Source organism: Lactuca saligna, chromosome 5, assembly GCF_052625555.1.
Source record: "Lactuca saligna cultivar CGN05327 chromosome 5, ASM5262555v1, whole genome shotgun sequence".
Classification (NCBI taxonomy): domain Eukaryota; kingdom Viridiplantae; phylum Streptophyta; class Magnoliopsida; order Asterales; family Asteraceae; genus Lactuca; species Lactuca saligna.
In genome coordinates, this window is record NC_136421.1 from 211,074,335 (window position 1) to 211,146,423 (window position 72,089).

The window sequence follows — 72,089 nt, forward strand, 5'->3', positions numbered from 1 at the left end:
CATCTGCAAGATGCTTGTTTCTATCCATAAATGGATTTCTCAATCTTACACACCTTATTAAGGTGTTTTGCATCGACAAAACCCTCTGGATGACTCATGTAAATATCCTTAGCCAACCTCCCATTAAAGAAAGTGGTTTTGACGTCCATCTTCCATATTTCATAATCATGAAACGCAACTATGGCCAGCATAACCCTTATAGACTTTATCTTTGCAACTAGTGAGAAGGTCTCATCATAGTCAACTCCGGGAGTTTGAGTAAAGCCCTTCACAACCAATCGCGCCTTATAAGTGTGTACTTTCCCATCTATGTCAGTTTTATTCTTGAAGATCCACTTGCACCTGACCATCTTACAACTTGGCACATTGTCAACAAAATTCCAAACTTTGTTGTCATATGTGGACTAAATCTTGCAATCCATAGCCTCTTTCCACTTTGCAGACTCGACGCCTGCCATAGCTTCCTTGTAGTTGTTAGGTTCATCCAAATTTACCAGTGTACTATCACTAATAAACGTATCACCCTCACTTGTTATATGAAAACCATACAACATACGTGGAACACTAACTCTACTGGAACGTCTAAGAGGTAATGATTCGTCAATTGGTTCAATGAGAGTTTCCTTCTCGGGTTGAGTTCTAGCATTCGAGGTTCCTTCATCACTTGACTCTTGAAGCTCTTCAAGATCAATTGGCCTCCCACTGTCTTCTTGTCTTATGAGTTCTCGCTCTCGAAAAACCCCTGTAACATCCCGAAATCCTGGTAAAACTATCAAACCCTTTCATTTTTTTCAAATAGCCAAGAGTCGTCCCTTGAGAGAAATTTGGAACAAATGAGTACACTGGGCATACTGGGGGGTACGCGGCGCATACTCATGTCCTTAAATTGGACGCGGAGTTTCTTGGGTACGTTGGGCATACCCAGGTTTACACTAGGCGTAATGGGTCCAGATGCAAACCCTAAATGCTTGGCTTGTGCCCTATTTAAAGGATGCTAAGGGTCATTTCTCAGCCTCCATATCAGAGAGTGAAACCCTAATAGAGAGCTTCCCATCGTCCATAGTTAAGTGTGTGTGTTTTGGAGCTAAAAGTGTGTTGGTGTGTTAGTGAAGAAGAATGAGAAGAGCTTGAGGAGGTCAGGACTTGAAGTGAAAGGTTGGATATGAGATCTTCAGAAAAATGAGCTTCATTTAGAGGAATAAGGTTCAAAACTTTCTTCCTTATTTGTTTTGGTGTTGCATGGACCATTTCTAGGGTTAAAAGTCCCAAAGGTGGAGACTTTATGAATGTAATGTGCTCCATGGACCTAGATCTATCATGTTTCAGTAGTATTTGAGTTATAGATCCATAAAGTTTCCATCTTGGTCATTGATATAAGGTCATGCTTAAGTTATGAGCTCCTTAGAGTTGGGAAATGGAATATTTTGGGTAATAGTGACTTATCCAGCCATGCAAAGGCTTAAAGTCACCAACTTTATGGATTAAGAGGTTTAGAGGTGGTCAGATCTAGAAGTTGGATGTGGGTCTTAACTGTTAAGACCCCAAAAGCTTAGGGTTTGGAACTGGGATTTATGCGGGGCATAAGGGGTCACGGACCCCGTTTTTGTGGAAACACCGGGTACGCCCAGCGTACACGTTCGGTACAAGCAGCGTAACCCGGAGAGTTGACTTTTGTTGACTTTTAGTGTTTGGTCAACTTTAGGGTCTTGGAGCCATGAGAGGGGTAAAATGGTCTTTTACCCTTATAAGCGTACTAAGAGAGGGAATAATCTAGCTTTGATAGATCTATTGATTTAGAGTGTTTGTTTCATATGATTAGGCGGAGGCTAGGTCAGATTTTACAGATTTCGAGATTTTCCGAGTTACTCGACGTGAGTCTTCTCACTCTACTTTACCTAGATGGGTACTTAGAGTTATGTGACAGAGTATTGTGTATGTTATTTGATGTGATACACTGCATGATTTCTATGTGATTTATGCTATGTATGTTTCAAAGTTTACAGTGTTAGAACCGGAAGGTTCACAGAGTTAGGACCAGAGGGTCCATAGAGTTATAGCCTCGAGTGGCTAATATGTGTTATATGTGGTATTTTGGGGAACTCACTAAGCATTTATGCTTACAGTGTTGTGTTATGTGTTACAGGTACCAGTGAGGATCGTGGGAAGGCGTCGGCATGATCAGTACACACACGAGGAGTTTTTATGCATTATGACCTGGGATTGTGATTTTATGTTTGTTATATGATACAATGACATTTTTATGAAATTGACGAATGAAAGTATGTTTTTGGAAATATGTAAAAATTGTTTGAAAATTTTGGGTGTTGCAAGTTGGTATCAGAGTCTTGGTTTTAGGGATTCGGGTGCATTTTCGGGCGTATCTGAACTCAAACTGAGGATTTGAGAGATTTTCAAAATAAAATTCACTAAAATTTCTCAAGAATAAAACGTTTTTAAAAAAGAGCAGCACAGAGCAGTGTGTATGATCAACCAACGCCCGAACGGTGATTCCCAAAATACCCTTACATTATGAGTTATGTGATATGTTATGATATGCATACTAGAGTAGGTTAGGTATTCTTATTATGGCTAGAGTGGCCTTATTTTGTGATGCCTTAGCTTAGGGATTTTGCTGCTAGGAGATGCTTGAGAGCGAATAGATGGCAACGAGGAGCTTATGAGAGATCTACTAGAGGGTAGACTATGTATAGAGAGAGTAGAGTACTTGGGACTTTGGATCCTAGGAGGAGGACTTGGGATGAATACTGATGCCGTGTGGATGGTAGTATTGGGCCCGTACTACTGAAGAAACCGGAGCCGTGCGCAGCCCAAGTAAGAATCTTTGGGGTACCAAGGAATGAGTAGGGTTAAGTTAATGATTGTGTGTATGTTCGAGCGAGTCTCTGATATGTTTTATGTTGTATTTCAGAGACATCATGGTTGGGACACGTCACAGACCGGGGATCAGTGGAGTGAGCGATGAGGAGCTCCGCCAGATGATTCATGAGGAGGTGGTTGCGGCCATCCGTGCAGAGATTCCAGAGAGGTTTGGGTCTATCAAGACCACACTGATGGAGACTTCCGATGAGAGATACGTGGCGGTTACTGAGGCTGCAGCCGCTGCAGCTACCACAGCTGTTGCTACTGCCAGACCTTAGGGTGGCGATTTGTTGCTGTTTCAGGAGTTTAACAACACTAAGCCATCAGAGTTTGATGGGACGCAGGATCTGATTGCTGCGATGAGATGGGTTTCTGATATTGAGGGATGCTTCTATATGTGTTCATGTCCAAAGCATCTGAGGGTCCGGTTTGCGTTGAACCAGCCCCGTTTAGGAGCGAAGGACTGGTGGAAGTTTGTGACGACGCACTTTTCGTCTGCTGAGCTTGCCATGGTGACCTGGGAGAGGTTCACTGCTATGTTTCATGATGAGTACGTTCCCCCGGTGGAGAGGGAGCGTTTGGTGCTGGAGTTTCTGACCCTCAAGCAGGGTACTGAGTATGTTACTGTGCTCACCAGGATGTTCCCTGAGAGGACGATGTTCTACCCTGAGCACGTGTCTATTGAGCAGGAATGTATGAGTCGGTATTTGAGTATTCTGAGGAGGGACATACAAGAGTTCGTGGCGAACTCGTCATACCGGACATTTTCCGAGCTTCAGGCAAATGCTCGGAAGAGGGAGATAGAGTTGGAGACTCAGGTTAGGGAGGAGGCGGAGTCTTAGGGGAGGGATCAGCGACCGGCTCAGTCTCAGACGGCAGCCAAGCGGGCCAAGCCTACTGATTCGAGACCACGGAGCCAGAAGGGCCGTACTTGTGGCAAGTGCAGCAAGGGTCATGAGGGAGTGTGCAGAGCAGGGTCTTGATACAAGTGTCGCAAGGAAGGGCATATGGCTAAGGATTGCCCTAAAGGATTTGTAGTCTGTTTTCACTGCAACCAGACTGGACACCGGAAGGCCGAGTGTCCGCAGCTACAGCGACATGCCCCTGCTACTGTACGAGCTACAAAGAGCCAGTCGGTGAAGGCTGTGGCACCGAATGCACGTGGAGAGGTTTTCAGTTGACCGCGAAGGAGGTCCGCCCGACGCCCGATGTTGTGGCTGGTATGTATTCTTTCTCATATTTCTATGATGTTTATGATATGGTGTTTATATTATGATATGCGTAGGTACTTTCCTTGTGTGTTCTGTACCTACGTTGGTGTTATTTGACTCGGGTGCGAGTCGGTATTTTGTATCGTGAGCCTTTAGTCAACACATCATCATCCGTCGAGAGACGTTGAGTCGACCTTTGCAACTTTCCATAGCTAAAGAGAGAGCAGTGTATGCCATGGATGTGATTCGAGGATGTGTACTCGAGATCTTCGGTGTTGCGTTTCCGATTGATTTGGTCTCGATTGCTATGGGAGATGTCTGTGTCATTGTGGATATGGACTGGTTGAGTATATTTGGAGCGGTTATTGACTACGAGCATCAGCTGGTGACCATACGAGACCCTGGTAGGGGAGTTCTTATGGTTTATGGTGAGGGTACCCATCCTGTGTCAGCATTTTGTTCATCCGCGAGAGCGAGGCAGCATCTACAGCAGGTTTGTAGTGGGTTTAAAGCTTATGTGGTGGATACGAGAGTAGGTGCAGAGAGACCGAGGTCGGTCAATGAGGTCCTGATAGTGCGTGAGTTCCCAGATGTTTTCCTTGAGGAGTTGTTGGGTGTGCCTCCCGAGAGGCAGGTAGAATTCCGTATTGATTCTGGTAGCCAATTTTGGATGCCCTGGGGTCCCTTATATAGTGGGGCTACAAGGGTTTCAGTCCAAACCCTAATTTGATAGCTTAGGCCTTAAGCGGTCCAATGGAACATTCTGGAATGAGGCTTGGACGATTTCAAGGTGGGTTTCCACCCTAATTCATCCGCCCCCTTAATCCACAAGATCCACAACCCAAAATCCAATTATCTTATAATTGCAATTCCAGTCCCCTTAAGTTCAATTAATATCTTTTGATCACATAATTAATTTCTTAATTAATTCTTGACCAATATTAATCAACTAATGTGATTTCTCTTTTAATATATTATTCTTATAATATACTAATAAACCATAATAACCTCTTTATCCACTAATTATCCAGTCAAGTTGCTTTGGTGAAGGCAACCCAAAAGGACCATGCTATAACCGGGTCAAGTACATACCAAATATAGTTATGGACTTAGACACTAATCCAACATAAGGCACCAATGTCGGCCCATGGTTTGTTATGTAGAGTGCTAGATGTCTCGTGACTTTTGCATGTGTATATGCTCGTATGCTTACTGGTCGGGGCCCGATGATTATTTTGTATGCTAGTATCTTTTTATGCTTTTATGATTTGTATGTGGGTGGGGCCCGTTATGCGAGTTTGGGCGGGGCCCGTTATTCTCAGTTGGCGGGCCCATTATATTTAGTTGGCGGGGCCCGTTATATATTCAGTGGGTTGGGCTCGTTACATTTAGTGGGCAAGGCTAGTTATGCGAGTGTGGACGAGGACCGATAAACTCATTGGGTGGGCCCATTATGTGTTAGTTATGTATGGTATGTGGTGTTTTGAGGGAACTTACTAAGCTTTGTGCTTACGATGTTCAATTTATGTTTCAGTTACTTCAGTTTTCTAATGGAAGGGCTCAGGATGATTGTAGAACACACACCAACCGATTTTGCATTCTATGAATTACTCTGATAATGATGTTATATTGATAAAACTTTAATTACCATGGTTTTATGAAAATTATATGATTTAATAGTTAATTAATTTAAAAACAAAAAATGTTATGGTCTCATTTTTGGGATGTTAGAAGTTGGTATCAGAGCCTTGGTTTGAGGGATTCGGACATACTCTCGGGTGTGTCTGAACTCAAACTAAGGATTCGGTAAAGTTTTCAAAAAAAAAGTTTAAAAAAAAGAGTTTTCTAAGATAAGAAAGGGTATGGTGCGTACAATCAGTCGTGCTCAAGTAATTTTTTCCTAAAATACCCATGCATGTTATTTGGTATGATTGATTTATGAATCAATGAATCGCATGCTAGTCAGGGCTAAGGATCTGCTTAGTGTTTTCATGATAGAATGCTAGGAGAGATTCCTTGAATGCCTATTGTATAAGCTTGTAGACATGCATGCTAGTTCTGATCTGTTAGTGGTAGATTGGCCTAATATGTGATACCTTGTAGCCTACGAATCATGGATTGCTAGATTAAGTATGAATTGTATGTGTAAGACAATCAATAATCAGAGTGGGAGTTCGTAGCATGAGTTGTAGTATGTGGGATTGGATGCTCTTGGTTATTCTATGATTTAGAATGTTATTGCATGAATATTTCTTGCTTTGTGCATCGTGGAACTCATAAGTGATGTGAGTTAGCTATTAAGTGAATATGTCAAGTCACATGTGGCAAAGGTTGGATAAAATCTGAGGGATGAATTTGACCCTATTGTGCAGTTCTTGTCTGAGTGTAACCGTTGTAAGGATGATTCTATTACTCAAAGGATTATCTAAGCTTTGTTCCATGTGATTGTATTCATGAGGTGGGTAACTGACATTATAGGGAGTTCTTCAGCAGTTGATGGCAAGGTGAGGTCGGGAACCTAGGAAATGCTTTAGTGGGTTTTGTTGTGCTATTTAGCATGTGCTTGGAGTATTAGTTTGAGAAGGTGACTTGGAGGATTCAGGATGATTCTTATGGATAGGTGTGGAAGGTAGTATTGGGCCCTTACTACTGAAAGCACGGGACCCATACTCAAATTGGGGAGAGTCTTGGAGAATCTATGAAGCCTATGGGAGGAGGATTCTTGGTTATGCTCTTCTCAGTTGTAATTTGTTCTTCAGTATGGTGATGATCTCTCGGGAAGGCGGTTCGGATTCGGTTTTAGGCTCAGGTATAGGTGCTGAACCGATCAATGAGTGCATGTGGGACTTCATCTCCTTAGAGATTACCCGTAATATTTTGGATGGACTCTTTTGATCTTTGGTTCGGTCAAGGTAGGGATTTTGGAGCTCTTGGATGGTTGTCTTAGGGTCTTTCGGGTCGAGATTGTAGCGAGGCAATTGGGGGCTCATTTAGAGCCCAAAGCTTATGGATCCCTAGAATCCTTCAGGAAGGAGGATCCTATTTCTAGTTCTTTTCATTCGGATCGGAGGTGGGTTATGCACCATGTTTTGAGGAGGTTCGATCCCATGATTGGATTGCTTTGGAGATTTCGCTAGCCCTACGCGAGGAATTACCCGAAATCATTGGGCGTGTCACTGATAGCTTGGTCGTTGGGTTCAGGGGTCGAACCTTGGTTGTTCAGACAGATTATGGGATGGTCGGGATAACCCAGGAGTAGGAAATTGATTTGGAGAACCTTGGGGAGAGGCATTCAGAGCATGTGTAGGCAGTTAAGAGTCATGCGAAGAGACCCAAGACTTCAAACTAGAAATTGAGGGGCCATCAGGGCCAGGGTCAGTGTAGCACGTTCGGGAAGCAGCATGATGAGGTTTGTCTTTCTAGGGTCATGGGTTGCTACAAGTGTGGAAGGGTTGGCCATGTCAGTCAAGATTGTCCTCAAGGGGCAAGCCCGTTATGTTTTCGCTGCAATCAAGTGGGCCACAAGAAGGCCAACTAGCCAATGTTGAGGGGTGGAGAAGTGAGTGCACTCACTCCGATTTCTTTGAGGATCTCTGATGGTCGTGAGGATGGGGTAAGAGCCCCAGCAGAGAGGATCCGAGAGTTCCATCTAGTGCTACCTCGGGTATGTTATCATTTGCTTTCTTCTTGGATATTATCAAATTTTATATTGCTTTGGAATTTTGATTTGGTTTGGGTAAGAATTATATTTGGTTTGATTACATGCTATTGTCTAGGTTATATAATCAAGAGTTGTTATATGCTATTCTACATGCCAAGAGTCTTTAGTGAGTCGTATACTGCTAAGTGGGTTTCAGTTTGTTTGATTGTTGTCCTGATGTGTTTAGTAGGGTCAATTCGGGGGTATCGTTTGGAAGGTTTATGATCGGATTATCTGGTTAGTTCACTAATGAAGTCCGAGTTCAATAGTGTTAGCGGTTTTTCTAGTATGACCAACAGTTGTCCATGAGAGAACCTTTAGGTTCAATCACTATCGTTGCTAAGGAAGGAACGATAGCAAGTAGATGTGGATAGCAACCACATGAGTTCATTTGGTCATTAGAAGTGCTATGGGAATTTTATAATCATAAGGGTTGTAGATGGTTAGAATTCAGAGATTCTTTTGAGGATGGGGAGTTGGGGTGAAGATTTCGCAGTTACGAGGAAGATGTATGGTCTTCAGTCGTCAGCATATATTTGTGTTGTATCATGGGAAACGTTTAGGGTTATCAGGTTGTTCGGATCTCGGTGAGTATCTATCTGAATTTTAGGAGTTAGGAAATCATTGAGATCGGCTAGTAATGGAATGCTAGTATTGGTAAGCTAATATTATAGTTGGTTCATGTTATATGAAGATAAGATGGGTCGTGAATCCATCCAATTTTGTGGGATGGGAAAACTTCGACGAATCCAAGTGGGGGAGAATTGATCAGAATTTCTAGGAGTTGGATAAGGTGTGGAACTAGGGCAAGTTTCACATCCCAGTCAGGAGAGATGAATCGAGTGACCGTCTGGATGGAAGTTTTCTAAGTTGGGAGTTTAGGAAACTTCCAATAGTTGGTCGGCGTCATCTTTGTGATGTATAGCAGGATTACGGATGGATTCAGGTTGAGGGTTGTGTTAGTGCCTCGCTGCCTATTCTTGTATGATGAATGCTTTGGGTTCTAAGCATGACCCGAGCACCTGATTGGATGCAGCTGGATGCGGGTTTTGACTCATGATGAGTGGGGTTGTGATGGTTTGGGTGTGGTAAGATCATGAGTAATAACCATGGTTGGTTAGAAGTGTTTTAAGACTGTGATGAGATCGTAGCATTCACTAGTTTGAGGTAGACTATCGTTTGAGGTGGTCATGACTATAAAGAGGGATCAGTTTGTGCCTTGGGCATGATGTAGAGGATTTTCAACGAGCATTTCTATGTTTTAGGTTGAGGACCATTGGGGTCCGAAGCAGAGTCGGGCCTATGTAGCTCTAGATGGGTGGGATCTATAGGCAATGCCCACTCCAAGGTATAGTTTTGGTGGGACCCGTGGGTAAGGCCCATGTGTATATGACAATGAAGGTGGGACTTGATAGAGACCATTGGATCAAGGTATTGGATCTTGGTTTGCATGATTGAGTGTGTGGTCAGTGAGTGTCGCAGAGGGATGCTTAGGCTAGGATATCATTGTCATTTGGACTCTTGGGAACCTGGTGGCTGGACCAGGTGCGATACTGGTAGTCTCAGTGATGGTTTGGGAATGTTTATATCTTGTTTTAGTGAAGGGCTGCCGTGAATCAGAAGATTTCGGATGAAATGCAGGTGTAAGTCCTTGGATCTCTAGTTGTGAATTACATACCAAGTTGGTTTTGGTGGGAACTCGCATTGGGAATCACGAATGTTTATGTTCAAGGTCTTCATCTTCAGTAGTATATGAAAATAGGGTATCAGTATGTCAATGGAATCAATTGAAGGGTTCAAGGTTAAAGGATGGTTACAGTTTTGACAGTAGATAGGGTCTTGTGATTGGGGTGTTTTACCCTATACAAGCTCCTTAAGTTCCTATGGTTGCCCTCATTATCATCCTCCATTACCCTAAAACCCTAATCTCGAGCCCTAATAGCTTCTTTGAGTGTTCTTGAGCCTTGGTCTTGATTTTGGTGGTTTATGCTTCTTAAAGTGAAGGAAGAAGAAGTATGTGAACTTATTCTTTGTAAGGAAGCTTAGAGATCCAGATATTTCTCCATCACTTGGTGACTTTTGAGGTATAAAGTACCAACCTTGATCCTTGTATATTTAGATCTCTTCATGTCATGGTTTTTATGCTTTTGGTCCCTTTTAGGTTAGTTTGACGAGTTAAGTCATTTGTGGGACTTATCCTTTTAGATATGGGCATATTATGAGTTTCTTAATCTTAAACGTTCAAACTATATGGTTTTGGTGGTCTCGTGCATGCATTAAGTCATTTGTTAAGTCCTTTTGAGATTTAAGAGCTTCATTAAGACATGCCTGCGAGTAAACTTGGCAACTTTACATGATAAACCACCATAAGGAAGTCATATCTAAGTGTTGGAATAAGGACTTAATCGTTTAAAAATTGAAGAAGGAAAGTTGGTTGAGCAGGGGAGTAAGTTGGGTGTACAAGCTTGTAAGTGCTACGTGCAAGCCTTAAAGCTAGTACGCTTAGCATACAAGTTGAGTACACCCCACGTACTCAAGAATTGGGCTTCGGTGTGGTAGGCTTCTCAGTATTGGGATATGTTACACTTTGGTTTCCTTGGGCCTTGTTGGGCCATCAAAATTCAAGTGTTTTGGGCTAGGAATATTTTTGAACTTTGGATGAAGACCCATGAAGGATTTGGTCCCAATTTGGAAAATTGGGCCATATTTAGACCTTGGGTTGTTGGTTTCGGACTAGGCTTTGGGCCATGTTGGGTAAAGTGTAAAAATGTCTTTTACCCTAGTTTGGATACTTAGTGTGGGTCGGATCCAATTATTAATGGATGATTATTTTGGTCATTCATATCGTGGGGATTTTAGTGGGCCAGCAGCCATAGATTCTTCCTATGAGATTTGTAAGTGTTAGGTGAGTTTTCTCACAATGTTTAGTGGGTCGAAGTCACCAATGTTCGCCCATGGTTTGTTATCTTGGGTGATAGATGTCTGCGTGACTCTTACATGTGTATGTGCTAGTATGCTTACTAGGCAGGTCCCGTTATGCGAGTTTGGGCGATGACCTTTATACTCAATGGGTGGGGCCCGTTATATGAGTTTGGACGAGGCCATTATTCTCAGTGGGCGGGGGCCAATATATTTAGTGGTGGGGAGCGTTATATTTAGTGGGTGGGGCCCGTTACACGAGTGTGGGCGAGCCTAATACACTCATTTGGTGCGGCCCATTATATTTTGGTTATGTATGGTATGTGGTGTTTTGGGAGAACTCACTAAGCTTTGTGCTTATGGTTTTCAGTTTATGTTTCAGGTACTTTGGTTTTCAAATGGAAGAGCTCGGGGTGACTACAAGGCATACACCACTTGATTCCACATTCTATTATTTACTCTGATAATGATGTTGTATTGATAAAACTTTATTTACCTTGGTCTTTTGAAAAAGATATGATTTAATTGTTTATTAATTTAAAAACAAAAAATTTTATGGTCTTATTTTTGGGATGTTACACCATCCTATTAATGACTGATCAGTACTAGCATGCAAGTCTACAAGCTTATACAATAGGAATACAAAGACATCTCTCCTAGCATTCTATCATGCAAGTAATGAGCACACCCTTAGCCCTAACTAGCATGCGATTCATAGATTCACAAATCAAATCATATCATATAACATATATGGGTATTTTGTGAAAACTTACTTGAGCTAGATCAATTGCAAGCACCACAACCTTTTCTTGTTTTGGAAAACCCTTTTATAAAATATTTCCTTCTTTTGAATTTTTTTTACCAAATCCTCAATTTAAGTTTAGACACACCCAATATTATATTTGAATCCATCAAACTAAGGCTCTGATACCAACTTTAACGTCCCAAAAATTAAGATCATAATTTTATTTTTAAATTAATAAAACTGTAATCCTAAAACATTATCATGAAACCAAGGCGGAACAAATTGTATCAACACATCATAAAATATCATAGTAAATCACAAATGTCGAATAATGTGGTGTATGCTCTACAATCATCCTGATCTCTTTCCTTTCAAACCAGAAGTACCTGAAACATAAACCAAAAGTCGTAAGAACGAAGCTTAGTGAGTTTCCCCCAAATACGACGTACCATATATATCGAACATATAATGAGGCCCGCTCGATGAGTGTAACAGGCCCCGACCTAATTTACATAATGGGCCCCGCCCACTAAGTATAACAGGCCTCACCTTAACTCGCATAACGTGCCCCGCTCACCGAGTATAACGGGCCTCACCCTAACTCGCATACTGGGCCCTGCCCTAACTCGCATAATGGGCCCCACCCAACATACAAACATACAAGTATACAAAGGTAGTAGCACATAGAGTAACTATCGAGCCCCACCCACTAGGTATACAAGCACATACACATGTGAGAGTCATGCAGACATCTAGCATCCTAACATTACAAACCATGGACCAGCATTGGTACCTTCGACCCGCTAAACATGGTGAGGAAACTCACCTTAACTAATGAATCTCTTGGATTCATCTCTTCCCGCTGGTTTGACAAATCCTTGTGCTATCAATACCAATAACATCCAATTAATAATTGGATTCCAATCCATAACCACAAGTCTAATCCATTAGGCCTATAACACGAGCAAATGACCATTTTAACCTATATCTAACTTGGCCCAAGGCCATGGCCCAATTCAACTACTCAAAAGGCCTAAAATGAAATATGGTATCTCAAAGCCCAATCATGATCCAATCTTCCAAATTAGATCAAAATTCCTTCGTGGGCCTTCAACCAAAGAGCCCATTATATAAGAAATAGCCCAAAATTGAAATCTAATGGCCCAACAAGATCCTAATCTCCTAAGGTTCAAACATGGGCCCAAAACCAAGAAACCCAAATCCAAAGCCCAACTGTTGAGTATGTCGGGCATACTCAGCTTATACACTCAGTGTACACCTTCTAGGGCTAGTATGCATAGCGTACCAGCTAGGTACGCCCAACGTACTCCCCAGGTGCCATCTTATTCCGTTAAGTCCTTAATTGATCGAGACTTCAAGCCCATATCTCAGATCTAATTTCTTAGGGTGACTTTTCACGTAAAGTTGAGAACTTTACATACATGAATGGCTTAATGGGGCTTAATAACTCAAAAAGAATTTAATAACGGTGTTAAAACATGCATGAACCACAAAACATCCTTAAAGTTTCATCTTTACGAACATGGGGACTAAAAGGAGCCTAGATCTAACACCAATACTTCTGGAGTAAGTTAAGTTGCTCACCATTCACTCCAAGGAATCAAAATGCATAAAATAACAACAGAGATCTAGCACCATGGATCATCAAGGTGTGAGCTTTTTGCGTAAAAAAGCTTGTAAATGAGAAGCTAACCCCGGATCTTCAAGCTCAAGTCACCTCTCTAAGTGATCCTCTTCTTCTTCTCCTTCACAAACCACTAACAAGCACTCTTTAAGGTTCAAAACTCACCAAATCACTATAGGGCTTCGGTTTCAGGTCAAGGGGAGGTAGAGGCTAGTTAAACATGTCCAAAAGAGGCTGTAATTGGGTTTAAATAGGGTGAAAACCCTAAAAATTAGGGTTTGCTCAATTTGTGTGTATGCCCTGCATACTACCACGTACGCAACGTATGTGGGTGATGCCCCCGACCACCTCAAGGTTAGTACGCTAAGTGTACTCATAGAGTACGCCCCACGTACTAACTAAGGACCAATTTTGTAAAGAATTTGCAATTTAAGGGTAAGAGCAAACATATCAAGATACAAATGTTACAAGGTCAGGTCCTTAGGCCTTTGAATTGATGAAAAATGCATCTCATCAAAAATTGCATCTCATGACTCGATAACCGTGTTAATCGATACCAAATCATTACACTATATCACATAGAACTTATATGTCTTGGAATGTTTAACATATCCAATGAATAGGAAATCTATTATACGTTCTCCCAATGTTTTTCTTCTGGGCTCAGTGAATTTTACAATTGCCCGCCATCCCCAAACCTGAAATAGCTCAAATTTCGCTTTTTCTTCAACCAAAGTTCATATGGGATTATTTTTTTCCTTTTATTTAGAATCTTATTCAGCAAATAGCAGGTCATTAATATGGCCTCTCCACAGAGTCTCCCACTTAGTCATGAGTAAGAAAACATTGAGTTTACCATTTGTTTTTAAAACTCGATTTTTGTGTTTGGCGATTCCGTTTTGTTGTGGCGAGTATGGTATTGTGGTTTCATGAATGATACCCATTGATTGGAAGTATGTAGGATCCATATATTCACCCCCTATTAGTTCTAAGACTTTTAACCAGATTACTCAATTACAATTCCACCACAATTTTGTATATTTTGAACTTTTCCAATGCTTCATTTTTAGAATTAAGCAAATACACATAGCAAAACCGAGTATAGTCGTTAATGAATGTGACCATATACTTTTTATTTTTCAAGGATGGATTAGATTGGAATTCACACAAATCATTGTGTATAAGTTCCAAAATAGCTGATTTTTAGAAACATTTGGAAAATGGTCGTTTTGTAACTTTTGTAAGCATGCATGTTTTGCATTTTTCCAGATTCGTGTCAAATGGTGGAATTAGACCATCTTTTGAAATTTCATGCATCCTTCTAAAATTGGCAGGACCCAATTTGGCAAACCAAATCATAAAGTCATCTATTTTTGAAAAAGAAGATGATGACACAAAACTGAATTTTGAATAGGTAACAATTATCAATAACATTCATACAAAACATTCTATTATTCAAATATCCAAAACCAATAAACATTCCACCTCGAGATAATATATTCCTATCTGATTCATAAACCTGTATATAATCATCATAATATAAATAACTAACACTAACAAGATTCTTTTGAATATTAGGAACAAACAAAACATCAAAAAGTTTAATAGATTTTCTAGAAGTAAACTCTAAAGAAACAGCACCGACACCACAAATACGTTTAAACAAATCATCTCCGATGTGCAACACAAATCCATCTTCAAGCAATGTTAATGTTTCAAACAACCATTCATCCTTGCATACATGGTTTGTTGCACCAGAGTCGATCCACCAAGCAACATCATCATCCTGTACATAAAATGATTCAGGAATAAAACATAATAAACATAATTCTATTTATAATTATCAAAGTTAGTAAAAAACTAAACTCTTTTAACTTGATCCTTAGACCCATTTTAACTTCCATTGGCTCCACTGTTTCCAGCACCATTGTTGCCAAGATTCACACAATAATCATGCTTGCAATGTATGACTTTGAAGCACCTCCAACAAACCAGTTACTTTTTTTTTGAGTTATTTGGAACATATTCTTGCTTGTGTTTTCCATGTTCTTTATTGTTCGAATTTATTGGTTTGTTTTCAACCACATGAACCGATGGCTTTCCAGATTCAACTTTTCCTTTGTTTTTATCACTTTCTTGAGAATGAATAGATTCTTCAATGTGCAAATGACTACAAAGTAGAACCATAGACAATTCCTCATTTTGATGTTTTAAGTTATGTTTGAAGTCTTTCCATGATGGTGAAAGTTTCTCAATCACGCTTGACACATCAATGGTTTCATCCATAATTATTTTGTGCAGTTTGAATTGACCCAAAATGCGAAGGATATCGTTGTATTATTCCATGACAGATCTTGAATTAATCATTTTATAGTTATTAGTGTCCATAACTAGGAACTTCTTGCTAGAAGCATCCTCGGTCATGTATTTTCATTCAAGAGTGTCCCATAACTCCTTTGCACTTTTAGCATCACTATGGGTATCGAATAAAAAATCAACCATACCATTCAAAATGTGACATCTAGAAATGTAGTCATAGTTGTCCCACTTGCTCCTCTTCCTTGTTTCTTCCAATGTCTCTTTCTCCACCACTTTTGACCTTAAAGTACTCAACACATACACAACCATTAGAGTGGTCTACATGAACAATCATCTTCTTCTACCACGCCTGAAATCATTGACTTTAAACTTGACTAGTGTTGTGAACTTTGTGGCCAATATTAGTTTGATTTTTAGGGGAATAGAAAAAAGGTGATGGTGGAGAACTCGAATCATAATGGATCGTGTAAGATCACTTTCCAAATTAATATTTCCATCCTTTGTATGGGTTACATGAAATCCAGTCTAGGATAATCGAAAAGGACACTTATGTATCTAGGCACATAAAACACAAGCCAAATTGTAAGATGAATTTTGAGTTTATTGTAGAAGAGAGAGAGTTGAGTAAGGTTTACTAAGACTCAAAATAGGAGTCATATATATGCATAACATATTAGGGTTTCTATCTTTGAAATTAATTATGAAAATCATGAATTTAATGACTTAATCAATGGTTTCCAAAACTGACAATATTTGTCAATCTCACCATAATCACACACTAGAATTCGTTTTTTACATAATAAAACTAATTTAAATTTTCGAAGACCTTTTAGGACACTGTCCAAAACCCTGTGGTGGCGCTCGACCTTGCTCGCGTGGACCACCGCCAGGGGTTCTGCCCCTTAGACCCCGCTAGTAGTGCTACCCTTATGACCCTGCAAGGGGCACGACCCCTTGACCCCGTTATTCTGTCGTACCAACTTTTAATTCTATCTAATATATGCATGTACTCCGCATTCATCCAATATATAATATAGAATACAAATAATAAGTCCATTAGCTAATAGTATGTTAGTTTCAATTACCCAAAATGTTTTGTGACACTAAAAACGCCGACACTATGTTGCCTTTTAAATCATTTTCCTTTTTTATAATCTCATAAATATTTGGTTGGTTTAATTAATTTCATTTTATTTTATCGGTTATCCAAATCAGCACATTTTGCAACTTATAACAGGGGACACTTTGGTCAAAAGACATGTATGGTTTTTCATCATAAGTGAAGCATCCCACGTAATCTACGACTATGAAGTAATCTAATATTGTATAATTACTTTTTGGTCACCTTGATTTATGCATAAAGAATATAGTTGCAAATATGACAAAGAAAGACACTTGAATAGAAGAAAAGGCCTAAAATTTGTTGGCAATTATTAAATGAAAAGTTTCGTAATGCATCCTTTTGATAATGAAATATAACAAATTATGCTACCAAACACACTCCTTTTTTAGTGCAGATGAGGCCAAAAAGAGAATGTAAAAGGTAAAGGATAACAAATAGAAGATTAGAAGGTGGCATTTGTGTAGATGACCACCGCATTATAAATGAAATCAGTATATAAAATAATTTGTTTTTGTTCAATTCTAATTGTAAGTAATTTACTTTTTATTTAAAAGTTAATTTACATTTTAATTTGATTTTGGAATATTTATTCAAAATACTGTCAATTTTAGCAGAGAGAACGATGTTTAGATCGTTATTTCTTTTAGTGTATAACCATGTTTGGTAAAATTAGTTGTCATATTTAGCATTGGTAGCGGTAGATGAAAGCTTTTACATAAAATGATTCATCTAAAAAGATTTATTAATTTGAATGAAAAGTAATTAAGTGGAATTGTAAAATTATATAATAGTTTTTTTTATTAAACGCCTTCATGAAATAAATGTTAAATTTAAATCTTTGTTTTAACTAAAAGTAAAAAACTTCAAACGAAGATTTTTTTTCTAAACAATTTCTTAAAAACGCCTCCAAGAAATAATTTGTGGCCGTTATTTTATTTATAGCACGAAAGCATGAACAAAATGATTTCCCATTCATTTTTGTTCATTTAAAAAATTACTTTGTAATATTCGTTTATTAAGATGCTAAACAAACATAAATAAACGAATACATACGAACGTAAATGAATGGATTTAAACGAACAAACAAGAACAAAGATAAACGACCATTACCATCAAAACGAAGAACCATACACAAATACATATATTCGTGTTCGTTTATCTGTTCGGTTAAACTTAAACGAGCGAAAATGAACAAACATCGTTCATGTTCGTTCAGTTCGTTTACAGTCCTAACGTATCTAAGTAAGTATCATGCTCACAAATAAAATAACAGGCATATATTTGAGAAATGCCAGTTAAAATTATGATCCATAACCGCTATTTTATAACCTCAATACTAGCTTAAATTGTGTATATATGATTTTTAACCGATTTTGATATACGGAGGTTGTCGGTGTGGACGACTACAGGTTTTTTTTCCTTTAATTTTTGCTTTAAAGTGTTAAATAATTTTGTTATATATATATATATATATATATATATATATATATATATATATATATATATATATATATATATATATATATGTGTGTGTGTGTGTGTGTGTGTGTGTGTGTGTGTGTGGAAAAGTTAATAGAAAATCATAATTATTGGTTTTCCAAGGAAAATCTTTTTTTGAAGTTCTAAAGCTTATTCTTTATCAAAAAAAATATAAAAATATCTAAATTCATAACTTAACATTGTGAATGTAAAAAAAATATTTTTCGGATTCACCGTATGAATTTAGATTCATATTGTGAATTTGACGGGAAAAAAAATCAAAATTTTTTTTATCGAATTTGATATTATTGGAAAAATGATAAAAAGTTATAAATTTCTGTATTTTTAGTTTTTTTTTTTTGATAAAAAAATAAGTTCTAAAAGTTGAAAAAAAGATTGGTTCATTGGTTAATTATAGTTTTTTATTCAACCTCGCATATATATATATATATATATATATATATATATATATATATATATATATATATATATAGAGAGAGAGAGAGAGAGAGAGAGAGAGAGTGAGTGAGTGAGTGAGAGAGAAAGAGAGAGAGAGAGAGAGAGAGAGAGAAGAGGGTTCAATTGAGAAAAAAAAAAGTTGAGAATGGAGGAATCATTCCCAACCAATCATTTAATTAGCATCTTAACATAAAATATACGATGACAAACTTGTAAATATGATATGATATCCTTCAATTACAGATACATAACTGTGGATAATTTGATAACAATTCAAATTCATTACTACTCGATCGTTCATCATCCAAATTTCTTTTCCAACCTTCAACGATCATCCATATTTCTTCAATTAAATCCTCGATCAATATCATTCAGTGTTAATTAATCATCCATCTTCGTCAAAAACACGTTCATCAATATCATTCAACACTAGACAAAAAAAATTCTTTTTGGTTCTTTCAATCCAACCTTCAATTATACTTGAATACGAGCATATCTTCAACATCTACGATTAATTATACTCCAAGTATCATTAGATCAACATCATCAATAATCAACAACAGTTTCACTTCATATCATTCATTCAACATGGATCATCAAACAAAACTTCGAAATTAAGGTTAGAAAAACATCAAATCATTTTTTGTTTTGAAAAATTTCATATAAACTTGGTTCTGCTTCCTTTATTTTTTTTTAATAATACCAGGTCGGGTTCTTCTCCTACCCGTATCGAATAGAGCACACTGAGCCATTGCCCAAATAGAACTTTTCAATTCATGATCTACTCTTAATTCGCTACCAATCTACTATTTTTTAAGTTTTAAATAGTCAAAGTATCATGTTTTTAGCATTTTTAAAAAAGCTTACTTGTATGCATTCCAACTGTTTGATGAAATGCATAAACTAATATATTTACATATGAATATGTTTTCGCACCTTAATCAATATATGATTATTAAAACACAAAATAAATATACAATTTTATATGTTATTCATATTTGAATAACATATAAAAATTATATATATATTTGTGAATATACCTTGTAATATTCATATGTTAATATCATGTGTAATATTCATATGTGAATAAACTGCGTAAATTTCACATATGAATATATCATCTAATATTTATAAGTGAATATATCATCTAATACTTACAAGTGAAAATACTATGTAATATTCACAAGTGAATGCATCGTTTAATATTTAAATATGAATATACTGTATCATAATCACAATTATATATACTATATATTATTCATATGTGAATGTATTGTATAATATTAATGAATGAATATATCATGCAATATTTAGATGTGACTAGAATATGTAATATTCATAAGTAAAGATACCATATAATATTCAAATGTGAATCTACCATATAATGTTCATATGTGAATATACTATGTAATATTCATTTGTGAATATACCATATAATATCATATGTAAATATACAATATAAACAACATATATCATATAATATTCACATATGATTATACATTCATGTGTAAATATACCATGTGATAATTAGAATGTGATAAATCGCTATTATTATGAACTAAAAGTATATTTTTAACATTTTTTTATATGTATTCATATGTTTTTCAGGTATCGTTATAACTCAATAAAAGAATAACATTTCAATCAATGGTTGGTTCATATCCCGGTGGTTGACGTAATTGAGAAGATATCATTGACGAAGACAATATGTTTTTATATTCACGTGTAAATGTTATACAATTTAATATATTATTCATTTTGATCGTGTTAAATTCAAATACAAATGATATTCATTAACCAATACAATGTTGTTTGTATTAGTATAATGTTGATTTTATATGTAAAATAATATTGTTAAAATATATAAAAAAAAAAAAAAATGGTTCACAAACCAATTCTTATAGTGTATTATTTATTTTTATATATATAAGGTTGTATTCACAAAATAAATAAATCAACATGTATAGTTTATTCACATAAATAAAAATAACAGATTGCAATGATGTTTTTAATAGTCGAATTGAAGTTAGTAGCATCATCAGTAAATATGTTGTAATGATTTCTAAACTTTATTCATATATGAACGAATAGCATGTCATAATGATCTTATCACTAGTAGGAATTAAAATTTAGTGACATCATCAAAACAATTTACCGCAATGAAGTTTAGTCTCGAAATTGGACGAAATTCGCATATTTGATGTAAAATGGTTCGATTTGCAAAACTCATGAGCTTTCCACCTTCAATACAAGCCATATGCACCATTGATCACTTCATGATCCTTCTCCATCCTCAAAATTGCTAGATCTTGGCTATGGAGGTGTTTGGGTGCAAACTGACGAGAATAAAGGACTTAACAACTCTTAATATGTATCGTTTTCGCATTTCGGAAACTGTTTTTTGTACCGCAGAGACCACTTGAACCGATGTTAATGGCCGCTTAAATGCCTTTCACACAGCAACATACACTTTTTTGCGCCGTGTAAACTGCTTGACAGTAGTTACCTTAGTTGATTCCATTCTAACTTTGGGACATTTTTATCCCAACTTCTAACCCTCATATCTTCTTCGTTTTTTACATGTTTTCTATGTTCTTTATATTCATGCAAATGTGAGAACATACTCTATACATCTGCTAAGTCATTTCTCACTAACTTAATATGGGTCTTAATATATTAAGTTGTAAATTTGGGCCAAAAGGTATAAAATTCTCATTTCACACTTTTGACCAAAAATACATCTTTTCATGTATTATTTCTCTACAGTTTACTTATCAAACATACTTTAAATGACTTAAACTCTTATTGGTCATTTCCATGAAGTTACAACTTCATTTTCTCATCTATTTCTCATAAATGACCAAATTATCAGTTTGGTCAATATTTGACTTAAAGTTAACTTACTAAAAATTTCGGGGGTTTTTACAATTACATAGACTTACATTTACATAAATGGCAATGGTATAAAAACAAAGACTAAAAATGATAACACCCAAATCACAAGGTCTAAAGTTGGACCAAAAGAAATGTGTGGCTACTTCAATTTAGATTAAAAAAATGATGTAAACATACACAAAATTTATGTAGAAACATAAATAAAATCAAATTTATACGGACACAGACATAAAAAAATGTAAGTTTATTTATCTTGTTAATTAATGAAGGAAAGTTCAAATAGTAGAACACGTATTATATATATAATTCGACTTATACTTAGGAAGCGTACATAAAAATAAACACCAAAACATAAAAGAAAAAAAAAATAAGTCGAAACGTAGACAAACTCGAATTTGAATACGTCCAAATGTTAAAAATCTTTAATTTATTATGACACATACATAACATAATTAAATAAAAGAATAGTTTTTTTTTAAAGTTGACGGACAAAAATTATTAAATAAAATAAGATTATGTATACTACGGAAGATAAACATAAAAGTTTTATAAAATAGTGGTTGTAAGACTAGACCTGATAATGGGGTAGGTTTGGAGCGAATCGACCTTGATCCAAACCCTTTTAACAAATTTCAAAATCCGATCCAAACCTGCTCTGTAACCCGCAGGGTTTTGAGTAATTAAACCCATACCCTTATCCACCGAATCAGCAAATATCCAAACCCACCCCGTAACCTGTAGGTTTTTTGAATAATCAAACACATTTTACTTAAATCATAAAATCACATTTATTAAATAAAACTAAGTTTTGATTTAGAAAACACATTATGTACTCGAGGACTTTCTATTGGAAGTAAAATCATTATTTTAGTTTCTTCCGATTGGTTTTTGACCGTCGATTGCATTGATAGAGAATAGCAATTGCAAACTTTCTTCCGGTTGATAAATGACCTTATTGATTTATAAATGAAATTGGTGATGACATGATGAAATATAAATGAAATAAAATCAAGACTCTTAGGAGAATACTGGAAGTCTAGAAGTTGAGTCCTCAAGTCCTATGTAAAAATCATTTAGTCTTTGGGCTTTTCTCTTTGAACTTCTGATTGGAATTTAATGTAAACTTTAGGCAATATAAAATATAAATTTATATTTCTAAATCTTATATGGGGCAGGTTATAAATGGTGCGGATCGGTGATGATCTATACCCGACCCTTTTAATAAAAGGGTTAGCGGGTACGGGTCGTTAACGGATAAATGGGTTAAAAACTACGCTCCAAACTCATATAATTTTTAAGGGTATGGATCGGATTAGGATCAAAACCCGCTTCATTGTCAGGCCTATGTAAGACTGACATATTATAAAATTCAAAGTTGAGGGAGGTGAAAGTAATATTTAAAAAAAAAATAAAAAAACATTTGACAAAGTAAAGAAAGTTGAAACATTTACAAAATAAAAAGGTCGGAGGTAATCGAACTATAAAAAATTAAAATATTAAATTTGATGTAAATAAAAAGGTCGGAGATAACAGATTATACAAAATTAAAGAATTAAATTTGAACTTAAGAAATTAAGATACTTAAAGCATCTCTAATGTGATGTTTTTTATAGTGTATTGTATTTACTTGTTTTAAATGAGCACTTAAAACTATTGAGGCAAACAAATTTTTTGATTTTTTATTTTGACCACTCAATATATATTGAGTGGTCAATATAGTATGATTACTTGTATATTTTAATCCCTTCCATTTTAAAGATATTTTAATTTTATAACTAATTTAAAATATTATCAATATTTTTATTGTATTTTTATAACTAAAACATAATAATTTTTTATATTTTAGTTACATAAATAAAGACTCAATATGGTTGTACTATATATTTTCATATTAAGATAGGATTTATGTTTAAAAAAAAGAATCAATTAAATTAGATGTTTATAAAACATTTTAGAGAGATGAAGGTAAATTAGTTAAATTTAAAGAAAAAACTATTAAAATAAATTTAATTATTGGAGAAGTTATTTATTTAAAGATCAATAATATTAGATGGTGATGTAGCAATAATTTTAAGTTATAACATAAATTAACCATGTTCTACACATTTACTATTAGATACAATATATGCTCGCGTACCAAAGTTGGCTTTTTTTATTTATAATGGCCTAAATATAGGTTTATCAAACTGTTAATTTTAAATTTTTGAATTAGAACTTTCATATTAAACTATATATATAACATCTCATGCAACTTGCACCGAAGACAATGGATAACTGTATTAGAATATTATGTTCCCTTTCGGCTTTCGATCCTTTTATTTAAAAAGCTTTAATTGGTTGTTAAATTTGTTTTTGTTTTATTTCTATTCTAATCTTGCAAGTTGCAACCACATTTAGAGCCATTCTTGTATTATTATTTTGTTTTCTTTAGAGACGATCACAAATCTAACAATTTTTTTAATTATTTATTTTTGAATAACCAAAATTTTGCAATTAACTAAAAATAGACAAGGAAACTATAAATATAAAAACGCCTACGGTGTACAAGTTTTGAATGCATAATTTTTGCATTAACAACTTGAATACCATAGGTGACTTACGGAACCTATGATTTTCGTTTTCTATTTTGCAATTTTTTCCAAAAAAAAAATAGACATTGTTGATAGATTTCACACTATACAACAAAAAGCAAAGCAAAAAAATAATAATAATAGATAAAAGGAAGAATATGAGAAAATATGTGGTTGTTGTTTGGAGGCGATATTGAGAGAGTTTCTTCAATTTTGAAAAATAAAAAATGTTCTAAAAAGAAATTTTCAAATTTATATATTTTGAACTAATAAGCCGTCAAACATAGACGAGTTTGAAATAGTAGTCTCATGCCCCCTAATGGTGGTTTTCGTTAATTATCTACAATTTTGATGATTATTTTTGGCTAAAGGCTAATTTTTGATTTTTAAGTGAAAAATAATTAAAGAAAATGACTACATTTGTAATTATCTCTATTTTTTTATTCTATTTCATAATTTTTCTTAAAAATATATAGACAAGACGAATTTTTAGTTTTAGTATGCGCTTCCTCTACAATTAAACATTGAACTAACGATTATTTTATATATGTAATCAAGGGTGGCTAAATCAGCTTGAGAGCTCTAAAGGAACCAAAAATATGGGGCCTTTGGATAATGAAAAACTAAAAAAGAAGTGAAACACATATTGTTGGTGTTGAGGATTTAAATAATTGAAACTCGAGATAGAAGAATAGAAAATAAATGCAACGTTTCAGTTTTCAAGATTGCACTGATGTGATGCATGCATTTCGTCTTCAAAAATCAAGATCGTTCACTGTGCTATGACCTATTGGACAATTAGTAATGGACTAACTTAGATTTGAAATATATTAATATTGGTTTAAGTCTGAAGAATATGGGGTTTGTTAAATTTGAAGGCCCAAAACTCTAACTTTAAAAAATATAAAGTCGATGTGGTTTCTTTAAAATTCTTAATAAAAATGGTTAGTGGGATGTTAAAACCATACTAAAAAGTTAAAAATATTATTCATTAAAATACCATATTTGAAAGCTTTGTATCCGAAAGATAATAACATTTTCATGGTTTAGCATGAAATTATCACCCACTTTGCAGAAAACTCTTTAAATTCGAAAGGTAATTTTTTATGACACAAAAAGACTTTCTTGCAAAAAGCTAGCGAATTTCAACAATGAATTCCCAATAATACTCAAAATTATGCATTTTTAAGATATTCACAAGTTTAATATATTTTTCGTACGATTGAAAAAAAAATCTCAGAATCGCTAAGATAAATATTTAAGAAAAATGTGAACAAATAATATACAACAAAAATGTTATGGTGTATAATTTATTACGCCAAAGTGGATGTTTCAAATCTCATAGAAAGCTTTTTATTTTTTGCAAATAGAAATTAAAATAATAGAACATTATAGCATTTGTCAAGTTTTTTATTATTTGCAAATAAAAATTAAAATAACAAAAAAAAATATATATAGCATTTGTCAGGTTTTGAACCCAAAAATTAAGCCCTAAAAGCCATGTACCTTAACCATTTTTTTACTACAATTTATCTTGTGCACATCTTAAAAAAATTGATGTCAACCGTTGTAAAAAATATATTAAACTCGTGATATATAGAAAAATCCGTGATGTTGAGTGTTTTAACGAATTTGCAACTAGAATTCTATAGCTATTTTTTTTAGAAAAAGTAAAGTCACGAATTTGAAAATAAATGTTATTTTGTGATAGACATTGAAAACAAAAATGTGGTTATATCGGTATACAAAAGCTTCCAAATATAATGTTGCATGCATTCGAATATACTTTTAAAGACTTTCAACCCTTTTAATCAATTTTTCCCATTGGATATACAATATACAATATATAACTAAAGTGACCCATGTTTACATATGCATATCAAAATGGTCACCTATATGTGGATGTCATTCCATTAACTTATAACAAACAACGGTATATATGTTATCATCAAGGAGAAATGCTATGGAACCACAAGTCCTTTTGTGAAATGATTTGATTCCATCATTTTGTAACCATGAGGTTTCCTATACATAAAGAGTAGCCAAAGTTACTGGAAGTAGTCTCTGGTTCAATTTCATTGAAGCCAAACATAGAATGGAATCCGATCAACCAAATTACCTTCTTGTTATTTGCAACCCTCAGCACCTATATAGTCAAAAACACCAAAGCACTTTCATTTATTGGTATATTATAGCATCCTATTGTACCTTTTTTTCTTAACAAGGCATTGTGTTTCAAAAAATCTGCCTAATTGTAGCATTGTACTTTCAAAGTTTCTCTTTACTACAATTTTGACTACTATAAATAATCATTTACCATCATCGCAATCACCATCTTTATAGTAGGTCAATAGTGTAGAAATCATATTCTCCAATGTTCATCTTTTTAATTACATTACTAATTAGGTGTAAAACCCATGTATTACATTGGTTTAATATAAAAAAAATATAAAATTTTAACAATTTGAAAATTTTGAATTTATAAGAAAAATGAGAAAAATTTGAATTATTAAAATTAATGAGACTTTAATGTATTGAATACGTTACATATATAAACTTTTTCTAATAAATATTTTACATATATATTACCTTACACATTAAATGTGGAATTTTAATTTAATAAAATGAAAAATACAATAAAATGACAAATGGAAAATAAAAAATTTAAAAATTCTAAAAAATGGCATGTATCCAAATGAATGAGAAGAAGACATGTGGCAAAGAAACCTTTATTTATTATAGTAGATATTTTTGAGTACTTTTCTACAATATTCTCGAACCCTCTAGAAATGTAATCACCTGAAAATATATGGATTAACCATCAAAAGCTATGGTCACAACTTGAGTGTACCCATTGATGATTGTAGCACATAATGCTTGATTACCTTCAAGAGAATAAGTTAACCTTGATCGGAATGTAATGCCTTTTTTCAACTTTCTTGAATCCTATATTTTAATAGTGGAATCATTAGGAAAAAAAAAAAAAAAAAAAAAAACTGTGGTCCGTTGAAATTGTAGTGTGATTGACAACAGAACGATGTTGTGCCACCAAAACACCATGCGGCCGCCACCCTGGCAATCCTTGTACCATAGTTGGAGCTGAGCTATCAATCTTAGTATTAGTATATGTTAAAATATGAACATAATATAGTTCCCGAAGTTTTTCCTGGAAAATATAACCTTCGAAATTAATTTTATTAATATATTTTGTAAGGAATTCTTGTGAAGAAACAGTGTGTCTAGTTGATACTGGAAGTAATAGAAGAAAAGTAAAATGTAAAGAATTGAAGTTGTAGCCGAAAATTAAGAAAACTGAACGTGTAAGAAGTTATTTTAATTAATGTGGTTATTGAAGGGCAGCGTAACATGTTATTAAAAAGATTGAGGGTGAAAAGTAAAAATTCCATAAAATAACTACAACATTTTGCCATGTCCCATTTAAATGAACTTTAATTTTCTTATGAATACATTACTATTACTTTTCAGGATCTTTATCGTTTACATTTAAACAATTTTTTTTTACACATTTATCATTTAACTTGTTATATGGTTCATATATTATCATTATCACCCACTATAGCAGGTGACAATCATAATATGTGAATACATTAACAAATTAAATTATTAAATATGTACAAAAAAAATTGTCTAAATATGAACAAAACGAAAAATTAATTACTTTGAGAAGTCATATTCCCCCTTTTAATAGTGATTTTATTTTCAAATTTGTTTGTATTATTTTCTTCCAACATTATTTTTAAAATATTATTAATTTCTAAATATTAATTAAATATTGATTAATTCTAAACTTTACTTTTAATGAATAAATATATTTTTGTTTTGTGAAATAATAGTCTCTTATAATTTTTTTCTTTTGTTTTTAAGTATACAAAATATTTTTAAAGTAAATAGTATTTAACAATAAAATTAAATAAATTAAATATTATAAGTATGTAATGTCTTTTAAAAAAATAAAAAGAAAATATTACTTAGCAAATAAAAAAAACAAAAAAAAAATCTATGTAATTTAAATATTTTTAAAATTAATACAACTATTCAATACTTTTTAATTAGAAATTTATAAACTTTTAATTTTTTTAATACAACGTTTTAAACTAGTATTTAACGAAAGTATTTTAAAATGTTATAAAAAATATTAAACTATCATACTAAATCTGTGAAAAACTTTAAAAATGTTGTAATAGAATGTTTAAAAATAATTTTATGAAAGTTATAAAAAAAATTATATGAAAATGTAAAATAAACAATGTTAAGAACTTGTAAGAAAATTTAAAATATTTATAAAATATTTGGTTTAAAATCACTTGTATTAAAATTATATGAATAATATAAAATATATATATATAAAAGCAAAGTTTAAAACATTGCATTAGAAAAACTTATAAGAAAAAAAATATCATAAAATGTTGTAAGAAATTATAAAAAGTTTTAAGAAATTTGTAAAAAAAAAATTGTTCACATTTAGACAACTTTTTTGTAAACATTTAACCATTTAATTTGTTAAATGTGTTCACGTAATTATCACCAGCTAATGAAATTTTGTGAACACATTTAACAAGTTAAATTGTCGAATGTATACAAAAACAATGAAGTTGCCTAAACGTGAACAAAACAAAAAGATAATTACTTTCATAAATCATTTTCTTCATAGCTATTCAAGGGTGAATAATAATGTCAAAATATGCTTGATATTTTCCGTGTCAAGATTGAGGGGATGTTAAGAAAATATAGTTTCCAATCTTTTCCTAGAAAATATAACTTTAGAAATTAATTGAACTGGTATATTTTGTAAAGAATTCTTGTGAAAAACAAGGCAACAACAATATGTAACAAAGCATGATTCAGCAAGAGAAAAGAAAGAACGGTAGGTGTTGGCATTGCACCTTCGCCGTACAACAATGTCAACGACAGGAATCAACAGAACAACAACGAACCTGCTTAGGCCATCTGGTATACCAAGGACGAACTCATTCATGGCCTACGTGACCACTAACCACTATGGTGCACACAATCCCATTATTTAGTGGTAGCTAATGGTAGTGGTGGATTGTAGTACAAACAATGGAAACCAACGTGCAATACATTTCTTTCTCTATCTCCCTCTAACTTTCTCTATCTCTCTACAATAATATATATATATATATATATATATATATATAAAAATCAAAAAATAAGAGGGTTATAGTGGTGGGTATACCAACCTTTTAGTGATTGTGTGTGATTATGATGTGACACCGACCACTAAAGTGGTTATTAGGACTTATTAGGGATGGTCCTAATACTATTGACGCTGCTCTATGACCAAGGTAGAACGTAATCTTGGGGCTATAACAGATGGTCTTAATACCATTGAGGTTGCTTTATGACCAAGGTGGAACCTAATCTTGAGGCTATGCATCTACAATTCTTCTTTTCTCATGCTGAATCGATTGTTGTTTCCTTGTTTTCTAACACGAGCCTAACGCTTACTGATTAACCTTCTCTGATTGTCGAAATCCAGACGTATGTAATTAATGTATTGATTTGACCTGTTTTGTTTGGAACTAAAGGTATTATAGTTCGAATGTTGTTTATTTGTTGGATATTAGGTTTCTTACAACCCTTGTTGTGGCTCTGGTTTCCACTGTGGGACTATTTCGTGGACCTCTTGGGTCTTTGGTGTCTTACTTTTGCAAGATTTCTTATCTGTTGGGTTCGATTTTGGACGCTTCCGCATAAACTGATGACCTAGGCGACCCTCTTTAAGCTTCTTTTGCCTCCATGTGCTAGCAAGGTTATTCTGAATGTGCATTTAGCTCTTTTTTTTTTCCTTTTTCTTGATCAGTTTCCTTGGGCATTTCTTGAAATCCTGGAAAATGGATTGTTATTCTAGTTGGTTACTGCATGGATCTGAATTCAAGTTTATTTTGTAGAAAATTTGTTGTGCTGTTTTGTTATCTATCTGATTTTTAAATGCCTTAACTAAATTGTAGTCGAAAATGAAGAAAACTAAAGGTGTAAGAAGTTATTGTCAGTTGTGGTTATTAAGGGTAGCGCATCATGTTATTAAAAAGATTGAGGGTGAAAAGTATAAATTCCAGAAAATATATATTTACTTCTCAAGCCATGTTTTGAAAACCGGACCGGACCGGCCGGTTCGACCGGTTCAACTGGGAACCAGTCCCGAATCTTATTCATAAATGTCAAAAAACTGGTATTTGTTTGAACCGGTAAAAACCGGTCCGGTTGAACCGGTCAAAACCGGAAATTTTAAAAAATATTTATTTTTTTCATTTTTTGTATTTTTATATAATTAAATATAATTATGACTTCATCCGGTTTTCCGGTTATAGAGACCGGTCCGACCGGTTGGATCACTTGAACCATCGAACCAGTAAGACGACTTGTTTGGTCTCCGGTCCGGTTTTCAAAACCTTGTTCTCAAGTTAGAAAACTTCCCCAGTCGTCATTTCACTCATTCGTCTCTTTCAGTTAAGATTAAACCCTTTCATCACTCTCAGAAGTTGAGTTAAGATTCTCTCAAGCTATCGTTCATTGTTGTGAGATCTTTCTTCACCTTGATAGGCTTTGTATTCATCAGATAGTAATGATGTTATATGTTGTTGTAAACTTGTAATAGTTCGATTAGGTTTTGAATGTGAGAGTTACGGTGATATTTAAGGCTAGATTTATTTTATAGGTTAGTGTGCAATTTCTTTTGTAAAATTTACCAAAAGATTCTGATTAATCTAAGAATCTTTTCTTTTAATCTGCTTGAGTTTGTGATTTCTTACAATATCAGTATCAGCCATTTCCATGTCATAAAACTTCTTGTTGATGTATAAGTGGGAGTGTGGGACGAGAAACACATGAATCAAAAGCACTTAAATGTCACTACTTGTCGTTATAAAAGTCACAACCATCCTCCTTACCCATTGGCTAGGATAACATAACAACATTTGATCATTTCAACAAGTATTCTCTTATGCAAAAAACCACTTCTAAAAAGTGTCAATAAACAATCTAATGCATTATGCATTTGATGATAACGCCCTCAGTTGAGTAGGATCAGATTGCCCCTTCCTATATGCAAGTAGTTGAGATAGTTCAAAGAGGGGTTGCCCCTCAAGGAAAAGGTGTACATTAACACACCTAAAAGAATACACAAATAAACTAATATTAAATTAAAACTGTTGTCTTTTTATCATGTAATGAGATAAGAGTATATTAGTTATTTAGTTATTTAGTTATAGTTATAACTTAGAATTAATTTAATAAGCAAAAAGCCTTACCCAACAAAAAATATGTCCATCAACTGCCTTAAAGAGTAAGAGATGCATCTTGTGCAACTTGAATCTCACCTCAAGTTCTATAGCATATGTAATTTTAAAATATTCTATCCTCATATTGGCTTGTTAACTAAGCAAATCTAAGTGTTTTTCAACTGCAAAGTTGATATGTATTTGTAGCAAAGTCAATCGCATTTATTTCCAGCGTGTTCTAGTTCAAATAATTGGAAAAAAAAAAAAAAAAAAAAAAAAAAAAAAAAAAAAAAAACCCTTAATGGTTGATGGTTTGCTTTTTGCTACGAATTAATAAGTGTATCATTAATTTAGGTATAAGAATCATGTCAGATTGTGGCTATTGAAAAAATTGTGATATATATATATATATATATATATATATATATATATATATATATATATATATATATATATATATATATATATATATATATATATATATATATATATATATTTATTGATTGTGGTACATATTATTCATGAACTATATTTGCATTTAACATTTGATGCAAATAAAAAATTGAACAGGAACATGGGTTCCATTCCATTACTCAAAACGAACAACTATTATTCCAATAAATTGAAATGAAACATTTTGTTTGCTTCTCGGATATTAGTGATATTAGATCATACAAAAGAAGTGCCTAATCCACTTCATGTTTTCTAATTGCAGAGTTAGATTACATGTATCCATTTTCTGATAGATAGAGATGATGTATTGTTGGTGGTTGGCATGTGATTAAACTTAAAGAAAGAATCGAGAACGGGGATTGGGAAATGGTTTGAAGGGAATGCATATGTATAATGTATATATCATGAATTGTGTTGAATGTGATATGGTTTTAAGTGAACCTGTATGTATGTATTATTAGAGTCTACTTTATCAATTAATATCATTCCATGGATTATATGTACTTTGAGGATTTAATGTATGGGTTATTGTCACTCTAGCCCAACAAAGTTACGTATAATGGTTTAAATGGTCCTTCATGACTATTTTTTGCGTTTTAAGGGGTTAAACTTGTTGATGACCGATTGAGAAAGTCACCTTACCTATTTTAGCAGGTAAACATGCCTCGTCATCTGCCTCGTCACTTGCCATGTATACGTATGAGGTAACTCACTGAGTCAATACCGAGTTGACTCGATGACCCATAAGCTGGCACATGCAGATTAGTAATTATCGCCTTTAATGTCCACCAACACCCCAACAACCTTTCACTGTCGATTCAATTGAGTCCCAGGCACAAGTCTCGAATTATAAGGGGACATACGCATGTGGGGCTTGAAGTAAAACAAATCTGAAACTTGTTTACCATTTTCAGGCAAACAATCTTGTGGAAGAACCCTTAAAAAGCAACAATGTCGGCTCCACCACCTTCACCCAACTCTATAAATTCTGGTGAAGACATCAACTACAATGTGCTCCACTCAATCTTCTGTGATTGTGGTCCGAAGATTGCAGAAAACCAAACTGAAATGAAAAGGTTGAAGGTGCAGCTAGGACAAGATTATATCGTTTGCAGGATCAACCACATCAGTCTCCAGCACAAGCTAGATGATCATGATCAGAAGTTTAAAGTCGTTGGTGTTGCTCTGGGTGGCATGATGTTGGGGATGCTCTTGTTGCTGGTTGTTGTGCTCCATTTCCTTGTTAAGCTTTAGTGATGGGTTGATCTGCAGCTAAGGTGCTTAATGGTTAAGAAGGTTATTAGTATGTAGTGTTCGTGTGTCTTAATTTCTTATCTTTTATTTCTGTTTATTGTGGTGAAATATCCCTATGTAAAAGTCATGTCTTAATGACAGGCATGTTGTAAGTGAAATCGAATGATTAATGAAAGATCTATCAAAATGATAGTCATTTTGTAAAGATGTCTGATGTTCTTTGCCGATTGTTTTTGATCTAAATTAGTTCTTAAGTTTGATAATCGGATTCGTTGAAAGTGCAATAGTGGGGGTAATATAGTCTTTTACATGGTGGGGGTAATATAGTCTTTTTTATGCACTGCTCCTTCATATATACCTTCTTGCATTCATTCTAGCACATTGTTTTCTTCTTCAAATACTCTTCACTGTGAAGGTACATAATGAAGAACATTGAATGTGGATGTGGAGCTGAGGCTATAATAAGAACATCTCATACCACCAATAACCTAGGAAGGCCCTTTTATGCATGCCCGAAAAAGGTAATTTACCAGTTATTCACATTTTGATGTTAACCCTACTTTTTTAAGATGTGTAAATTGAAGCAAATACTTGGAATCAGGATGCTCGTTCAGGTTTTATAGCTTGGGTTGATGAAATGGAGTGCAACAATGAAGGTTTGATCATAAATGGGTTGTATAAGTCCAACAAAAAGCTTCAGGCTGAGGTCTTTGAATTGAAGGTTTACCTAGTATGTAGTTGGGTATTTTTTTTTTCTGTTTAATCATGTACAAGTTGTAATGAAGGTCAGTTAGAACAATTGTCTTGTCATGCATCTTGTAATGCACTTTGATGTCTTTTGAAACTTGTAATGTACTTTATTTCCTTTAAGTTGTTAGGTAATCTGTAATGTACTTTATTTAATTGAAGTGGTTATATTTGGGGTTTGATGTGTTTTGTATGTACGAAATATGAACAATCAAATTAAACAAAGTTAACACTTAAATCCAACCAAACACAACAAATTTAAAACATAACAACTTGTCCAATTCCAAACTTAATAAGCTACTACATCCCAATACCAAACATAACACTTAAATCCAACCAAACACAACCACATTTTTGTCCATTAAGCACACAAATAGCACATGAAAATAATGGGAATTGACTGCATGCTAGGTGAAAAGTAATAGGAATCCGAAAGTCTTAAAGAAGCAAAGCATGATAATATTACAAACCATTGTCAATGTAAACATACTAACTTTACACAAACAAGTAAATGTCAAACCAAACAAAAAAGTACAACATAAAACCATTGTCAAACATACCCATAGGAAACCATCAAATTATACCTACTCATTAAGGTCTACCGGGTTTGCACTAGTTTCACCTTTCCCATCCTTGGTCTTAACCTTCTTTGCAAGTTTCTTTTTTATGATCCTCTCAGATTTTTCCTTTTACCACCAATTTTTGGTCCACTCCTTCCTTCATAACCTGTAGTTGGTCCACTCCTTCCTTCACCATCTCTAGTTGGTCCACTACTTCCTTCACCATCTTTACCCTTGTCAACTGTTTTCCTTTTCTTGACCTTTAGTTTCATGCTCCTTTGCACCCTTGACCTATCTACATGTGGCCTTTCAACTTTGGGACAAGTAACCTTGTTATGCCCTGATTGTCTACACACACTACACAAGATTATTTTACCTGCCTTAGACACAGTGTGCCTTGGAAGCTTTTCTGATGCATCTCTTCTTCTATTAACCTTTGGTCTACCTGGCATTGTTCTTTTCAATGGTGGTAAGGGTGGTATGAAATCACTAACTGGCCACATGTTGCTACCATTCATCCCATGTATATGGTATTTGTAAGTGTTCTTGTAGAAGGCAGCATACAAAATTGGATCAACATAAGTGGCTACATCTTTATTCAAATATGATATAGTAGCTACTGAGTGCACACAACCATACCCATTAAGTTGCCATACTCTACAAGTACAAGTCTTCTTGTCAAGGTCAACAGCATATGATTCTGCCAGGTTTCTGGTTTCAAATTGGTTAAGACCACTTGGTAAAACCTGCCAATACCTATTAAACCCACCTTATTAGTTAGTATGTCACTTATATTAAAAGTGTAAAGACTAGAAAGTACCTTTGAGCTCTTTTCAATTTATTTAGTAGGAGTGTTATTGATGGGCAGGGTTTGTAATCAGGCCATGAACAACCTTTCATCTTCAAATTGTACAGCCTCTCCATAACATATAGTCTGATCTCCTCTAACATGGTGATGATTGGCTTTTTCCTTGCATCCCTAATGACACTATTAAAGCTCTCAGACAATCCATTTTCCACTGCATCACACATCTTTCCTTCTTGAAAGAATGCTCTACTCCAAGATTTTGGGTTTGTTTCCATAAGGTAATCATAGGCTGTAGGGTTAAGTACTTGAATTTCCTTCATGGCAGCATTGAATAAAGGCTCAGTGGATGCTTTGCTTGCCTTCCAAAACATGTTCTCATAGTGTACACCACTAAATCTTTTCCTAAAGTTGGCTACAATATGCCTTGCACATTGCCTATGTTCAGCAATAGGAAGCACTTCCTTAACAGCCTCTAACAACCCCTACATAATAGTAGTCATATTTTAAACATCATGTAACTTAATTGTGAAATATATAAAAGTTGTAAGTATATGACATACCTTGTTTTGATCTGACATCAATGATAAACCAAAACCATCCTCTAGATGAAGGTCATCTTTTAGATTTTCCAAGAACCATTTCCAATTTTCTTTGTTTTCTACACATACAACTGCCCATGCAATTAGGAATATGTGATTATTAGCATCCCTTCCTACAACAACAATTAGCTCTCCTGAACATAAACCCTTTAAGAAACACCCATCCAAATTTATAATTCTTCTGCAGCTCCCTCTCCACCCTTGCTTGAGGTCATCAAAACAAATGTAAAACTTGCTAAAATAAGTCTTATCATCTGGCATAGCATTGACATCTATTTTGACTGTTGATCCAGGATTTGATCTTCTTATCTCCTCACCATATGACCATAGCTTTGCATAGTGATCCACTAATGTTCCCTCAATCAACTCAATTGCATACTTCTTAGCTCTTATACACTATCCCATACTTACATCTATCCCAAATTTCTCTTTAACCTCATCCCTAAGGAGCCTAACACTAACTTTTTGTTTCTGTAAGAATTGGGTGGTGTAATGGGTACCTGTCCAAGCATAGTTGACAATTGAACCTAATTTGAAGTTTCTTGCACAGTTATGCTCATTTATGAGACTCTTAATTTGGAAAGATTTTTCCTCACTCATCCAAGATGCCCACAGTCTAAACTTGCAAGCACCGGAACAACATTTCGCTAAAAGTCTCCTGCTATCATTTTTCTTGTAGGATAACTGATAACCATTTGCAACAGCATAGTTACACAACATGTGTTTCAGTTGTTTAGGATTCACAAATCTCATACCTAATACAGGCTTCTGTTTTTTCCAATGAACATTGTCATTATAAATAGCTTTCTCATTAGATATTACTTCATCATCGACTACATGCTCATATAGCTCTTCATGAGGAGGACTGTTAGGGGTAACTTGGTCATTTGGGCACAGTTTACTCAAAAACTCATCATCTTTTGTCCTATTCAAAGGAATACATTCATCACGTTCATTGTCAACTTCCAAGTCAATGCCATCATCTTCCTTACCTTGCCAGTCCTCCGTACTACCTTGCAGATCCTCCATATCACCTTGATCATTCTCAACTTCAATGAATGTCATCACCTTCCCCATCTTGCAACTCTTCCCTAGTGCTTTGCAAATCCTCCGTAACACCTTGCCTATGACCCAACAGATCCTCAATTTCAATTCCATCATCCATATGTTTACCACCTTGCACTTCTTCACCAACTTTAATTCTATCAGACAATTCATCTAATGAACTGCATATTTTGCCTTCCTCCTCAAGGATCCATTGATGTACATTAACACCAAGATGGTCCATGTATACATTAATAACACTACCAGAAGCATATCCTACTTCGATGAAGTCCATATAGTCCATATTAGTAGCTATTAACCTCAATCCATCAGGGAACACCACATCGGGCATGAAAAAGTAAACATTGATGCATACCTCATTAGCGAATCTTTGAATGAACCCCACAAACTCGTTCTTGTCCATTCCAGCAAAATCGAAATCATCGAACATTTGTTCTGCACCATCTGAGTAACAAATAGCAGGGTACCTCGAAAAAATTCCGACAAAATGGAGATCTATCTTCATGTAGACAGCCATAGGATTGATTATGTTGGCCGATTTCAGGGAGAAAGAGTTTAAGAAACGGATTTGTCTCAATCACGGTTTGAAAAAAGTATACAAATGCAAATGGTAGCAGAATAAATGAAAGGGACAGTTGAGAGGGTTTAAACGGATATAAGTTTCATTTAGTGCATAACACGTGGCATTGCAATAACCTGCCATATTTAATCTAGTTGGCATTGAGGTGGAATAATAAAACGTCCTAATCAGATGGGTGTGACCGGTTGCACCCTTCAAATCTAGAAATGTGACCTTTTAAACCATAAAATGACAAGTATAAGCCCTTTAAAAGCAAAAAATAGTCACGAGGGACCATTTAAACCAATATACGAAAGATAGTTGGGCCAGAGTGACAATATCCCTTTAATGTATCGATATGAGTTTATTGGAGTCGTATTGTACAACATCATTTATCTTTATAAACTCTTTTCTAATTAGTAATATGAGTCTTCAAATAGACTCTAAATAAGATTTTATATATTTTGATGGTTGCAAATCTTTTAAACATATAAGGTGCATTACGAAACTTTCTTATCAAATATGGATTGGTTACATGGCGGTGCCAAATCTCATCTCACTTTGATAAATCTATTTATTGTTATTGGCCTAAGACAAGATCTTAGAAACCTAATCAAGCAAAACAACTTTTGTTTACCCATTATAAAATTAGTTTTGTTATTTCCCTTAGTGTAACATTGTATTTTTATTTTTACTTATTAGGACATTGCCCGCGCAATGTAACATTCCATATTTATATTTTAAAAATACCCTACTCTTTTGGGTCGTGCTTAGCACATCCCTTAAAACATACCACGCGTGTGTGTGTTTGTGTGTGTGTGTGTGTATATATATATATATATATATATATATATATATATATATATATATATATATATATTCAAACATTCAACCTTATATTAAAAATAGATCTAGCAATGAGCTAGAAAAACAATAAAAAAAGGTTCATAGATGTAACGCTTAAGTCCTGGTAAGTTGTTCTTCTAACCTTGTATATTTACATTGTCCCATTTTGACCCTTGAGTTGGACGTCGGGCGTACAACGAAGTACGCTTAGTGTACAAGTAATGAAGCGAGTATGTGGGGCGTACCCGGTGGTACGCTTAACGTACTCATTCGAGGATGATCGGTGGTTCCCGATGCGTACGCGGGGCGTACACGATGGTTAATGAAAACCCTAATTTTAGGGGTTGGCCACTATATAAGCATCTATAACGACCCAAAAATCCAAGGTAAAAATTTCATTTTCAATATAACTAAAACTCTATTGTAACCTCATTCAAAACATTGAAAAGCATCTCAAATAAAACAATAATCAGAGTCCAATCCCAAAGATCGCGTAATGCGGAAAACACGGCTGTATGCGTTGTGATCGTCCCGAACTCTTTCATTTGGAAACTGGAGTACCTGAAACAAAAACTGAAAACCGTAATGTAAGAAGCCACCTACTGGTCTTCCATGCAAGCATCACAAAGACAACTAGCATACAAACAATAATGCATAACTAATTATTTGCCAAAGTTTAGACTCTAGTCTTGCATACAGTGTGCCAGGAGCCGCCTCCTGGCCTTTAATACATAATACCAAGGGCTAACCCCCAGGTCTTCCTATAATACATAAGCCAATTGGATCGGCATTGGTGTCTTCGACCCATACAACAGTGAGGAAACTCACCTCGAATATTAAAGCTCACTGCATGAAATCCATAAATGTTGCCCTGACGATTTTCCAAACTGACAATTACCAAAACAACACTCAATTAGCAACCGAAATCCAAACCATGATTTATAAACCAACCTTGGGGTAAAATAACCATTTTACCCTTGGCCTATCAAGACTCATATCCAAGGCCCAAGCCCAAAACCAATCAAGCCCAAAACTGTAAGATCCATAAAAGCCCATTAATGGCCCAAATTTCCAAACTGGACCCAACCACATGTGACCTTACCCAAAAGCCCAACAATTCCTAGTCCAATAACAAATCTCGGAAAACCCAAAGGTTCCACAAAGCTCAAGCCGATTAGGCCTATAAAGCCATCCACCTATGTTTTAAAAGGAAGGGTCCGGTTTGATCGCAACACATCCACCCATGTATCCACAGTATGCTGATTTTGGAATTGTACTCTGATAACTGTTTTCTTACAAAGTATTTTTGAATATTTAGCAAAGGAGTATTGAATGTTGACTTAAAAGATAATTAATGTTTTGGTTGAATTAAAATCGAAATTTTTACCTCATGATTTAGGGATGTTACTTCTGATTGTTTGGGACCAAAACCAAAAAAAATATTTCTCGTTTGGATCGGTAGAGCAAATTGAAAATGTTTTTGATCCAATAGTTTTTGGCAAATCATAGAGACCAAATTTATAGTTTACTCTAAAATAAATAACATGTCATCATAATATAAAGTTTATGTTTAGTCACTTTATTTGAATTTGTAACCAAAATCATTAGAATAAGAACAAATTTGTAAGACAAAACTTTTTGAGATCAAAACCACAAAAACCACTACACTCAAAAGATCAAACATGTAATTTACTCCGATACATATTTTGAATTTCAAATTTTTCACTACACTACTAGAAATATGATGACTTTTTTCTATCACTATAAACTAGTTTGCAAATAACAAAAGAACTCTTTAAAGTATGTTTATACACATTTGTATTCCTGAAATTACATCTTAAGTAATAAAAACACAAAAATCGCATGAAAAAGCAAACCAATCTTTAATCAATTCATAGTTTCGGTAGTTTGCCTCAATAACACTACACACGAATTTGTTAGTGTATATAGGAAAACCCATTTATATTCTCTAACTATAGTCTATATATATAAAGCTTAGAGAAGGTTAGCTTCAAAGGAAGAAAACAGAGAACTCTTTACAATGAAAGATGAAGAACTCCTTTTGTTTTTGACAATGTTACCCTTGGGATTTAGTATTTGACTTTGACCACTTCTAATCGATGATTTTGTTGACCTTCCAAATCTATGACTCCTCTTTGCAAGATCTTCAAATCTCGTTAAATTTGCAAGTGATCCAAATGATTCGGACTTCCCTTGATAGTACTTCGATAAACCTCTCCTACATAAGATTCAAGAAACTTATGATTCACAACTTGTACTTTACCATGTCAAAAATTTCTTGAAATAATAGAAAACTATAAAATTTGTTAACGTTTTAAACAATAGAAAACTATAAATTTCGTTAACGTTTTAAATGAAACATGCATACTAAAACAATATCTCACCTTATAGGTAATTGTGCCATAAGCTCGGATAACCTATACAGTGGACCATCGGGAGATGACGTCGAAGAAGTGTCATCAATCGTTTCAATGGCTGACAATGTCTCTAAAGAATCACATGAAATCTCTACGCAACTTTCGACAAAATCATATTGAGGATTAGTAATACTAACTTCTGTTTGAATCCATTGAATTTGCCTAGATTGGCTACTTTCCTCATCGCTTGAACTAAATCTCATTTTTTTTTTCTAATATTTGTGTATCCTCACTATCACCGATTGATTCTTATGAACAAAACTTGATGCTTAGAAAGAGATGTATATAGGGGTTGTTTGTTATGATCTTGAAAAGGGTATTGGGATGTAAATATATTAGTTGGGATAGGTGTAGGGGTAGGGTAGGGAAATGTCGAGTGGGAGTGATAATGGATAAGGTCCATGTTTAATTCCAACACAATCATATCTAGTCACCAAACATTTCCATTTATGGAATTCCCGAATGAGGACGCAAATTGCCATAATTTTTGGCAATATGTGGATAGTATTCGTGCGTGTCGAGCTCTTTGAATTGAAATGATTATTCATTATTGTCTAGTTTTTGTAGATAATAATCTATTTAAATTTTTAAAACCTTGATAGACATTTATTTGCAATTTTAATTCAACTTTTGAACAAATTTAAAACTTTTTTTTGTTATTGTGATGGATATTTATCTGAAACCTCTATGACTTTGATGATAAGTTCGCAGTATCTAAGGCGAGTCTGCAAAAACCTTTATGCGCATTTTTGCACACTCGTTGGTTATTATTGAAGGTCATTATTGAAAGTGGAATTTTTTTAGTATTTTTCACAAAATCTCTTATTTAGAAATCAAACTTATAAAAGTTTAGACATAACGACAAACATACGTGCAATAAATTTAAAAGAACGGGAACTACATGTATGAATTTTTCACAACTTGTACCAAAATTGCAGATAAACATCAACCTCATGACCCAAAACTATAATTTACTTAAATATATAATATAGACTTTTAAATAATGATAGAATGAGACAATATTGGTGCCTTTTGGGCAAACATATATTCTTCCATTATTTAATAAAACTAACAACAAATCTGAACCACAAATGAAGGCATGGATGAATAATCAATGATTTAAAACTCTGTGGTCAAGGTTTCTTCCTTGTAATTGCCTACTCACATATCTTCAATAACAAGTGATGTTAATTAAACAAAACTTTTGACTTTCATTTAGGTCCGTTCATTGTGCTTACAATAAAATTTAAAAAATATCACATTTATAAAACTAATCATAGTATTAAAATCATTTTGTTAGCGGACTATATGTATCTACGTGTATATTGTGTTGTATTCAGCCATGCGTAGTTAGTCTTAATGGATAGTTAGTGTTGTATTGGATTGGCCTATATTTGGCCCATTGTTTCTTGTATATATACGCTTGAGTAATACATCATTCATTTTGGGAAAATACCTTGGCTTACGTGGTATCTGAGCGTAACTTTTAACTCGTGTCCCCATCTAGGGATGGTAAAAAAAACTCATATCCGATGGGGAATTCGAAACTCGCACTCGTTTATACTGGGAAATTCCCGAGTTGACCGGGGATTGGGATGGGGATGGGGACGGAGATACCTCTAATCCCCGACACTGGACCCGTTCCCGATATATATTAATATATAACAATAATAAAAAGCATATTTACATTATAATTTATAATACATAAAATTTAATCAAAATAACATAACTCATTAGCAATTAGTTGGTTGAAATTATAATTTTTCTTTTTCTTTTATATAATTTAAACTCATGTATAATTTTTTTTCTATCTGGTTTATCTATTTTACCTTAAATATCAATATAATAGTTTTTTTCTACTTTATTTTTGTAACACCGTAAATTTCAAACAAAATTTTCAAATTTTATAAAATATAATTCACTTAATATTCATAAAACAACCATATTTGAACATTCAATCCAAGTAATACAAAAATCCCAAGATCTCAAAATCATAAATCTCATGCGTGTGTACTGATCAAGCCGGCGCCTTTCCACGGTCGTCACTAGTACCTGAAACAAATAACACCAAACACTATAAGCACAAAGCTTATTGAGTTCCCCAAAATACCACATATAACACATATTAGTCACTCGATGCTATAACTCTGTGGGTCCGTGCACCCAAACTCTGTGAACCCTCAGGTTCTAACTCTGTAAACATGCACAGCATAAATCACAAAGAATAATTCAGCGCAACACATAACATATAAATATAGCATACAAGCACTGTATCACATAACTCTATTTACCTACTCAAGGTAAAGTATAGTGAGAAGACTAACCTCGCGTATCTTGGTAATTCGTAAATCCCTGAAATCACTAGTGCTCGATCTCCCGAGCTATAGTCCTCCTATAACACAATACATCCCTAATTAACACTTTCCCAACTAAGGTTGACTATCCCTTAACAAGTCAACATAGGTTAACACTGGTCAATGGTCAACGGTCAACTTTGACCGGACTCGGCGAGTGCACTATAGCGACTCGGCGAGTCTAAGCGCATACACTGATTTCCCTGGGATCCTCACTTGACACGTCGAGTATTCTCCTAACTCGACGAGTTCCACCTGGTATGAGTTGTGGGGCCTCCACGACTCAACTCGCCGAGTCTCAAGAACAACTCGGCGAGTCCCAGCTTGACTCAGTCCACCTGTGAACCCACTCTGACTCTCCCTGACTCACTAAGTCAATCCCTCAACTCGGCAAGACCACTCGCTAAGTGGTGCTGGGCAATCTTCATGCTACTCGGCGAGTCTGCTCTTCGGACTCGGCGAGTCAATGCCATGCAACAACTCAAACTCACTCCTAAGGTCAGATCTGTTCCACTAACTCATAGATCCAGTCCTTCCAAGCTTATTTATCACGTAAAGTCGCTATCTTGATGTACATGCAACATCTATATGACCATATATGATGATTTAGCCCCAAATACCACAACTCAAGGTCATAACCTCCATTGCTCTTCATAAAGCTTGATGAGTGAGGCTCTCTGGACCTCTATGGATCCGGATCTAAAGCCTCATCACTAGAAAGGGACTATTTGGGCATCAAACCAACCCAACAAAGGCCACAAGAAACCCTAAATCCAAATATACTTCATAAAACAGAAGATAAGCTGAAATAATACCTCAATGCGATGATCTAAGCTCCAAATCCACAGTATAGCAACCTCCTTTACTTCATCTTGGCTAGGACCTCCTTCTTCTTGCTAAACAACACCACAAAGGTCAAGAATGGCTTCCTTTCTCTCTCAAAACGCTCAAGCACTCTAGGGTTTCTCTCTATGGATTGGTGAGCACAAATGACGGCCATAAGGCCCTTTAAATAGGTCTCAAACCCTGGGAATTAGGGTTTCATTGCACAGCGTGGACTCCCCGAGTCCACTCTTGGACTCGCCGAGTCCAGACGCGAACCCGCATCCAAAATCGCGATCCTACTCGGCGAGTTTGAGCTCTAACTCGCCGAGTCCACTCATAATTTTCCAAAAATACACCAAAAATAATACCTAGAAATTCCGGGCTGTTACAATTCTCCCCCACTAGAACTAGACTTCGCCCTCAAAGTCTCGCTCTGCAAATAACTCCGGATGCTGCTCGCGCATCTCACGCTCTGGTTCCCAAGTCATCTCGGACCCCTTCCGATGCTGCCACTGAACCAAAACCAAAGGTACCTCCTTGTTCCTCAGAACTTTGATTTTCCGATCTCTAATTGCCACTGGTCTCTCAGCATAATTCAGGCTTGCATCCACCTGAATATCCTCTAATGGAACCACTACCGACTCATCGGCTATACACTTCCGCAATTGCGACACGTGGAAAGTGTCGTGAATATACCCCAACTCTGCTGGCAAATCCAAACGATAGGCTACCCTGCCTACCCTCGCGACTACCCGAAATGGTCCGATATATCGGGACCCCAACTTGCCCCTCTTCCTGAATCGGATTACTCCTTTCCAAGGAGAGACCTTCAGGTGCACAAAGTCGCTAACCTGGAACTCATGTTCGGACTGGCGTCTGTCCGCATAACTCTTCTGTCGACTCTGAGCAGTCAGTAACCTCTGTCTGACCTGCTGGATCTGCTCTGTCGTCTGAAGTATGATCTCAGTGTTGCCCATAACGTGCTGTCCGACTTCTCCCCAGCAAATGGGGGTCCGACACCTCCTCCCATACAACAGCTCAAAGGGTGGCATACCGATGCTCGAATGATGGTTGTTGTTGTAAGAAAACTCGGCCAAGGGAAAATACGTATCCCAACTTCCCCCGAAATCCAATACACATGCTCGGAGCATGTCCTCGAGCGTCTGAATCGTCCGCTCACTCTGTCCGTCTGTCTGGGGGTAATATGTGGTACTAAAATGCAGCCTAGTACCCAGCTCCTCATGAAACTTCTTCCAGAATCTGGAAGTGAAACGTACATCCCGGTCTGAGACAATCGAGATCGGCACCCCATGTCGAGATACCACTTCCCTCACATACATCTCTGCTAACTTCTCTGCAGAAGAACTCTCGCTGATAGCAAGGAAATGAGCGCTCTTCGTCAACCTGTCCACAATCACCCAAATTGCATCAACTACCCGAGCAGTCCTTGGCAATTTGGTGATGAAATCCATGGTGATCTGTTCCCACTTCCATTCAGGAACCTCTAACGGCTGCAACTTACCATGCGGTCTCTGGTGTTCGGCCTTAACCCTTCGGCAGGTTAAGCACCTCTCAACAAACCACGCAACATCCCTCTTCATACAGGGCCACCAATACTCCCTCCTCAAATCCAAATACATCTTAGTGGCCCCAGGATGGATCGAGAATTTCGACCGATGAGCCTCTTCCATCAAAATGGTACGCGTTCCTCCCACAAACGGTACCCAAATACGCCTCTGAAAAGTCATAAGCCCCCGACCATCAGTAACGAACTCTGATATCAACCCAACAACTCGCTCTCTCTTCTGGTTTTCTGACCTCATTGCCTCAGCCTGTGCTCCTCGAATGGTGTCCAACACCGGAGTCATCACGGTCAATCGCAAACATACATCTCGCAATGGGGCGCTCTCCCCCCTGCGACTCGGCTACCACATTAGCCTTGCCCGGATGGTACAGGATCTCACAATCGTAATCCTTAACCACATCCAACCACCTCCTATGCCGCATATTTAGGTTGGGCTGATCCTTTAAATACTTTAGACTCTTATGGTCTGTGTATATCGTACATCGAACCCCATACAAATAATGGCGCCAAATCTTGAGGGCGAACACCACTGCCCCCAACTCTAGGTCATGGGTGGGATACCTCGTCTCATGAGGCTTCAACTTCCTCGATGCATATGCTATCACATGCCCTCTCTGCATCAGCACCGCTCCCAACCCCAAGATCGATGCATCACAGTATACAACAAGGTCCTTCATTCCCTCCGTGAGGGCTAACACCAGGGCCTCGCATAACCTTTGGCGAAGCGTCTCAAAGGAGGTCTGCTGCTCGGGGCCCCAGGAAAAAGCGACACCCTTCCGGGTCAACCTAGTGAGTGGCATTGCAATCTTAGAGAAATCCCTAATAAATCTCCGATAATAACCGGCCAGCCCCAGAAAACTCCTGATCTCGGAGGGTGACCTCGGCACCTCCCAACTCATCACCGCCTCAACTTTGGCCGGATCGACAACTATCCCTTCCTGGTTAACAAGATGTCCTAGGAACTGGACCTCTCGCAACCAGAAATCACACTTGGAGAATTTGGCATAAAGCCTCTCCAATCTCAGAACTCCGAGGATCTCCCTCAAATGCTCCTCATGCTGCTCTCTAGATCTTGAATATACCAAAATGTCATCAATGAATACAATCACTGACCGATCCAACATCTGCCTGCACACCCCGTTCATGAGATCCATGAACACTGTCGGGGCATTGGTGAGTCCGAAAGGCATCATCACAAACTCATAATGCCCATAACGCGTCCTAAACACTGTCTTCTGGATGTCCTCATCTCGCACCCTCACCTGATGGTATCCAGACCTCAAATCGATCTTGGAGAACCAAGATGCTCCCTGCAACTGGTTGAACAAATCGTCGATCCTCGGTAACGGGTAACGGTTCTTGACCGTCAGCTTGTTCAACTCCCGATAATCAATGCACATCCGGTGTGAACCATCCTTCTTCTTGACAAACAGAATAGGCGCTCCCCACGGCGAGCTGCTCGGCCAAATAAACCCTTTCCCCAGCAGCTCCTGAAGCTGCGATTATAACTCTTGCATCTCTAGAGGTGCAAGACGATAAGGCACCTTAGCGATAGGCGCGGCCCCCGGGACCAAATCATTACCGAACTTTACTTGCCTCACGGGAGGCACACCCGGCAACTCCTCTGGGAAGACATCCAGGAACTCACGCACTATAGGAACCTCCTCCACTGACCTCGGCCTCGTGGAATCAACCCGCGTATCCGACACGTACGCCACAAAACCCTTACAGCCCTGCTGTAGACACTGCCTCACCCTAGCGGCCGAACAAAATGCTGATCCAGAACGGGTACCCTCTCCGTACACTGTAAGAACTCCCCCACTAGGGTCTCGTATGGTCACTAGCTGTCGCTCGCAGTCGATAACCACACCGAACCTACTCAACCAGTCCATGCCCACAATGAAACAGACATCCCCCATGGCAATAGGAACCAAATCAATCGGGAACTCAACACCGAAAATCTCGAGTACGCACCCACGGATCACCTCTATGGCATATATCGCCTTCTCGTCAGCTATGGAAACTCTCAGAGGCCGACTCAGCTCCTCGCGACTAACACTGATGTGCTGACTAAAAGCCAAAGATACAAAAGACCGACTCGCACCCGAGTCAAATAATACCAGGGCAGGTACAGAATTCACAAGAAAAGTACCTACGCATAACATAATATAAGCATAATATCTCAACATTACAACAAATACATGAAAGAATACATACCAGCCACGACATCGGTCGCTGCGCGGACCTCTTACGCGGTCAACTGAAACGCTCTCCCACGTGCCCTCGGTGCCTCGGCCTTCACTGGCCGACTCTCGGTAGCTCTGATGACGGTAGGGGCAGATCCCTGAAGTGCTCCCTGAGCTGATCCCCGCAACTGCGGACATTCCGCCTTCCAATGTCCGGTCTGGTTGCAGTGAAAACATACTGCAAACCCCTTGGGGCAGTCCTTGGCCATATGCCCCTCCTTGCCACATTTGTAGCAAGATCCAGCTCTACATACTCCATCATGACCCTTGCCGCACTTTCCACAAGTGTGGCCCTTCTGGCTCCCCGATTTGGGATCAGCGGGCTTGGCCCGCTTGGCTGCCGGCTGGAATTGTGCCAGTCGCCGATCCCTCCCTTGAGACTCAGCCTCCTCCCTAGCCTGAGTCTCCAGCTCGATCTCCCTCTTCTGGGCATTTGCCTGAAGCTCAGAAAATGTCCGGTATGAGGAGTTCGCCGTGAACTCCCGAATGTCTCACCTCAAGATACTCAAATATCGGCTCATACGTGCCTGCTCAGTGGACACGTGCTCAGGGGAGAACATCGCCCTCTCGTGAAACATCCTGGTAATCACCGTAACAGACTCAATGCCCTGCTTGAGGGTCAGAAACTCCTGGGCCAAACGCTCCCTCTCCACCTGGGGAACGTACTCATCTCAGAACATGGCAATGAACCTATCCCAGGTTACTGCCGCAAGCTCAGCAGGCGAAAAGTGTGTTGTGACACTCTCAAGCATCTCATAGCAGCTCACCTCTCCCTAGGCTAAGGCATCACAAATCAGGGCACTCTAGTCCTAATAGCAATACCTAGCCTACTCTATCAAGAGAATACATCATATCAATTTTCATAAACATATAATATAAGGGTATTTTGGGAAATCACCGTTCGCGCGCTGACTGATCGTACACACGTTTCTTCTCTAAGTTTCTCTAAGAATCTTTTACTTTTTAGAAAAATTTGGTTCTCTTTTGAAAATATTTTCCAAATCCCCAGTTTGAGTTCAAATACTCCCGAAGGTGTACCCGAATCCCTCAAACCAAGGCTCTGATACCAACTTGTAACACCGTAAATTTCAAACAAAATTTTCAAATTTTATAAAACATAATTCACTTAATATTCATAAAACAACCATATTTGAACATTCAATCCAAGTAATACAAAAATCCCAATATCTCAAAATCATAAATCCCATGCGTGTGTACTGATCAAGCCGGCGCCTTCCCATGGTCTTCAATAGTACCTGAAACAAATAACACCAAGCACTGTAAGCACAAGGCTTAGTGAGTTCCCCAAAATACCACATATAACACATATTAGTCACTCGATGCTATAACTCTGTGGGTCCGTGCACCCAAACTCTGTGAACCCTCAGGTTCTAACTCTGTAAACATGCACAGCATAAATCACAAAGAATAATTCAGCGCAACACATAACATATAAATATAGCATACAAGCACTGTATCACATAACTCTATTTACCTACTCAAGGTAATGTATAGTGAGAAGACTCACCTCGCGTATCTCGGTAATTCGTAAATCCCTGAAATCACTAGTGCTCGATCTCCCGAGCTATAGTCCTCCTATAACACAATACATCTCTAATTAACACTTTCCCAACTAAGGTTGACTATCCCCTAACAAGTCAACATAGGTCAACACTGGTCAATGGTCAACGATCAACTTTGACCGGACTCGGCGAGTGCACTATAGCGACTCGGTGAGTCTAAGCGCATACACTGATTTCCCTGGGGTCCTCACTTGACACGTCGAGTATTCTCCTAACTCGACGAGTTCCACCTGGTATGAGTTGTGGGGCCTCCACGACTCAACTCGCCGAGTCTCAAGAACAACTTGGCGAGTCCCAACTTGACTCAGTCCTCCTGTGAACCCACTCTGACTCTCCCTAACTCACTGAGTCAATCCCTCAACTCGGCAAGACCACTCGCTGAGTGGTGCTGGGCAATCTTCATGCTACTCGCCTAGTCTGTTCTTCGGACTCGACGAGTCAATGCCATGCAACGACTCAAACTCACTCTTAAGGTCAGATCTGTTCCACTAACTCATAGATCCAGTCCTTCCAAGCTTATTTATCACGTAAAGTCGTTATCTTGATGTACATGCAACATCTATATGACCATATATGATGATTTAGCCCCAAATACCACAACTCAAGGTCATGACCTCCATTGCTCTTCATAAAGCTTGATGAGTGAGGCTCTCTGGACCTCTATGGATCCGGATCCAAAGCCTCATCACTAGAAAGGGACTATTTGGGCATCAAACCAACCTAACAAAGGCTACAAGAAACCCTAAATCCAAATATACTTCATAAAACAGAAGATGAGTTGAAATAATACCTCAATGCGATGATCTAAGCTCCAAATCCACAGTATAGCAACCTCCTTTGCTTCCTCTTGGCTAGGACCTCCTTCTTCTTGCTAAACAACACCACAAAGGTCAAGAATGGCTTCCTTTCTCTCTCAAAATGCTCAAGCACTCTAGGGTTTCTCTCTATGGATTGGTGAGCACAAATGACGGCCATAAGGCCCTTTAAATAGGTCTCAAACCCTGGGAATTAGGGTTTCATTGCACAGCGTGGACTCGTCGAGTCCACTCTTGGACTCGCCGAGTCCAGACGCGAACCCGCATCCAAAATCGCGATCCTACTTGGCGAGTTTGAGCTCCAACTCGCCGAGTCCACTCACAATTGTCCAAAAATACACCAAAAATAATACCTGTAAATTCCGGGTTGTTACAATTTTTCATGTATTTATTTAAATTTGGTAGAAAATTAGTTTATATTTTTATGCAATCTATGAATATTTTTATATTTTTGTACATTTTTTAAACTTATGCTGGTAAAATTGAAATTTAAAGTTTTTCTTTATGTAAAAGTTCTCATATTAAAAGAGTAAAAAAAATCCCCGATTCCCTACTGGGGATCCCCAGTCCCCGTTGGGGGTGGGGATAGGGGTTTATTTATATTCCCCGATGGGGATGGGGATTGCTATAAGAATTCAGGGATGGGGATGGGAATTGGGGTCCCCTGTATTCCCCACCCCCGTTCCCATCTCTATCGCTATCTTCCTTCCTATCAATGTTCTTCTTTTTCTTCTCCCTTCTTTCTCTTCCGCTTTCTTCTTCATCACCATGCCTGGTGAAAGCAGTTCTACAAAACTTACTCATAAGGCATATGGTATCACAAATATTAAAACCTATGTCCCTTTCATTCTGGAACTCTTAGCTTGTAATTATGAACCATGGAGTGATATCTTCCGTCCTCACTGCATCACATATAGTGTTGCTGATCACATTGACACCACATACGATTCCCCAATTCCTCCCCACCCGCAGACACGGAGTTGCAAGAACTTGATGAAGTGGTCAAGGTGCGGTTGTTTGCTTCTATTTCTCAGAACTTGATCACTTCAACCCAAGGTTGTAGAACTCGTTACTCAGTACTTGCTCGGCCGACTGCCGAGTAGCGAGAACTCGAGAGTACTCGAGGAGTACTCAGATTCGGTAATTCATGTAGAAATATTATCAGGAAATTATATATGTCAAAAATGTGTGCATACATAAAAACTAAAATACACACATATGTCTCACTTCGTAAATAATTACAGAAAATTTAAGATACATATGTATTAATAATCATATGTATGTATTAAATAATAAATCATTAAGTGTATTATACATATTAATCTTGAAATTCTTAATTTTTTTTTCCTTTTTTTATGACAATTTTTACCCTTTGACCGACTTTGTCCGAGTTGAGTGAGTTGAACTTTGTTTACCGAGTAGGCCAGGGTTAGAGAGATATTGAACGAGGTTGAACGATTTTTTCCCGAGTTTAACTTAATTTGATTTTTTTTTTTGTCGAGTTCACATAAATCGCCTCGGTGGAGGGCGGATTCTGAGTACTCGGGCAAGTAGGCTAAATTTTTTAACACTGCTTCATCCTACTCCATTACAGCTTTTGCTCGCAAAATTCGGATGAACTTACACGCACTCTTCTATGATGATGTTGAGTCTACTACTATGCAGTTAGAAAACGATCTGAGAAACATCACGCTAGGAAACTTAACCATTTATGAATACCTTGACAAAATAAAGAAGATTATTGGTTTACTTGAAGGTATTGGTGAAAAAGTCAAGGATAGGAATGTTGTTCTTCATTCCCTAAATGGACTCCAGAGAAATACGACAATGTTGTCGGCATAATTCGCTTCTCAAAGCATCTACCCACTTTTTATGAGATGAGATCAATGCTTTTGGTATAAGAAATGAGTCTTGGTACCTCTCGTGTGACTGTTCCTTCTCATGAACATCATTCCTCTGCACCTTTTCTGCTTCACGTCATAGCTCCTCCCTCGTCGACGACTCATGGGGGCAGGGGCTGCTCTCACCGGGGAAACTTTAGTCGATGAGGCGGCGGTAGGAACAACTATCAACGAAGACATCAGCAACCCTCTCAATTTTCTCTGGTAAACAATCGATCAACACCCAATACGGGTTGGTTTATTTCCTACCTCAAGAGGTTGCAGCCCCCTCCTGGATCCCTTCTACCTCGACTCCACAAATATGGGATCCTTCTCTTCCTTTACTTCAATCGGCCCACCACAACAACCAATATTTGGGTAGGCCCACATCTTTTTGCCCATGAATTTTGGAAAGTAAGCCTCCAACGCCTTCAGCTACTACTCCACAAGTCCATGTATTATCGATTGGCCCAAATCAACCTATGTGGGCTTGGCTTAACCCACTTCCCTTCCAACACTATTCAACACGATGTTGTTAAATGATCTGGGAAATGATGGTTGGGTAATGGACACTTGGGATACTAACCACGTTCACACCAATGCAGGTATACTTAAATCCGTTCTAATAATCATTATCCTCATTATATTTATGTTGGTAACAGTTCTGCAATACTTGTGACTCTGGGACATTCAGTTTTTCCTATTACAAATATTTATCATACTCTTCATTTACCAAAAGTTCTTATCACACCCAATATCATCAAAAAATCTTATATATGCATGCAAGTTTACTAATTATAATCATTGTTCTATTGATTTTGATCATTACGATTTTACAATTCTTGATTATCAGACTCGTCATCCTCTCATTCATTGTGATAGCTTCGGGCCTCTTTACCTTGTCACCAACTCCAACAATCTTGCCTTATCTCCACGTCATCTACCATTTGGCATCAACGACTCGGTCATCCCGGGGATTCAGAGATCCTTAGCATCCAGATTATATATGACACCTTCAACAATCCATGTACGGCCTAAAATAGGCTCCCGGGGCATGGTATTAACGGTTCGCTCAGCATGCTACCCATATGGGGTTCATACACACTCTCACTGACTCGTCTCTCTTTATTTACCATCATGGTGTCGATATTGCCTGTCTTCTTCTATATGTTAACGACATTATCCTTACAGCCTCGTCTACGACTCTTCTTTAGTCTATTATTGCACAGCTTAGCTATGAGTTTTCCATAACCGATCTTGGAGCTCTGAACTATTTTTTTGGCATTTCTACCACCCGCTCTTCTCAAGGTCTCTTTCTGTCTCAACGCAAATGCGTATCATAACTCCTTGAGCGAGCACAAATGTATCTATATAATCCAGCTCACACACCTACCGAGACTTCTCATATGTTGGATGTCACTGGTCCTCTTGTTGCTGATCCATCCATGTTAGGGATGTCAAAAAGTCCCGTGGGACCCCGTTCCCGTGGGGGCCCCATCCCGTTTGGGGGATTTTTTTTAAAAATCGGGGGCGGGGACGGGGGCGGGGGCAAGGTTAACCCCCGTTTTAATTTCGGGGGCGGGGGCGGGGGTAGGCAATCCCATCCCGAAATCTCCATGCGGACCCCGTTAATAAATTACACATATATTTACATATATTAATTATATAAATATAATAAACAATAACATGATTTTCAGCTTCCACAATTCATCAAAAAACATGTTTTTAAGTTGTTAGTATAATTTTTTAAAATACCATAACATTTTTATTTTTAACATATAAAATTCTGCTATAAATAATTATTTGTTACCTAAAAAATAGCTTATTTTAGCCTAAATAACAACTTCTTTTAGCCCAAAAAAAAAGTAGCCCAAAATCAATCGGGGGCGGGGGAACGGGGGCGGGGGCGAGGGTGGGGTTAGGAACATTGAACATTCCGGGGGCGGGGGCGGGGGCGGGGGAACAGTGAAATTTCGGGGGCGGGGCGGGAGATGCACTCCCTGGCCTGTTTTCCCCCGTTGACATCCCTAGTCCATGTACCACAGCCTTGTTAAAGCTCTTCAGTACCTCACATTCACTCATCCAAACATTGTTTTTGCAGTCCAACAAATTTGTTTGTTCATGTATGACCCACAGGAGCCTCATCTACACGTACATAAGCGCATTTTGCGCTACCTCATAGGTACTCTGAACCATAGTTTACAGCTCTATGTTTCCCCCACATCTAATCTTCGTGCTTACTCTGATGCGGACTAGGGTGGGTGATCGGCTTCTCTTCGATCGACTTTTGGTTATTGTGTATTTCTCAGCGACAACCTCATCTCCTGGTCCTCTAAACGGCAAGGATTCATCTCATGATCTGGTGCAGAGGCGGGGTATCATGTTGTTGCCAATGTCGTTACAGAAACATGTTGGGTTTGTAATCTACTTAGTGAACTTCGGTGTCCGCCCACTAAGGCCACTATTGTATATTGTGACAATATCAGTTCTATGTACTATTGTATATTGTATATTGTATGTTGTTTCCAATGTCGTTACAGAAACACATCGAGATTAACCTATATTTTGTTTGTATCTTGGTTGCTCGGGGAACTGTTCGTGTTTTTCACATTCCCTCGTCTGCTCAGTATGCCGACATCTTCACCAAAGCTCTTCTGTTGCAGCTCTTCAATGACTTTAAAACCAGTTTAAACATTTGAAATTCTCCTCCCAAACAAACTGCATTGAATTTTAGCGAACTATATGTATATGTGTATATTGTATTATAGTCATCCCATGTATACCTAGTCTTGTATTTTATTGACCCTTTAGGTATTTATCCCATTGTTTCATGTACATATACACTTGAGTAATACATCATTCATTATGGGAAAATACATTGATGTTGGACCCCTGGCCGAGGCGGCGGAATACGTCGGACTGTGCGACTAAGTTCACGGATCACAAGCAAATTGAATATACATCACAAGTTACAACGATAACAACATAGCAATTACATTTCAATTTAAAGTTCGAATACAAGGTTCATACAAATAATAATAATAACAATAATAATAATAATAATAATAATAATAATAATAATAATAATAATAATAATAATAATAATAATAATAATCATAATAATAAAAATAATAATAATAATAATAATAATAATAATAATAATAATAATAATAATAATAAGTTCAAAAAGTTTGCCTTAACAGTTGGCTGCTAAAACAAAACTAGAATAAACTAGGTTTCCTGAAATCCATGAACAATTTTTCTGTCTAAAAAACTTGATTAAGGATCTCCTGAGAATACATGAAGTTTAAGGGTCAACACAAAGATTGGTGAGAGTTACAGGTTTTCTGCCAGCCGTAGTAATAACAATTTTAAAAGTCTAGAAAAAGTATTTCTTTTGTACTTAAAACCGTTTTTGAAAATGTTTGATAAAAAGAGAAACTGAATACAGTGGCGGTGACCAACGTGGCAATGGACGATGATGGTGGTTCAGTGGCTGTCGAGGCAGGAGGCTGCTCCTATAGCTTTTTGTTGCTTCATTTTTTTTCGGCGACCTCGAAGAGAGGGAGGGCGGGGAAATCAGAGAGGAGCGAGAGACATGTTTGGAGGGGTTTTTGGTGGCCACTTTTTATCGACATGTGGAGATACAAGATGGGTCTTGGTGGTGGTGGTGGGTAACGAGGGTTGCATCCCTCTTGTTGTCTTTGGTTTCAACTCAACGAAATGGAGAGATGGAGGAAAGTTGGTGGTTTTTCGGTGGTGCTTTCTAAACTAAAAAATGCAAGGGATATTAAGAGGGTGAGTGTGAGAGATGAAGATGATGGATTTGGTGATAAGAATAAGAGTTCAAGCTCTCTATTCATTACCCAATAAGACAACCCCAAGTCCTTGCATGACATGATCCTTTGAAAGTCAACACACAGAAACAAAGTGGGCAGGAGGTGGGTACCTGACAAGTGATGAGTGAGGTTGATTTCATTATTTCATTCTTTGTGCTAATATTTTGGTAAAGGTAGGACTCCCACAATGTATTCCTTTCCTTAATTAGCTTAGTAGAGATAGGGGTTGACTTATATGGTCCAACTATAGCAAGAAAGACAGAGAAAGGGAGAGAGAGAGAGAGAGAGAGAGAGAGAGATGGAGAGAGAGAGAGAGAGAGAGAGGGAGGGAGGGACACGTAAGAGAGAGTGGTTGGTCCATGGTGGTCCCATATGACCAAATTCCCTAAGCATTAAAGTATTATGACATTAAAGTTTCACGTCTAATTGGTCTGAAACGTCTGATTTTTCGACTTTTACAAATATTTTTATGAAAATATTTCGAGTATGAAATCAAATATTAAATCGTAGCATGCGTCCAAAAATGCTCTCAGAATCTCCACATGAGGTGTACAAATGTCTTAACGGATAAATACGGTTTATCTAGGTAAAATCAACGTTTTATCGGTTTGGTTTCTTTAAACAGCCATAAGTTTCGCATACAAACTCCATTTTGGGCGTTTTTTATATTTCAGACTCAAGTAAACATGAACTACGAGTCTAGAGTATTTTCTTTATTCACAGACGCTAAATTTAAATTTTCATTTTTCAGACGTTAACTAAAGTTATAGTTTGTTATTTATGATTGGGTTGATATTCTTAACAAGGAAAAGTAAGATATCATCTCATAACTTATTGTAACTGAAATGACACTACATATTAGCCAAAATATGCATTAAAATTCAATAGGTCAAGTTACAAAGGTTTGCGGAGAACCAATTATTTACAAATTTAGCTCTAAATTTCAGGATGTCACATTACCTCCCCATTTGAGGAATTTCATCCCAAAATTATTTTGTTTCTACTACTATTTTGTTCCACTAGTGGAGGGATCACTGCTGAACAGATGTGGGTACTTTTTCTTCATCTGGTCTTCGCGTTCCCAATTATACTCCAGCCCTCTTCGTGAGTTCCATGGGACTTTTACTATAGGTATGTGACTTTGTTTTAAGCATTTGATTTTTCTGTCCATGATCTCCACCGGTTCTTCTATGAATTTAAGTTTAGTTTTGACTTGGATCTCATCGATACTTGGAAGGTACCGTGGACTTTGTTGAGTTCTTGCTGTAGCTTGAGTATGTAAGCCACCGGACCAACCCTTGCTAGGATTTCAAAAGGTTCGATGTATTGGGGATTCAGATTACCTCATTTTCCAAATCTAATGACACCTTTCCATGGTGCGAATTTCAGTAGAACATTGTCTCCTACTTCAAATTTGAGTGGTTTATGTCTCACGTCAGCATAGCTTTTTTGGCAACTATGTGTGCCCTTTAACCTTTCCTTGATCTGAAAAATCTTCTCTATGGTTTCTTGAATGATTTCAGGGCCAATACGTAAAGTATCTCCCACATGCTTTCTAGCCAGTTGCATATCACCAACTTTTGCCCAACATAGAGGAGAACGACACTTATGCCTATACAAGGCCTCAAATGGAGGAGCCTGGATATTGGTGTGATAACTATTATTATATGAAAATTCAACTAGTGGTAAATGGACATCGCATGCATTACCAAAGTCTATCATGCTGGAGCGAGACATGTCTTCCAGGGTTTGTATTGTCCTTTCACTATGTCCATTTGTTTGATGACGATAAGCGACACTCATGTCTAGTAGAGATCTCTGCAGTGTTTGCCAAAACCTAGAAGTGAATATGTTATCTCGGTCCGAGATAATAGATATTGGCAATCCGTGCAGTCTGACTATTTCATTGATGTAGGTCTTTGTGAGTTTCTCCATCTTGTCGGTTTCTTTAATGGCTAGGAAGTGAGCGGATTTAACCAAACAGTCGACTACAACCTAAATGGTGTCATAACCGCTCGAAGTTGTCGACATCCATGTGTATTTGTTCCCATTTCCATTCTGGAATCAATGGTTATTATAGTAATCATGATGGTTTCTGGTACTCTAGTTTGACTTTGGCACAAGTCAAGCATTTATCGACATACGTGGCAATCTTTGCCTTCATCTAAGACCACCAACTAAGCTTCTTAAGGTCGAGATACATCTTGTATGATATGGGATATATCAAATATATCCACATATGTGCTTCATTTAAAACTAGATTCCTGACTTCACCAAACATCGGGGTCCAAATTCAGTTCTTGAAATATCATGTTCCATAGTCCTTGACGTCGAACTACTTGTACATTCCCCATAGGTTCTTTTCCATGATATTTTCGGGTTTGAGGAATTCCAATTAGGCAACTGTAACTTGGGTGGTGAGATTAGAGTGACTTTTGAGGGTTACAACCTTTACACAAAGTAGTTTTGCTCGTTCCTTCCAGTTCAAAGCTTCTGCTACAACAGTCGCTTTACCTGGATAATAATGAATTTCACATTCGTAATTGTTTAGCAACTCCACCCATCTTCGTGTCTCATGTTGATCTCTTTCTGATCAAAGAAGTGTTGGAGACTTTTGTGATTGGTGAACACGATACACTTCATTCTGTATAGGTAGTGTCTCCAAATCTTTAAGGCAAACACTACAACTTCCAACTCTAAATCATGGGTAGTGTAGTTTTTCTCGTTAGGCTTACGTTGTCTGGATGCATATGCAATTACTTTATCCCTTTGCATCAGTATGTATCCTAATCTTGGAAAGAGACGTCGCAAAATACTACAAAGTCGTATGTTCCCTCTAGGAGAGACAGAATAGGTGCATTGCATAATGATTGTTTCGACCTTTGGAAGACGGACTCTTGACTATCTCCCCAATCAAATTTCTTTTCCTTTTGAGTTAGAGCAGTGAGAGGCTTGGCTATCTTAGACAAGTGCTTAATGAATCTCTAGTAATAGCTCACAACTCCTAGGAATTGGCGTACTTCATTTGGCGTTGTTGGTGCTTTCCATTCCCTAATCACTTCAATCTTCGTAGGGTCAACATGAATCCCTTTGTCGTTGACCACATGACCGAGGAAATACACTTCGTTGATCCATAATCACATTTTGAGAACTTTTCATAAATTTTCTTCTTCATTAGTAGTTCCAGAATCAATCACAAGTGTTAGCCATGTGCTTCCTTGGTTCATAAGTATATTAAAATTTCGTCAATAAAGACGATCAAAATTTGTCCAAATAGGGTCTACACACTCGATTCATAAGACCCATGAATACAGTTGGTGCGTGAAAGGGTATAACCAGAAACTCGTAGTAATCATATCGAGTCCTGAATGTCGTCTTTGGAGTGTCTTCATCTTGAATTTTGAGTTGATGATAACCAGCTCTCATGTCGATCTTCGAGTAGTAGCAGGATCCTTATAGCTGGTCGAACAGGTCATCTATCCTCGAAAGTGGATATCTGTTTTTTATGGGGAGTTTGTTCAACTCTGATAGCCGATGCACATCCTAAACAATACATCTTTCTTTTTGCCAACTAATACCGGAGCTCCCCAGTGTGAGAAGCTTGGCCGGATAAAGCCTTTATCAATTAGTTCTTGAAGTTGACTGGATAGTTCTTGCATTTTTTATGGTGACAGACGATAAGGAGATCTTGCCACTGGCGTTGCACCTGGGATTAAGTCGATTTGGAATTCAACCTATCTGACTGTGGGTGGTCCAGGAAGATCCTCTGGAAATTTCATCCAGGTAGTCACACACTTGTAGAATATGTTGATTTCCTTACCCTTGATTTGCATATCCACCACGTGGGCCACGAAATTGAAGCATCTCTTATATAAGCACTTTCTTTCCTTCATACAATATATGACTCTTAGATTCTTCCTTGATTTATCTCCATAAATCACAAGAGCTTAGTCATTGGGTAAGGGTATTTGGACGACTCTCTTATCGCATAGAACTTCGGCTCAATGAGGCGATAACCAATCCATTCCAATAATTACATCAAAACTTCCAATGGTCATAGATATTAGGTTGACATGAAAGGCGTGGTTATTCAAGATGAGAAGGCAATTGGTAAGTATTTCTAAGGTACTTTCTACTTGGCCGTTCGCCATTTCTACCATATAAGCCTCATTAAGTTTGCAGGATTTATGGTTTAGCATGCTTCTAAACTTATGATCAATGAAGCTCTTATCGGAACCAATATCAAACAACACGGAAGAAAAAATATTATTAATAGTAAACGTACTAGTAACCACAATTGGTTCCTGGAAAGCATCTCCTGCAATGATCACAAATGCTCTTCCTTTACCCCCTAATTCTTCAATTTCGGGCAGTCCTTCTTAAAAATGCCATGTTTGATTGCATTCAAAGCAGTTGCAACTTCCTCCTGTAGCAGTGGTGGATTTCGTTGTGTTTAGTGCCTTTCTGCAGTACCTTGCAATTTGACCTTTCATACCACAGTTGTTGCAAGTTATATCCCTGCGATTTCCAACATGATGGAAGTTGTGTTTGGTGTAGTGGGGCAGGGTTCCAGTGTAGGACTTGGATGGGGTGGGAGTGTTTGTGATTACACAGACAACCATAGGTTTTGACTTGGGTTTGTGATGCTTGGGGTTACCCATTGACTTTCCCTATAATTTTTTCTTCATGCTCTGATTCTGTTTTTCTTGTGGGGACATGCTACCCTGACAGATACATTGTTCAGCCAATTGATCGGCTAATTGCTTAGCACTATCAAATGTAGAGGGTCTAGATGCAGTCACCAGACCTTAAACTGGCGAAGGCAATCCCCAACTGTACCTTTCAAACTTCTTATTTTTTTGGGGTCACCATTCCTAGATAGAGATTTGCAAGGTCGTTAAATCGATAAGTGTAGCTAGCCACTTCCAATCCTTTCACAATGAGATTCCAGAGTTGCTGCTCCAGGGTCTGAACTTCCTGTCGGGAGCAGTACTCTTTGATCATCATTTGTCTCATGGGTTCCAGCCCATGGCATAAGCTGATGGTTTTTGAGCAAAACATCATTCTTATGGTGTACATGCAAACCCTAATAGCTTTTGGATCTAGTTTGTCTAATGAACATGCAATTGAATATCCAAAGCTATAAACCCTAGATCTAGCATACAATTAATCATATTAACATAAGATTAGGGTTTAGATCTTACCTTGATTGTTATGTAGCAATAACAATCTCAAATCCTCCTTTGAATTGGCTTTAGAAAGCTTAGAGTCACAAGTATCACTCCTCTAATGGCTCACAAACACCAAGAGCAAGAGGATGAAGAATGATGAGAGAGGAGGCACCCAAAAACGTGTAGAAACCCTAAGGAAACACTTCACCACGTTTTTGGTGCTCTAGGGATCCTTAAATAGTGAGGCTATTAGGGTTATCTAACAAGCAAACACTAATTTGACTGCTTAGGCCCTAAGCAACCCATGGACTCCCTCCTTAGAGGCCTTGGATGATTTCTAATGGGTTTCCCCATAGAATTCGTCCACCCCTCTAATATGGAGTCCATTAGCCCAATATTCAACTATCATACAATTGACAGTTCTAGTCGCTTAAGTTTAATTAATGTCTTTTAGCCACAAAATTAATTCTTATTAATTATTGACAAATATTAATTAAACAATATGATTTCTCCTTTAATATATTATTCTCATAATATATTAATAAATCATAACTACCCCTCTCTCCATAATTCATCCTATCAAGTTGCTTTGATGAAGGCAACCCAAAAGGACCATGCACCATCGGGTCAAGTACATACCAAAATAGTTATGGACTTAGACACTGATCCAACATAAGCTTCATCGATCCCTATGGACTTAGCATGGTTATTCCACCAAGTTAGGGCAGAATCCATTAGTATGCAAGTAGCATACTTCACACGGCAGTCCTCAGTGCAAGCACTAATGTGAAACACTGTCTCCATCCTTTCTATCCAGCGAGATAGACCAACAGCTCCTTTCGTGCGGTAGAAGAGTCAGGGTTTGTAGCCCTTGAAGTCCTTGTATGAACAAGGCCTTGAATTGTTTTGGTTCAAAGTTGGAGTGTCGCAACCATTTCTGTTGTTTCCATAGTTGTCATTCCGAGCAACCTCATATGCAGCTATTGTTGTAGCAATTCCTTGTGCAAGTAAGTTTTCTATCTAAGTGGAATCCATTTGAAATGGTGGGTTTGATGTATTGACAACCTGTGGGGTTTCTTCTGGAGTTCTTTCGGAGTTTGAATTACCACCAGTGCACCCTATTAGTTGCTTTGGGGAGTTGGTGGTGGATAAACTCGTGGACTCTTTCATGGGGCCATTATCCTAAAATTTTGGAAAAGACACGTTTAAGTTGTTTATATTTCTTAGCCATGAACAATTATATATAAGTTGTATTTTTATGAAATATATTCCCAAATTCTCATAGATCTCTATGTTACATAGTGAAAGTTTTTATTCGATAGTTTACCAAGTAATCATGATATTTTATAAGCAATACAGGCAATGATTTTCAACATTTAATAAAATACTGAAAATAGATTCATAAATTAGAATTTCTTGCTTTTGGTTACAAAAGTACTAACCGTGTAAAGTTAGAAAGGGAAAAGCTTTACAAAAGAACAATTTCTAAATAGGCAGAGATAAACACTTGCAATACAATTAACTATTCCAACAAAATTCCTAACCCTACCCTAGGGAAAAATCCACCCTAGCTGAATGCCTACCATCCTAAGCGGTAAATCAGGTAACTGACAAGCTCCTCAAATTGCTCCTGAAGTTGACATCGCTCTTGTTATTCAATGGTCACTCTATGATCGGCTGCATCCAGTCAGCTCTAGATAAACTGAATCTGATACTTTAGGGCCCATACATGGGCACCCATGGCATTTGCCTCAGCATGACTAACACCCATACTCTGATAGAGGATTTGGATGGCTTCTGAATCATCCTTCTCCTCCTCCACGAGTCTTTCAACTCGTCGCTCGATCGCTCTAGTGGTAGTACCTGAAGCTCTAACAAGCTCCTCTAGGGACTGGACTCGGTCTACTATTATGTCGTCCTGATCCTCAGGATCACAACCGAATGGTGCGTGTGGTAGAGCCTGAGAAGACTTGCCTCTCTTAAATCGTGGAGGACCATCAGTAATCCTTCTCTTGTTGAGCATGTCGATAAGCCAAGTTGGCTCAGGGGATGAACTCGGTTTCCTTTTTTAATCACTGATGGGTCAGGAAAGGCAAGGGAAGGTGTCTAGGTGAGACACTAGGGCAATAATTAACTTGGAGTCCTCTTCAACAGGGGAATCTTGACGTGATGAAAATATAGGAGATAACACGGCCTAGGTTGGGAAAGAGGTGGAGCAGGGATAGACTCTTTATCTATGAGTCCATCCTCTTCCTCAACTGGGTCGTCATCGTCCAGTTCATCATGTATATCCTCAAGTATACCTCTTTCTTAGACTCTACAACCTCCTCAGGATCGTCTTCATCTTCAGAATGGTCTTCATCTTCATTCTTTGAAGCGTCTTCCTCTTCAGCAGGGTCAGCCGGGGAATCTTCCAAAAAATATGGGTCCCCGGCTAAGTGCATCGAAGACTCATAATGATCCTTGTGGTTTGCAGGGTCAATCCCATATTGGTGGTTGTCAGCTATCTGCATCAAGAGGTTGGAAAAATCATTAGTAATTTAGAGATTAGTTTTAAATGTATAAGTGTTTTAAAGTCAGTATATGGATTCTAAGAAACTAGGTATCTTCAGCGTATCTTGAGAACATCCTCTAAACTCAAACTCTCAACTATTGTAGTCTATCAAACCCGTTGCTCAAGGTTGGTTATTTACCAGCCTGTCCATAAGTAACATTGGCGTGCATTCCATATTTACTTATGGTGTGAGTTACGTACAATACTAACCTTAGTTGAGGCATTTGACCTAATTGGTTGAGTTGGTAGTTTTAATTGAAGGGGTGTTTATAATTTTATTAAGTGTTCTAATTATGGGTCAGAATATATATTAAACTCTTATATATTAGTGTAGGTGAGGTTTTTGGTACTATTAAATTTTGTTTTGTACTTCGAGACTATAGATTATAGACAAGGGCTAGACAGCAAACACCAGAGGCAGGACCGTTTTGGCAATTAAGTCGTTCTGAAATCTAGCAACCCTATATGGCCCTTCAAACCAAATTCCCCGTACCACAAGTAGCTAGGAAGTAGTGTAGTTATTAATAATACTTTTATTAGGAGCCTGTAGCTATAGTTGTATTTCCTCTGTCGAGGATACGAGATCTCTATAGCCAATTTAGCTTTGATACAAATCTGTCACACTCACGGCCGAGGCGGTGGAATACACTGGGTTGTGCGACTTAGGTCAAGGTAGGACTCCCACAATATGTTCCTTTCCTTAATTAGCTTAGTAGAGGGGGTTGACTTCTATGGTCCAACTGGCAGAAAAGAGGGAGAGAAAAAGATGTGAGAGAGGGAGAGATGGTGAGAGAGGGGGGACACGTAAGAGAGAGTGGCTGGTCCATGGTGATCCCGTATGACCAAATTCCTAAGGGCGTGTTTGGCAAAAGTAGTTGTTAGCTGGAAGCATGTAGTGGTTAGCTACTAACGGCTAGCTGGTAGCGTGTAGCAGGTAGCTGGTAGCGGGAAGTTGTAGCTTTTATTTGTTATATGAATGTTTGGCGAAAGTAGCTGGAAGCTTTTGAAATATATAAAATTACATAAAAGGACAATTGATTAAAATATATATATATATATATATATATATATATATATATATATATATATATATATATATATATATATATATATATATATATATAAGGGTAATTATGGAAATTAATTTCAAAAGCTCAGGAACTTTTTGTTAAACGCTACATGAAGTAGCTTTTAGAATCAGAGCGTTTTGTTAAAACTAAAAGCTAAACGCTCGTACTACCAAATGAAATTTTTTGTTTAAACTAGAGCGTTTTATCAAAACCTAAAAGCTAGAAGCTCCCAAACGCTTCCAAAAGCTTCGTGCAAACAATGTCCTAAGTGTTAAAGTATTATTGCATTAAAATGTTACAAAAATGGATTTCGATTTGCGTATCCAATTTCCGACATCTAAATATTTTTCCAAAGGCATCAAATGAAAATTTAATTTCAACAGTTCCAAAAACCCAAACGGATAAATTTTCGAGTTGTAGAACTCCGGGAAGTGTCTAATTGGTCTGAAACGTCTTATTTTTCGACTTTTACAAATGATTTTATAAAAATATTTTAAACGTCTGATTTTTCGACTTTTATAAATATTTTTATAAAAATATTTCGAGTATGAAATCAAATATTAGACCGCAGCCAGAATCCAAAAACGCTTTCAGAATCTCCATATGAGGTGTACAAGTGTCTCAACAGATCAATACAATTTATCCAGTTCAGGTAAAATCATTGTTTTACCGGTTTGGTTTCTTAAAACAGTTGTAACTTTTGCATACGAACTTCGTTTTCAGTGTTCTTTATACTTCAGATTCAGGTAAACATGAACTACAAGTATAGAGTATTTTCTTTACTCACATATGCTAACTTCAAAATTTTAGTTTTTCAGACGTTAACTAAAGTTACAATTTTTTATTTATGATTCGGTTGAGATTTTTTACAACAGAAAGCAAGATACCATCTCATAACTTATTGTAATTGAAATGACACTACATCTTAGCCAAAATATACATTAAAAATTAATAGGTCAAGTTACAGGGAGGTTCGCAGGGATTTAGCTCTAAATTTCGGGATGTCATAGTTGACTTACATATTTATCATATTTTTTAACTGAATAAACATATTAATAGCAAAATTACTCTCTCTCTCTCTCTCTCTCTCTCTCTATATATATATATATATATATATATATATATATATATATAGAGAGAGAGAGAGAGAGAGAGTTAGGTTCAAGTATTCTAACTAATTATTGTGTGGATATCATATGTTATGAGAATGATAAATAAAATATGTTGTTTGATAATATAAATACGTTCAATCTTACATAACTATTGTCATTAACACACATTCTCACTAATTAAATCGTCTATAAGGTTATTATACACTTTTTATTGTTATTCTCATTTCTATTAGAATGTTGTCAGAATGTTTATTGGGTCGTATTCTATCAGAATTAAAATCAGTGAAAAACGTTGTGAGAACAAAAATACATAATAATTAGCGAGAATGCATGAAAATGACAATATTTTTGTAAGGTTGAACGTATTCGCATTGCTAAACAACTACATATATATATCTTAAATTTTCAGTAATTATTCACAAAGTAAGACCATTATGTGATTTTTCAGCTTTTGTGTATTCACATGTATCTAATTTTGTTATATATTTCAATCAACTTATGATTTTAACTTATGATTTTGACATATATAATTTCCCTAAAAATATTTCTACATGAATTACCAAATCCGAGTACCCCCGAGTACTCCCGGGTACTCGCTACTCGGTAGTCGGCCGAACAAATACCGAGTAACGAGTTCTGCAACCTTGGCGTGTGTATGTATATCAAACATCCTTTTAATCGACTATTTGATAATTTATGTATATTTCAAAACAACAATCTTCTAGGCAAAACAAGTAGCGAAAACATGTCTTAAAGAAATGAGTTCTTAATAATTTAAAGTTTATCAAGACATACGATGATTGTGTACCAAAAAAAATCAAGAGATAATAGCTTAATAAGCAACTTACAACAATTACAATCTAATTTTATCATTGCCTTCTAAATTTTTAGAAGCTAAACTTTGTTTTTGGTTGTCACTAAATCTTATAAACTAAATACATATAAAAATACAATCATTAGGCTTTGATAATTGGGCCCAATGTCAACTTTTCAGGGGTGTTTGATGAGAGCAATCATCCAAATCTAAATTCAAACCTAAAAAATAGTTTCAAAACATTGAAAGGCTAGAGCTAAACAAGAACGTAAAAGAAGCATTTCCAAAAGTAAGCATTCTTAAAATATCTTCATGAATAAATCATCAATTTTATATATGTGCTTTTAAAGCATGCCTGATTCAAACTCAAAGTCGAGACTCACAATGATGGCTAGACTTACAAGATTTTACAAGAATAGCAAAAAGCCCACCACACACTTCATATCTATATGTATATATATGAATATCACATTTCTTATTTTATCCAAAACTAGGTTTTAGGGAGTCATCAATGTAATAAGCTGATGATTTTATCCAAAACTAGGTTTTAGGGAGTCCTCAATGTAATTAGTTAATGATTGATAATTATGTAGTTTAATATGGTTATATATGGTTTAATGTATTATGAATAAGCCATACATAAACTTGTATGCGATTAAATAGCATGTATATTTTTTGATTTATAGATTTTTTATCATAATAAATAATGAAATTTTTTACTACTAGTTTAAAATTTTAAATGTAATTTTTATGTAGACGTAAGTATTTAATGTAATTAGTTGATGATTGATTAGATATGGATTCTCATTTGTGGTTGTCTATTTATGTTGAACCTCATAAAAATACATATTTAACGATTTTGTTAGTTTTACTATTGAATAGAAAATGGTGCCGTATTTTAAGTAAATATAAAAAATCTCATTTTCAGTCTATTTTAAGATAGTGACATATTGTAAGTTAATATAAAAAATCATATTCTAGAACAAATTAAAAGAATAAACGGAGTCAAAATTTTTAACTATAATAAAGTTGATTTCAATTAAAAAGTGTTCAATCGAAGATAATATCATTCAGTAAACATCATAAGATACTACGTTATATTCAAATTACATACATCATTTTTGTAAGAGTCATTTAAAATATATGAGACTATAGTGCCTAATACAACAATGTAATAACCAAATGATCCTAACATATTTTAAATGAAATATAATTATAATATATTATCTATGCAACTAATATGGTATTCTTCTAATATGTGAGATTCGTCTACTATATGATCCTAACTATGTGAGATTCGTTTACTATATAGTATTCTTCTAATATATTATATTATAATATAAACATTATATTTGGAAAACCACTTTGAGTTATATTGTAGTTTATAACATTAAATTTGTGATGGGCTCTATTTGACACACATTGGTGTATTTATATCTATATTATATATTTAAAACAAATCTTATATAAACATCCAGCCTAAATATTCATCTTCAAATTTTTTTTCTTCGCCACGTAAACAAACTTTTGTTATAAAGCCAAAAATGGAATAAAAGACACTTAATTGTATGATCATGATATATTGTATTTTGATTGGGGCTTGTACAAAACATGCATGAGCATATATTATTAATTTATCTCTTGTTTTGGATAATTCGAATAAGATAGCTTCAAATCCAACGTATCAAACGGATTACCCATTTATTAAAGTCTAAAACCCAAAAACTCAAACATGTTCTAATACCATATAAATGCATGAGGTTTTAGCAAATTATTATCTCATATGAATTACCATTGATTATGTGTGATTAATTATTAAGAAGGTGAAAAGGTTTGGGGGTTTCAAATTCATGAGGTTTTAGCAAATTATTGTGGGGGTATCAAATGCATGACAATCAAGGAAAAATGCAAGGTTTATAAGTATGTAAGATTATGAACGGAGGAAACCCAAACCAAACCGCATATATGTATATATGCGTTCTGTGAGATAAGAACAAAAATAGAAGTTTGGTCCAGAGGTTAAGTTTTTAGACCTCCAACCTAACATCCCATGTTCGAATCTTATGTCCGCATATATCTCAACTTTTATTTTGAAAGCTAAGTCGCATACACAACTGATTTCTTAAACTCTCACTTTGTCACGTCCCACATTGCCCATGAGACTAAACTGACGCCCAATTCACCTCTTATAAAAGAGAGGTTAGCTTCATTTCTTAAATCTCAATTTATTAGAGTTCCACATTGAAGTTGGGGTCAAACTCAAGTAAATATCTTTCTCTATATAATTAAGCATTTGGTTTTGGCTTAGTCCAAACAAAAATCCAGAAATCTGTAGGCGCAAATTTAACAATCAAGTTGATATGGACTCTTATCGCAAGTTATTTAACTAGTTCATTATGAATTATGATGTGATTGGATGGGAAAAATACATCTCAAAGTTGAACATGATGTTGAAAACTATTAAGAACATGTCAAAAGCCCTCATAATACCAATGAAGAGGGAAGGGAATGTGAAGAAGAAGTCGAATGGAAAAGGAAAAGGCAAGGTTTTGTTCCTGTAAAGGTTTCCACTCAATCTAAGAAGGAAAACCCTACAAAAGATGTAGGATGTTATCATCGAGAATATCTATATGATAGCATTTTACACTTCTTCAAGATTTTAGAGTATTTTGAATTAACATCTTTTTATATACATGGATTGAGAAAAGTTAGAGATTGCAAAAAGGCGAATTGAAAGCTATGATCGAATATGATCAAGTTGTCTTATTGTATATTTTGGAATTATTTTCGTTTTTCATTTTCAAACAACATGGTTGTGAACTTGTTCTTGATTATGGAAGTTTAGTCATAAAGCTTATGTTATTTCAATGTTGTCCCTTTCGATTTTTTCCATTGTTATAGTATTATGATGTTAATGTGCATAATGAAGTTTCAAATGTACTTTTATGTATTATCAAAAGATTTAAGTTTGACTTGAAGTGAACATATATGTGACATTGTCTTCCTAGTCACATAACCATGAAATACTTTTAAAAAAACTCAAATCAAAAGAAATTTAGAATCTCTTCTCTGAGTCATGTGATTGATGTGGACTTCTTATAGAACTGTATGTAACGCCCGTAGATTCGGGCTAGTCAATTTAAAGATAATAAGCGTTAACAATGACTTTTTGATAGAAGATTCTTTAGAATAAATAATCTTAACCAAAGTTATAGTATATATCACAAGGGTTTCGTACATATAAAGAACATTGAAATCCAACTTATAACAAAGAAGTTATGATCTGTCAAAGTTTCGTAATTAAACCGGCACAGCTCCGTGTATCATAAAAAGTAATTTTTTGATAAATTACTTTTCAGCTTTAGTGACCTAAATGAAAGTCATAGTAGATGTTAAACCGAGAACGTTCAAATCTGACTTCATTTGAGCAAGTTGTGATTTGTCTAAAATTCAGCATAGCAGTGTATAGCTCGGAAATCGAATTTTAGATCGATCAATTATTAGCCGACACAATCAAAACGAGAATTGAAGATCTCGTTTATAGGAGCTCAAAAATATAAAGATAGTCGGAAAATGGCATCGAATGACAAAGTTATGAATTTTTAATGGACTTTAACTGTCTAAGACTGTTAAAATATATCTTTAAAGGAAAAACTAGCCGACGGAATCTAAACAAAAGTTGTAGATCTCATTGATAGCTACGCGTGGATATAAAGAACGTAAAAAACGAAGCTTGTATGCGAAAGTTACAATTTTACAACATATATAATTTTCGAATTAACAAGAGTGCAACACATGTCGCGATCTGGTACACACCTTCCTCCCCAAGGCTTGCGATATGATGTTAACATGTGGCCTCCAATACGCCCTGTGTAAGTTGAGTGCACCCTGCATAATGGACCACTTGCAGCCTATAACTAGAGGCTAGATTTCACTCTTTTCTTTATATATTTCCATCACTTCTCTTCCAAAATCCTCCCAAGGTCCCAAGACCTCTCTCTAGCACTTCCTAAGTGTTAATAGTGAAGCTCCAGAGCGCCAGAAAGCCCCGAGAAACAGTGCTTTCAGTTTAGAAGTTTTGCCCACGTAGAGTCCAGTTTCTCGCTAAATCATCTACAAATTGAGTCATGATTACCGTACTTTAAGTATAGCTTATGTTTAAGTTAATGATTGTTATGATGAACCTATAAACAAGATTTATCAGTAACTCCAAGTCGTTATACTGATTGATCTACTTACGGGAGAGGTGTCTAGATTGGTCATGTTGGCTTGGTTGTTGGATTTCAGAAAAATTATACGCCGAACTGATCCTGCCTCCCAACTATCACGCCTAGTTGATCCTTACTTGATAGATCTTGAAGTGGACTTTGAATTAATGATGAATATAGACTAATATTTAGTCGCAATAAATATTAGACTAAGAGTTAGTGATAATGATACTAGGTTACATCAATGGAAAAGACAGTTGCTAGAAGCAAAGAATTATCCGAATTTCGAATTGTCACTTTAACAAGTAAGTGCATGGTTGCTTTCATCTTAAACATAGAAATGAAGTATTTAATATAAATACATGTTATATGTGCCTAATATCTATGCTTTTGATACCTATGTTGAATGAACGATTTATACATGTTTTACTTGGTTTAAACTGCATATGTATTTTTATACCTATAAATATATTTGAAAAAGATGGGTAGATGAAAAATGATATAGATGATGAGAGATGAAAGATGATATAGATGATGAGTGATGCAAGATGAAATAGGTGATGAGAGGTATTGACTTTAAAGATGATGTCATCTAGCAGAATATAGATGACAACCACAGATTATTCTAGACAATCCAGCAGAACGCTAGCAGGCTCATGTGTTCATCAAATGTACTCTAAAACACATTGACATATATTTTGGGTGGACTCTCTAAAACAATGTTGTCAATAAAGAAGATAAACTCTAGCAGCTATGAACTTAGTATCTATTAGATAAACACGGGCAGCTATGGACTTAGTGCCTAAAAGATAACATTAGCAGCTATGGACTTAATGGCTATTAGATAAACCCTGTCAACAATGGATTTTGTGCTTATTTCTTAGGACAAATCCTTAGGAATAAATATGAAAGAATACCTACTAACAAGTATCATGGAGGAATCCCTGAACTAGTGCTGCCAACATAGATGATCATTAAGGTAGATCCTTATAAATAAAGAATATAATGAGGATGAGAAATTGACCGTCATTAGGTGTCCACTCTAACCCACCGCTTCCTTGCATTGTGGAGGGTCGTCAGCCGAACGAGTTTGATAAGACATAACCTCTAAAAGTATGATACTATAAAGTAAAAAATATCCCAACTCTAGTTACTTTAGGAAAAAAATAAAATGTATGTTAATCCATAAAAACGCACATCGTTTCTTTAGGAAGCTTCATAGACCTCTTGGACTAGAAAAGTTAGGATCTTTTGCCTACCCATTAAGTCTAGCAAGTTGTAGGGTTATTTAAGTCATTTTTTAGTAATAAAGTTTAGATCTTGCTTGAATAGAGTATCTTAATAGGTAAGGTTGGAAACTTTATCCATTAAGACATTGTTAATGACAAAATTTAGAAGTTTGGGGTTTTAACTTAATGGATTAAGTCATTTGACCTTGTGAAGAAGGTTTAGATGTGGCACGTCCTTCCCTGGTGCGACGTGCTTTTCAAGGGTTTT

The 72,089-nt window shown here is 36.3% G+C and overlaps 1 protein-coding gene and 1 long non-coding RNA gene across 5 annotated transcripts; both read right to left on the minus strand.

Annotated features, from left to right (window-relative positions):
* Positions 1-34,203: 34,203 nt before the first annotated feature.
* LOC145046211 (uncharacterized) lies at positions 34,204-36,657 on the minus strand. Its single transcript, XM_078994508.1, has 4 exons — positions 36,091-36,657; positions 35,590-36,024; positions 35,042-35,511; positions 34,204-34,977 (listed from the first exon to the last, which is right to left on the minus strand). Exons 1-4 carry the CDS (start codon positions 36,655-36,657, stop codon positions 34,326-34,328), a joined length of 2,124 nt encoding a protein of 707 aa, XP_078850634.1. The 3' UTR covers positions 34,204-34,325.
* Positions 36,658-38,474: 1,817 nt separating this feature from the next.
* Positions 38,475-40,955, minus strand: LOC144998846 (uncharacterized). Of its 4 annotated transcripts, none has more exons than XR_013660456.1 (4): positions 40,504-40,954; positions 39,074-40,337; positions 38,927-38,985; positions 38,475-38,659 (listed from the first exon to the last, which is right to left on the minus strand). It is a non-coding gene; the product is annotated as an uncharacterized LOC144998846 (long non-coding RNA). The 4 variants fall into 4 exon arrangements; XR_013660455.1 differs by having other exon boundaries at positions 38,475-38,671; XR_013660454.1 differs by having other exon boundaries at positions 38,927-40,337; positions 40,504-40,955.
* Between the last annotated feature and the right edge of the window lie 31,134 nt (positions 40,956-72,089).

Excerpts from the sequence above, each read along its gene's own strand:
- LOC145046211 (XM_078994508.1), bottom strand. The coding sequence starts at position 36,657 with ATGGAGGATCTGCAAGGTAGTACGGAGGACTGGCAAGGTAAGGAAGAT. Across the intron at positions 36,025-36,090 it reads AATTCTTACAGAAACAAAAA|TGTATAAGAGCTAAGAAGTA; the intron begins GTTAGTGTTAGG and ends AGTATGGGATAG. Across the intron at positions 35,512-35,589 it reads TGATGTCAGATCAAAACAAG|GGGTTGTTAGAGGCTGTTAA; the intron begins GTATGTCATATA and ends ACTATTATGTAG.